The sequence below is a fragment of the Cornus florida genome, unplaced genomic scaffold (genome assembly GCF_030987335.1).
Source record: "Cornus florida cultivar Cherokee Brave unplaced genomic scaffold, ASM3098733v1 CherokeeBrave_3.0.0_Hap2_Chr04, whole genome shotgun sequence".
NCBI lineage: Eukaryota > Viridiplantae > Streptophyta > Magnoliopsida > Cornales > Cornaceae > Cornus > Cornus florida.
The window spans coordinates 497,310-569,398 of record NW_026775574.1 but is presented as its reverse complement, the minus strand read 5'-3'; the positions used below and the strand labels follow the sequence as shown (position 1 = coordinate 569,398).

At 37.5% G+C, this 72,089-nt stretch overlaps 1 protein-coding gene across 1 annotated transcript; it reads left to right on the top strand.

The window, feature by feature from the left end:
* The first annotated feature begins 29,825 nt into the window (after positions 1–29,825).
* On the top strand, positions 29,826–60,970 carry LOC132304581 (uncharacterized). The gene is made up of 9 exons (XM_059802336.1): positions 29,826–30,044; positions 30,188–30,366; positions 31,112–31,241; positions 31,354–31,415; positions 50,844–51,114; positions 59,802–59,860; positions 59,964–60,048; positions 60,378–60,466; positions 60,967–60,970. The coding sequence occupies exons 1-9, from the start codon at positions 29,826–29,828 to the stop codon at positions 60,968–60,970; spliced, it is 1,098 nt and encodes a 365-aa protein (XP_059658319.1).
* Positions 60,971–72,089: the final 11,119 nt, after the last annotated feature.

Below are 72,089 nucleotides of genomic sequence, written 5' to 3'. Positions count from 1 at the left end.
CGATTTTGTGATAGACTTAGCTCCAGGCACTGCGCCTATTGCTAGGGCACCCTATAGGATGGCACCGGTAGAGATGAGAGAGCTGAGGGATCAGATTCAGCAATTACTCAGCCAGGGTTTTATTCGTAGGAGTACATCACCTTGGGGAGCACCGGTTTTATTTGTGAAGAAGAAGGATGGTTCGCTTCGTCTGTGTATAGATTACAGGGAGTTGAACAAGGTTACGATTCGTAACAAGTATCCTTTGCCCAGGATTAATGACTTATTTGATCAGTTAAGGGGAGCCACATACTTCTCCAAGATTGATCTGCGTTCTGGGTATCATCAGCTGAGGGTTAGGGAGTAGGATATTCCTAAGACAGCATTTCTCACGAGATATGGTTCTTATGAGTTTCGTGTTATGCCGTTTGGGACGACTAATGCACCTGCAGTATTCATGGACTTAATAAATAGAGTCTTCCGGGCTTATTTGGATCAGTTTGTTATTGTCTTTATTGATGACATCTTGATCTATTCTCGGTCGGAGGACGATCATGCTAGACATCTTCGCATAATCTTGCAGACGCTTTGTGAGCACCAGTTATATGCCAAGTTCGAGAAGTGTGAATTTTGGCAGCGGGAGGTGAAATTTCTGGGTCACGTGGTGTCAGAAAAGGGGATAGCAGTGGATCCGGCCAAGGTTTCAGCGGTGGTTGAGTGGGGACAGCCTACATCACCTACTGAGATTCGGAGTTTTCTTGGTCTGGCAGGATATTACAGGAGGTTCATCCAAGGGTTCTCCAAGATAGAAGGACCACTCACTCATCTGACCAAGAAGGGTGTACAGTTCGTATGGGATGAACACTGTCAGCGAGCTTTTGATGAGCTGAAAAAGAAGCTGACTTCTGCACCGGTTCTGGCTACTCCGCAGAGCGGGATAGAGTATCTTGTTTACACGGATGCTTCGTTGCAGGGTCTTGGATGTGTATTGATGCAGGAGGAGCGACCGATTTCTTATGGATCTCGGAAACTTAAGCCTCATGAGCTTAATTATCCAACACATGATTTGGAGTTGGCAGCAGTGGTTTTTGCCTTGCGTATTTGGAGGCATTATCTGTTGGGTGAGTCCTTCAGATTATTCAGTGATCATAAGAGTCTGCAGTACTTGTTCACTCAGCGGGAGCTGAATATGAGACAGCGCAGATGGTTGGAGTTTGTAAAAGACTATTTTTGTATACAGTACCATCCAGGGAAAGCGAATGTGGTGGCGGATGCACTCAGTCGCCGACCTGTTGGTAGTCTTTCTGCTCTATTCACTACTGAGTGAAATGCTTTGAAGAATGTAGATGGGTTGTCAGACGCTTTTATGGCTTGCATGGTGGTTACACCTTCCATCATTCGCAAGGTTTTACAAGCACAACTCACCGATCAGCAGTGTGGTGACAGGATCGCAAAGATAGTTTCCGGAGAGGTTCCATTCTACTTTGTTGGGGCTGATGGAGGTTTAAGGTACAAGGGACGTTTAGTGGTACCTTCTGCTGATGGTTTGAGGAAGGATGTGATGACTGAGACTCACCACTCTGAGTTCTCTGTTCATCCAGGAGGCGATAAGATGTATCAAGATATGAAGCGGCAGTTTTGGTGGGCAGGTATGAAGAGGGACATTGCTCTTTTTGTTTCTCAGTGTAGTACTTGTCAGATGGTTAAGATTGATCATCAGAGGCCACCAGGAGCTCTACAGCCACTACCAATTCCGGAGTGGAAATGGGAGAGCATATCTATGGATTTTGTGGAAGGGTTGCCAAATTCTTTCAAAGGGCATAATTCCATATGGGTCATTGTGGATAGGTTGACCAAGTCAGCTTATTTCTTGCCTATTTGCACTGACTACACTTCGGAGCAGTTGGCGAGGCTTTACATTTCAGAGATTGTGAAGTTACATGGCATTCCATTGTCTATTATATCGGACAGGGATTTGAGTTTTGTATCTGGATTTTGGAAGAGTTTTCAGCAGGCTTTAGGTACGGAGTTACACCTTAGTACTGCTTATCATCCTCAGACTGACGGACAGACTGAGAGGGTGAATCAGATTATGGAAGATATGCTTCGGTCGTGTGTTCTGGATTTCAAGGGCCACTGGGAGGAATATTTGCCACTTGTGGAGTTTGCTTATAACAATAGTTTCCAGAAGACTATTGGGATGACACTTTTTGAGGCGTTATACGATCGACCGTGTCGATCACCTGTTTGTTGGATGGAGGTTGGAGAGAATCGATTCTTAGGTCCTGAGTTCATCAAGGATACCTCTAAAAAGATTGCTCTTATTCGAGATCGCATGCGTACTGCCCAAAGTAGGAAGAAGAGCTATGCTGATCGTCGCACTCGTGCTTTGGAGTTTCAGGTTGGGGATCAGGTGCTACTCAAAGTGTCGCCTATGAAGGGTGTAATGCGCTTTGGGAAGAAAGGGAAGTTGTCACCGCGGTTTGTCGGTCCATTCATGATTACGGATCGAGTTAGAGCTGTCGCTTATCGGTTGGCGCTTCCAGATAACTTGGATCGCGTTCACAACGTGTTTCATGTTTCCATGTTGCGAAAATTTCTGCGCGATGAGGATCGGTATCAGCATATCGATGTTGGGGAGATTGTGTTGCGGCCGGATGCAACTTATTTGGAGCCACCATGTCGTATTGTTGATCGTCGGGATCAAATCCTTCGCAATAAGGTTATCCCTTTGGTTCGTGTGTAGTGGAGTCATCACAATGAGGCTGAGTCCACTTGGGAACGGGAGGATGTCATTCGCTCGCAGTTTCCTGAAATATTGGAAGAAGGTAAGAGCGAATTCTGAGGACGGAATTCCTTTTGGATTAATGGAATGGATTGAAAGATATCAAAATCCTAATTGTGACTAAATCAGATCAGCTGTAACCAAGTTTGATGACTTCCTGGATTAACGGATGGTAGTTAAGTCATATCAACTGAATAAGTTGAGTGACTAACTAGTTGGTTTATTGTATATCAGTTTAAATTATTGTTGAATTACATACCCTGGATTTGGACGGACTTTATATATATGTTTATGGTACCACGAGTGGAGCTTGAGTCTCAGACTCGTTGGTTAGGGTGCGTATATGCAGTGGATGCGTAGCTGGTCATAATAGGTAGAGGTTGATGAGCACTGAAAAGTGCGCATTTAAACCCGTTAAGCTTAAGCATTCTAGTACCTTTATCTATCTTACTTTGCCGTTTTAGACTTATTACGTGTTATTTATATTTTCAGGCACTAATCCCAAAATTTAGCTAACTCAGCCAAATAAGAGCTTAATTGAAGCAATCCTGAGATAAACCAAAGGAGGGAGCAAAGTGGAAAAAGAAAGGAGCAAAAAGGAATCAAGTTGTGCAGCTGAAAAGTTCGATCGATCCAACTTAGAGTTCGATCGATCGAACATCTATGATCGATCACAGTACCTCTCGATAGATCCAACCTTGGCCTTTGCTGAAATTCCAAGTTCGATCGATCGAACATCACCTTCGATCGATCGAACCCTATTTTGTCCTATTCAAATGATTGATCTTATCCACAGCTGTACTCCTACCAACCACTTTTGTCTTTTTCCCCATAAATATTGTGAAAATATCCCAGCCTTGTCATTTTTGGAGGAGTCAGACCACTTCGATCGATCCAAGATGCAGTTCGATCGATCGAACCCATTTTCGATCGATCCAAGTTAAGGTCCGATCGATCGAACTTCCTCCAACGAGAAAAAGTTAAAGTCCCGCTCATTTATTCCGTCCTTCATCCAATCATTGGAGAATATGCCTTGCACGACCACAGCTCATCATGGGGTGTATTTGACCTACCTATATAAGGAATATGATACACTTTTTGAGAAAGTCTCTTGTTACACATTGAAAATTGATCTTAGAGGCTATTCTTGGAGAGGAAGAAGGGAGGAAGCTAGAGCAACCTTTAGAGGAGACCTTCATCATCAAGGAGCACATTTTCACCATGGATTTAGCCCTTGAGGGTTGGAGCTTCATCATCATGAGTGGCTAGGCATCCTTTTGGGGCTAGAGTTAGCCCCAAACATGCTTTCTTTACCTAATCTTGTGTAATTTTGAGGGATTTGTGTTGTAATGCATATTTTGACTCTTGAACTTATGAAGATCTTGATTATTCATTGAGTTATATGGATTAATGCTTCTAATTGATCATTTTCTCTATCTATATGTCTATGTATGCTAGAGTAGACGCTCACCTCTAGATTTAATGTTATTGATGCATGTCTATGTGTATTAATGCCTTTAATCTTGAGATTATCAAAATATGAAGTTCTTAATGTAATGCTCTTGTTATGTCTCTAGATGGTTCATACTTATTCCTTGATGGATTGTGCTTCTCTTTTAAGTAGTGTAGTGTTAGTTGGGGAAACAATTCATGCTTGTTCTTTGATGTTCCATGCTTTTGAATGCAAGAAGCATATGCTCTAATATTGTGGTGTAATAGAATTTTGAGCTTAATGAAGGATTAATGACTAGTTATGATATGTTGTATCTTTCACATGTGTTTAGACAATTTATTCCTCTCCCAATAGATATTTTGTACCTCTCACATGATGTTTAGATAATGCATGTTTAACTAAATCATCCTTATGGATTGCTTGGACTATGAGCTTAATGAAAGGTTCAATGACTTGAATTGTTATTTTGTTATATTCACATGATGTTTAGACAATATATTCCTCTACCAATAGATGTATTGTGGCCTCACACATGTTGATTGAGACAATTTGCATTTGTTGAGTCACCCTTACCAATTGAATGTCTTTTACACACACAACATTGTTGCAACACATTCATTTCCCTCATTAGTCACTTGATTATGGTTTGGAATAGTATTGTTTGGTGGTGATCTCTACACCCCAAGACCTTTCCTTCTTACTTACTCTTTATCTTATTGCATTGCTTTATTATAGTTTAGCTCATTTAGTATAATCAACCAACCAATCAATTGTGTGATCACTCGACCTACTAACCCTAATTACCATAGTTTCACAATTCGATACACCATCAAATCCCTTGGGACGATCCCTACTCGTCCTATCTATATTTTATATAGAGAAAAGTAGTAGTGGCTTTCTATAAATGTAAAACTTGGCCACATCCTAAATTCACAACTCTTCAAGCTTGACTTGGTATCACGACCCTTGTAAAGAGGCTATCGGTCAGTTTTTAGCGCCGTTGCCGGGGATTTTAAATTGGCAACGTCGAATTGTGAAATTCAATTAGGATTAGTACTCTTTTGGTCATGTCTTTACTTTCCTTTTATTTCCTGTTTTTTTATATTACTTATTAAGTTTGTTCTTCATTAACAAGGTGCATTGAGTAAGGAGCTAGCAAAGAACTTCAAAGCTAAGGAGCAAAGCAAGCAAAAAGGAAAAAAAATGTTAAAAATGAAGAGTTGCTAAAAAAAAAAAAAAAAAAAAAAAAAAAAAAAAAAATTGCTAAGCTAAGTTTTTAAATTTGGAGTTAAAGTACTAAAGGACCATTTTGAGACCTTCTTACTCAATCTCCTTAGTTAAATCGGGGGCCCACGTGGTGGCATTGCATATCATTGAAAGCATGGGAGTATGGGAACTATTGTATATGGAGGAAGTTGTTGATATTTGACTTGTTGTGAAGGAGAAGTGTTTGTTTGATTGCTTTGTTGTGATTTGTAGTCTTTACTTGATCATTCACTCTAGGCATTCACATGGAAAACCTAGAGGGTAATCTTGGCTACCTAGACCCGCATTTCATGCAAAACCTCCCTCCCGATCAATACGGTCTCGGAGCTCAAGCTCCAATGCCTCTAATGGTACTTCGTGACTATTATGATCTCCATGCATACCATGCACCTTCTTGTATCATGTTGCCTAATTTCGAGACAAATCAATATGAAATCAAGCCTGAAACTATTCAATTGTGTCCACTTTTCTATGGTCTAAATGATGAGGAGCCTTATAAGCATCTAAATGAATTCTTTGAAATATGTTCCACCATTAGATACATGAATGTTCCGGAGGAAGTGATTAGACTACTCCTTTTCCCTTTCACACTCAAAAGCAAGGCAAAGCATTAGTTCAATACTTTGGAAGCAAATTCTATAACTTCTTGGATGCAAATGCAAAATGAATTTTTTTAAAAAAATTTATCCCATGAGTTTGACCAATACTATGCGTACTTCAATTAGAACTTTTTCTCAAAAAGAAGGGGAGTTATTACATGAGGCTTGGGAAAGATTGAATGACTTGCTAGGGAAATGCCCACATCATGGCATTCCAAAATGGCAAGTGGTTCAATACTTCTATGAGAGCCTATCCGACATTCATAAAGACATTATTGATACATCATGTGAAGGATCATATTTTAGGAAACATGAGGATGACATTTGGCAACTCTTTGAGAAGATGAGCGAAAACTCTTTACAAAAATTTTATACTTCTCAAATTGACCATGAAAGAAAAGAGAAGAAGAAAAATTCTCAAGTTTGTCAAATAGAGAGTTCAATGGGAATTGTAGCAGAGATTAAAACTCTTTCTCAAAAGTTTGACCAATTCTTGTTAAATCAAAAACCGGCTAACAATTCATATCCTCATCATCATACCTCTCAAATGTATGAGCCTTGTATGACATGTTCAAGTGTTTTGCACACTACTTTTGATTGTCCCCATGGACATGCTTATAATGAACACTATGAACAAGTCAATGCTACATTTGCTCATCCCTATTCCAATGCTTATGTTCCAAGGTGGAATGAACATCCAAATTCTTTTCAAGCTCAGAATTTTCAAAATAAGTACATTCCACCTCACAAGAGAAATGAAAGTTTTCAAGGGTTCACTCCTTCATATCATCAAAGAATGAATAATTCTTCACATCCTTAAATGTATGAATTCCAAACGGAGCATCATCCTCCTCATGCACTTCATAATAATTCTACATTTGAAGGTAAGGTTTTAATGGCTTTGGATAACCTAGAGAAGAACACAAATTTGTTTCATTCACACTCTCAATCTATATCAAAGGTAGAGTCCCAAATCGGGATCATAGCTAATGCATTGAATGCAAGGGAAGTGGGTAAGTTACCTAGTCAACCCGAGAGGAACCCAAAAGCTCAATTTTGTGTGGAGGCAAACTCTACATCGGAGAATGCCTCACAAGTTCAAACACAAGCAATCACTACTTTGAGAAGTGGTAAGCAAGTTGACAATAAGGTTGAGTTGCCAAAGGAGGATAGTGAATCGGTGCAACCAAATGTTGTCACTCATCAAAATTCCAATTCCATACCTATCTCTTTGGATGAGAATGTTCCAAATCGGAATACTCAATCTTCATCATCTTCTCAAGTGCCAAAATGTCATGAGCCAAAAGTTCCTTTCCCTTATGCTTTGAGAGAAACCTCACCTCAAGAGAGGCAAGATGGGAAAATACTTGACATGATGGATGTTTTCAAGCAAGTGAACATAAATCTTCCCCTCTTAGATGCAATTAGGCAAATGCCGCCTTATGCCAAATTTTTAAAAGATCTTTGCACACAAAAGAGGAGGAACAAAGGACAAGGTCCTAAGCAAGTGTTCATCACGGAGCAAGTGAGCTCCATTCTTCAACAAAATACTCTACTCAAATGCAAAGACCCCGGTGCTCCAACCATTTCATGTGTAATTGGAAATCACGAGATCCGTAGAGCTCTTCTCGACTTAGGTTCAAGTGTTAACTTGATTCCTTATTCTATGTATGTCCAATTGGGGTTAAATGAGTTAAAGCCAACCTCGGTGGTGCTTCAAATGGCCGATAGATCCGTCAAAACACCTAGGGGTATGGTTGAGGACATCCTTGTCAAAGTAGACAAATTCTACTTTCCGGTTGATTTTGTAGTGTTAGATACCGAACCGGTTGCTAATCCCACTACCCAAATCCCAATCATCTTGGGAAGACCATTCCTTGCCACCACCAATGCCACTATCAATTGTAGGTCCGGAATCATGGATCTTTCTTTTGGCAACATGTTGGTCAAACTCAATGTTTTCAATGCAAGTCGGCATCCCATAGATAAAGATGAGTGTTATGTTATTGATGTGTTAGATGAGGTTGTTGAGGAATCAATTCCCACAATGCATGAAACAACCGCTTGAGGATGATCTCTCATCTCTTTTATCCGATGATCCTCTTGCCTCATGTCTTCTTGAAATGTATGAGAGTTGTGGGTTTGATAATGAAAATTCAATCAATGAAGTAAGCAATATAATGGAATCCGTAGCAAGTTTGAATTGTCCACCATGGAAAACTCCAATTGAGCCTCTTCCTTCACTTTCTAGTACTCCTCCGGTTCCATCTTTGGTATCTCCACCAACTCTTGAGCTAAAAACTTTGCCTTCTAATCTTAAGTATGCATTTCTAGGTCCTCACGACACTCTTCCGGTTATCATCTCTTCAAGCCTAGATGAGGACCAAGAAAATGCTCTTCTTAATGTACTTAAAGAAAACAAAGAAGCTATAGGGTGGAGTGTGGCGGACCTTAAGGGAATTAATCCTTCCATTTGTATACATCGTATACTCATGGAAGAGGATACAAAACCCTTTAGGGATGCCCAAAGGAGATTGAATCCTAACATGAAAGAGGTAGTTAAGAAAGAAGTAGTGAAGCTTTTGGATGCCGGAATCATCTACCCAATCTCCGATAGCAAATGGGTGAGTCCCACACAAGTAGTTCCCAAGAAGTCGGGAATTACCGTGGTTGAAAATGCTAAAGGTGAGGAAATCTCTAAGCGCACCGCCAACTCATAGCGTGTGTGCATTGATTACCGAAAATTGAACGCCGCCACTAGAAAGGATCATTTCCCTTTGCCCTTCATTGATCAAATCTTGGAGAGATTGGCGGGGTAATAATACTATTGCTTCCTAGATGGATATTCCGGTTACAACCAAGTGGCCCTTGACCCATTAGACCAACAGAAAACCACTTTTACATGTCCATTTGGCACATTTGCTTATAGACGGATGCCTTTTGGTTTGTGCAATGCTCCTGCTACATTCCAAAGGTGTATGATGTCTATCTTTTCGGATATGGTGGAAAAGTATCTTGAGGTCTTCATGGATGATTTTTCTGTTTTTGGGTCTTCCTTTGATGCTTGCCTCAAAAATTTGGACTTAGTGCTTAAAAGATGCCGTGAAACAAACCTTGTTCTTAGTTGGGAAAAGAGCCATTTCATGGTTCAAGAGGGAATTGTTTTGGGTCACGTCATATCTAGAAGAGGAATTGAGGTAGATAAGGCGAAAGTTGAACTCATCTCTGAACTACCCCCACCTTCAACGGTGAGGGAAGTTCGCTCTTTTCTAGGTCATGCTGGCTTCTATCGCCGCTTCATCAAGGACTTTAGCAAAATCGCTAGACCTTTGTGCAATCTTCTTGCCAAGGATACTCCTTTCGTCTTTGATCAAGCATGCCTAGACGCCTTTCATAAATTGTGCACTTCATTGTCATCTGCTCCTATCATGCAACCTCCTGATTGGTCTTTGCCCTTTGAAATTATGTGTGATGCTTCTGACTATGCCATGGGGGCAGTTTTGGGCCAACGAGTAGGTAAGCTCCCTTATGCCATATACTATGCAAGCAAAACCTTCTCAGGAGCTCAATTGAATTACTTCATTACCGAGAAGGAATTACTTGCTGTAGTATATGCTCTTGATAAGTTCCGCTCTTATTTGCTAGGATCTAAGGTTGTTGTTTACTCTGATCATGCTGCATTGAGACATTTTTTAACAAAGAGGGAAACAAAACCTAGATTGATTAGATGGATTTTACTCCTCCAGGAATTCGATTTTGAAATCAAGGACAAAAAGGGCACCGAAAATGTGGTTGCTATTCATCTTTCTAGATTACAAATAGAGCCTTTCCCTAGTCCTCCAATTCATGATTCCTTCCCGGATGAACAACTTTTTCAAGTCTTAAATGGAATAATGCCTTGGTTTGCTGATATTGTGAATTATTTGGCAATAGGCAAGCTTCCAACCTCTTGGTCAAAGAACGACAAAAATTGTTTCTTTGTCAACATCCGGAATTACTATTGGGAAGACCCTGTTTTATACCGCTATTGTCCCGATCAAATTGTGAGAAGATGCATTCCGGAGAGTGAAATCCCAAGTGTCCTAGTGTTTTGCCACACACTTGCATGTGGTGGGCATTTTAGTGCAAAGAAGACCGCCCTAAAGGTTCTTCAAAGTGGGCTCTTTTGGCCCACTATTCATAGAGATGCCTACAACTTTTGCAAGTCGTGTGAGAGGTGTCAAAAGATGGGAACAATGTCTAAAAGAGATATGATGCCATTAACCAATATATTGGTTGTTGAAATTTTTGATATTTGGGGCATTGATTTCATGGGTCCATTTCCCATGTCATATGGTTATCAATACATTCTTCTTGCCGTTGATTATGTTTCTAAGTGGGTTGAGGCTTGTGCTACCGAAACGAATGATCACTCCGTAGTCATTCAATTCATTAAATCCAATATCTTTGCTCGTTTTGGTATGCCAAGGGCTATGATAAGTGATGGAGGAAAGCATTTTTGCAATCAATTCTTGAAGTAATTATTTCTTAAGTACTCCGTCACTCACAAAGTAGCCACTCCCTACCATCCTCAAACAAGTGGACAAGTTGAAGTGTCTAACCGGGAAATTAAGCATATCCTTGAGAAAACAGTTAACACCACCCGGAAAGATTGGTCAAGAAAGCTAAATGATGCTTTGTGGGCTTACCGGACGGCATATAAGACTCCCATTGGCATGTCCCCTTATAGAATTATTTATGGGAAGCCTTGCCATCTTCCGGTTGAGCTAGAACACAAAGCCTTTTGGGCAGTTAAAAAGCTCAATTTTAACCTAGCCAAAGCCGGAGAGAATAAGCTACTTCAATTGAGTGAATTGGAAGAGCTAAGGCACAATGCTTATGATAATGACAAGCTCTACAAAGAAAGAACCAAAGCCTTCCATGATAAGCATATTGTGAAGAAATCCTTAGAACCCGGTCAAAAAGCTTGGCTTTTCAACTCTAGGTTAAAACTCTTTCCCGACAAATTGAGAACCAAGTGGGAAGGTCCCTATGAAATTATCTCGGTTGCACCGCATGGAGCGGTAGAGATACAAGACTTGAAGAAGGGGAACATCTTCAAGGTGAATGGGCAAAGATTGAAACCATACATAAAGGGTCAAGTCTTTCAAAGACATTTAGAGGCTGCAAATCTTATTGACCCGGTGTATGAACATATTGATGAAGATTCTGATAAGAACTTAAAAACATCTTTTGAGTTAAATCCAACAAGTTCTTCCAAGAACCATTTGTTGGGTGGAACTCAAAACATTTCTCAACCCAAAAAGGAGGGGATGCATCACAAAATCTTTGATCCGGGCTGAAAGAGCCCAAGGTCTTGCTAGAGACGTTAAAGACTAGCACCGAAACTCGTAGGATGTCAAAACCCTATTCCTCCCTCATTTCTATCTTGCATTTTGATTCTTGCGAAGTCTAGATACTGTTTTTGTGGTTCATATACATTGGAAGGAACTGAGTAAGGGATTGCATGAGCATTCAAGTCATTTTGAGCATTTAGGCATAATTTCGATCGATCCAAGTTTTGGTTCGATCGATCGAACATTGGTTCGATCGATCCAACTATGGACTCGATCGATCCAGCTCTCATTTTGCACCCAACACTTAGAAAAATTTTGGACCTGCATCCAAATTCTAAAATGCATGCTCTCGGGATCTCCAAATTTTCAAAAGTTCGATCGATCATAAACCATTTCGATCGATCGAACTATCTTTCGATCGATCCAACATGTGGTTCGATCGATCATGAGACCCAACACTTAGAAAAATTTTGGACCTGCATCCAAATTCCAAAATGCATGCTCTCGGGATCTCCAAATTTTCAAAAGTTCGATCGATCGTAAACCATTTCGATCGATCGAACTATCTTTCGATCGATCCAACATGTGGTTCGATCGATCATGAGTCCCAACACTTAGAAAAAATTTTAGGCCTCATCCATTTTTCAAAAATGTATGCTCTCGGGACTTTTCAAAATTTTTCATGTTTGATCGATCGAATTCCAAGTTTGATCGATCCAAGGTTCCAACACGTGTCAACTCTTGAGCCCTTAAACTTGTACATTCTTTATCCTCTTCGATCGATCGAAATCTTTCTTCGATCGATCGAAATTTACATCTCATTAATTTAATTTTCTTTGATTTTTCAAAATTCAAAATTCAAATTCAAAATTAAATTAAAAAAAAAAATTAAAAAAAAAAAAAAATCATTTCTTAACTATGATGTATTGCACTTTATTATCATTTCTTATCTATGATGGATGTTTTATGATTTTATCTTGATCTATCACTGTTTGATACATCAGGTGCATCCCAATCGCTTCAGTGAGAGAGTACCACCCGATTTTTCAGGACCACCTTACACCTCTCTCTATTCTCTATCTTTCATCCCATTTACACTTGCATGTCCACTGTGCACTGATTATACTACTTTGTTATCTAATGAGTTTATTCGAGTGCAAACTTTTCAGGATCACAGTTTATCCCAAGTTTGGGGGGGCCATGCCACCCACTTTGGATACTTCTATCCCGATCATTCATGTCTACAGCACTGGTATACTCTTTCCTTTGTTCTCTTCACACATTGAGGACAATGTGCAGTTTAAGTTTGGGGGTATTGGTGTATGTTTCAGTGTTGCTTTAAAATTCAAATTTTGAGCATATTTTGTGTATTTGAGGGATATTTCTATACTTGGTCCATTTCTAGCTATGATTTTGATCTTTTGAGGACTATATTGCTTAAAATTTAAAAATTGCTTGACTTGAGAGTCCAATACTCCTTATATGCCTTTTGAATGCCATTTAGGAGTAAATTTTTAAAAAAAAAAAAAAATTATTAATATCATGCTTGCACTTATGGTCCACATAATCCTGATTCTGTGATTGTTTTGAGATTCATTCTAGGATTCTACACTAGCACCGGCGCACGCTAGCATTCAATTGTGGGGTACATGCTTTGTTGATTATTGAATTGGTTATATTCTAATTGGGCTAGTAGTGCATTGAAAGCTTTCATTGTTGATAAAGGTGGATAACAACCCCTTTTCATTGAGTAGCCGGGATTCTTGCCTCATTAAGCAGTGAACTTCTCGCGCCGAAAGGTGGAGGGCCCAAACTCTAGGTTAATAATTGAAAAAAAAAAAAAGAAAAAAAAAAAAAGAAAGAAGTTGCAAAAGCAATAAAAGTGAGGACTTCTCCCAAAAGGCGAGAAGTGGGAAATGATTAGATGGTTGTTGTCTTGATTTATAGCCTAGTTGATTTGAGTTTGTAAGTCCGTTGGGGTGTCTTAACACCTAATGCCCTAAAGCCATCTGGTTTGGGAGTCATTGACCTAAAGCTCGCTACATGAATCTTCTAGAAAGCTTAAGAGATCAATACATTGCACAATATTTCCATCTTTGATCCTCAATAAATAAATAAATAAATAAATAAAAGAGTGAAAAGAATAAGCGCACCTAGAACAATAAAGCTTTAATAAAAGGTCCACTCTCTTATCTTGATGATCGGTACTAGATTTGTATGCTAGTTTGAGGGTAAGGATGTGATTACTTCTCTAGTTGGCTAAGATAGCAACACACTTGATGCCGGACCTCTCACATGGATTCTAGACTTGTTTCGATTTTCATGATCATTTTCTTGATATGTGGAGGACCATACTTGCTTGCTTGATATTGAAATTTTGGGAGATTGCTTAGAAACGGTTGAAAAATTGCATACTTAAGGTAGTTTTCTCCCAATGTTTGTTTGCAATATTGGTGCCTCTTTTGAAAGAATGAGCTTAATGTTTGTGGGTACCATTTCTGGAAACCCTCACGAGACTTTACTCGTCCACTAGGGGTAACCTAGGGGTTTAAAAGGCTTGTTGCATATGCTAAATGCAATCGTGTTCCCTACGAAAATGGTGTTATCATTTTACTTGCTTTCCAGTTTATACTTGTATAGTTGTTTAATTCATTCCTTTACTTCTTAGTTCATTGCTAGGGACTAGCAATATTTAAGTTTGGGGGTGTGATGAGCACTGAAAAGTGCGCATTTACACCCGTTAAGCTTAAGCATTCTAGTACCTTTATCTAGCTTACTTTGCCGTTTTAGACTTATTACGTGTTATTTATATTTTCAGGCACTAATCCCAAAATTTAGCTAACTCAGCCAACTAAGAGCTTAATTGAAGCAATCCTGAGATAAACCAAAGGATGGAGCAAAGTGGAAAAAGAAAGGAGCAAAAAAGAATCAAGTTGTGCAGCTGAAAAGTTCGATCGATCCAATTTAGAGTTCGATCGATCGAACATCTATGATCGATCACAGTACCTCTCGATAGATCCAACCTTGGCCTTTGCTGAAATTCCAAGTTCGATCGATTGAACATCACCTTCGATCGATCGAACCCTATTTTGTCCTATTCAAATGATTAATCTTATCCACAGCTGTACGCCTACCAACCACTTTTGTCTTTTTCCTCATAAATATCTTGAAAATATCCCAGCCTTGTAATTATCCGGAGGAGTCAGACCACTTCGATCGATCCAAGATGCAGTTCGATCGATCGAACCCATTTTCGATCGATCTAAGTTAAGGTTCGATCGATCGAACTTCCTCCAGCGAGAAAAAGTTAAAGTTCAGCTCATTTATTCCGTCTTTCATCCAATCATTGGAGAATATACCTTACACGACCACAGCTCATCATGGGGTGTATTTGACCTACCTATATAAGGAGTATGATACACTTTTTTGAGAAAGTCTCTTGTCACACATTGAAAATTGATCTTAGAGGCTATTCTTGGAGAGGAAGAAGGGAGGAAGCTAGAGCAACCTTTGAAGGAGACCTTCATCATCAAGGAGCAGATTTTCACCATGGATTTAGCCCTTGAGGGTTGGAGCTTCATCATCATGAGTGGCTAGACATCCTTTTGGGGCTAGAGTTAGCCCCAAGCATGCTTTCTTTACCTAATCTTGTGTAATTTTGAGGGATTTGTGTTGTAATGCATATTTTGACTCTTGAACTTATGAAGATCTTGATTATTCATTGAGTTATATGGATTAATGCTTCTAATTGATCATTTTCTCTCTCTATATGTCTATGTATGCTAGAATAGATGCTCACCTCTAGATTTAATGTGATTGATGCATGTCTATGTGTATTAATGCCTTTAATTTTGAGATTGTCAAAATATGAAGTTCTTAATGTAATGCTCTTGTTATGTCTCTAGATGGTTCATACTTATTCCTTGATGGATTGTGCTTCTCTTTTAAGTAGTGTAGTGTTAGTTGGGGAAACAATTCATGCTTGTTCTTTGATGTTCCATGCTTTTGAATGCAAGAAGCATATGCTCTAATATTGTGGTGTAATGGAATTTTGAGCTTAATGAAGGATTAATGACTAGTTATGATATGTTGTATCTTTCACATGTGTTTAGACAATTTATTCCTCTCCCAATAGATATTTTGTACCTCTCACATGATGTTTAGATAATGCATGTTTAACTAAATCATCCTTATGGATTGCTTGGACTATAAGCTTAATGAAAGGTTCAATGACTTGAATTGTTATTTTGTTATCTTCACATGATGTTTAGACAATATATTCCTCTACCAATAGATGTATTGTGGCCTTACACATGTTGATTGAGACAATTTGCACTTGTTGAGTCACTCTTACCAATTGAATGTCTTTTACACACACAACATTGTTGCAACACATTCATTTCCCTCATTAGTCACTTGATTATGGTTTGGAATAGTATTGTTTGGTGGTGATCTCTACACCCCAAGACCTTTCCTTCTTACTTACTCTTTATCTTATTGCATTGCTTTATTATAGTTTAGCTCATTTAGTATAATCAACCAACTAATCAATTGTGTGATCACTCGACCTACTAACCCTAATTACCATAGTTTCACAATTCGATACACCATCAAATCCCTTAGGACGATCCTTACTCGCCCTATCTATATTTTATATAGAGAAAGGTAGTAGTGGCTTTCTATAAATGTAAAACTTGGCCACCTCCTAAATTCACAACTCTTCAAGCTTGACTTGGTATCGCGACCCTTGTAAAGAGGCTACTGGTCAGAGGTGTACCCTGTTAGGTCTAGGTACTCATGCCCACCTTTGGGTGCGTATTCGCATGTTGCCTTCTATTCAGGTTGAGACCCCTATTATAGAATAGTGAATGTCCCTTAGTGTAGATATATTTATACGTATGGACTAGATAGATATTGTGAGGTGTCTACGGTGTATCTGCGTATCGGGTCACTGTATGGATTGCAGTTAGATTAGAACTTGCTCGTGGGTCTGACCCACTCCTTCATTATTCTTTTCAGGTACAGGACGGTTCCAGCCTTAGAGCTTGATCATACTTGTCGAGGACAGTCTCACCTTCATCTGATTACGTAGGACTTCTCTCGATATTTTTAGCATTATCTATTTTCAGTTTTCAGTTTCAGTTGAACTTTTGGTTAGGGGTCCATCAGTGGATTCCCAAGTTGTAACCTTGAAGTTTTGGGAGGATTGGAGTTTTATTATTTCAATTACACATGGAGGGTTTTATTATTATTATTTTCTTTCAGCTTTATTCTATCTTTATTGTTTCTTTTCGTCGTCTGTGTTCATTTTAAAATACTTTAATTGTTTGATATTCCCTCGGGTTTGGGCCTGGGGCTGATCAACCCGTGTCTCGGATCCGAGGGGTATCACATTTAAGCTACCGGTGTGTTTGATAGCATTGTTCTTCGCATTCACTGTGTCTCTAACAATTTTATTGTCTTTTTCCAAATCGTTGGAAAATGAACTATTTCATGATTTGATATGCAAGCTGAGCGTTATTTCCATACATCCTTCAGCCTGACGAGGAGTGTTAACATCTAAATATTATTATAGGAACTCTTAAATTACTCCTTGATAGTGGCGTAGCCACATAAGGACAAGTGGGGGCATAACTCAGTTAAAAAAAGCCTGTATAGTTTTCTGGAAACAGTTTTTTGTTTTCTGAGTTCTTGAGAACTGTTTTTAGAAAACTGAGCCAATCAGGCCCTAACTTTTGGAAATATTTTGCACAAAGTGACCGTTCTCATACTTGAATCTCTCTCTTCAAGCTTGTCAGCCCGAGCTTTTACCAGTACACCAAGCACTGACCCCTGATTTTAAAAATAGCCTAGGACTTTTGCTGGGGAACTTCCAGTTTTTAGATTTGGATTGTGGTTTGATACGATGGTCTGTTCTCTATTTAGTTTCATAGTTCCTATTATATGTGTCTCTCCATTAATTTGGTGCAGTTGGCATTGGCTGCTTTGCGCAAGTCAAATGAAGTTCATGGTGTTTTTGACTTTGAGAGGTTTGAATTGCTTCTGCAAGTATTTAACAAATTAATTTCTTGCAGCTCACCTACCTTTCTTGGCTAAAAAATTGTTTTGTTTTGTCAAATGATTTCTGTGCAGATATCTTGGGAGCATCCTCTCTCACCAGCATCCTGCACACACCATCTCAGAGCTCACTGTTCCTCTTAATGCCATTGATTTTTTGGTATGACTATATCAAGTCAATTGTAATTCAATTTAGTTATGATGCATACCTCTTTTCTTCTTTTTCTTGGCTATATTATTCCTATTTTAACTCTGTTCTCTAAAAATAGTTCAGAAGAACAAGATATTTTAGCTGTTTCCAGAGAAACAGAAAGGCTTTTTTGAAATTTTGTTTTAGCTCAGTCAACCAAATGGATTTTAGATATACTTTTTTGGTTCTTTTCATCTTTGGGGAGAGAAAATTGCTCTCAAAACACTGAACCAAGCATTTCCATGGTTCTGTTAGCTCCACATACCTACTTTTAACTTTTTGCTGGCTTTCATTATAGGCAAGTAAACTTGAGACCCCGACTGCTGCGGATATGAAGCATGTTGACGGGAAGCTCAAATCATGTCGGGATCCTGGCTCACATGACAAGTACTATATTTACACTTGACATATATAGAATGAACCATTTTTGCTTATCACGTGTCTGTGTGTGTAGTAGTGATTATTGTTAATCCAATCTTCTCTCTCGTGATAATTCATTGATTCAGTAGTAAGAAACGGAAGCACAGGTCCAGAGAGAGTTCAAACGCAATGCATAACATGCCTTCAGCACTGTATGTTCTGCCACATAATTTTGGTTCTCTTACGTCTTACATAGTCTGGTTTTAATTTTTCATTTGGGTGCATCTCATTACCAGTTTTCACTAGGAATCAATAATGGTGCGACATCATGCTACCAGGGGTTGTACCTTTGTCACCTAGAAGCACATATATTTTAGAAATTTTATCAGTTTTCCTTACTTTTGCTGTGATTTTATTTTGATGCAAATACAAGTCTCTTCTGACATGATGTGGCAAATTTGATGGGTGACCGGATCTTTTTTCAACTTGCGGTGATACTGATGTAATGTTTTTTTCTGTGCTTGCAGGTGAATAATGTATGTATACCTTTTTCTCCTGATGTTTGACAGGTTCTATATTGGAAATTCCATTCTAGGGAAGTAAACCCTGGTGTAATAGAATCATAAATCAGATAAGATAGTAAGGTTTTCTCTAATTTGAAGTAGGTATAAAACATTACACCTGTACTTGCATCTATGAATTCAACAGTTAGGCGACATCGTGGTTATCCATGGAGGATCTGCTATATGTTCTTTCATTAATGCAGTTTTTCTGTAATTGGATATAATTTCCATCATATTTCCATTTTTTAACTCAGCAGCCAGTTTCTTTGTCAAATTAAGAGAGTTGTTAAAATTTTCATAAAATGAGTTGTTCACAAAATCATGTTTGGCATAACTCAGCACTTTTTTATGTTTCAGTTAAATGGGTCAAGTGGCGATAGTGAGTTGTTGACTTGTTAAATTAAATGAACTAAGAGTCACAAAGAAGAGCAAAAATTCACATGCAGAGCAATAAAGCAAGTTACCAACAAATTCAGAACTTTTAATTCATTCTCTCTGTCACTTTTAATTCATTCTTTTTTATTACCTTTAGAAGGGAAGTGAATAAATTCATAATTGTTAAAAATCTAATACATTCAAAATTAGTAATTCAATAATAAACAATCAGTCACAATTCAAAATTTAATAATAAACAATCAAAATTTAATAATAAACAATCAGTCACAATTCAAAATTCAATCACCAAAATAATAATAATAATAATAAGAAAAAATAAATAAATTCATGTAATAAATTGATAAGACATAATTAAGAGTGGGTCATAGAATTGATACTTTTTATGTTAGAAACTTCTAATTTGAATTGTATGATTATATTATATTATATTATATATATATATATATATATATATATATATATATTATAAATTAACATATATATACATAACATATATAAATATATGTATATAACATATCGGTCCTATATTTTTCGGATTTCACAAATTTAGGCCCGGATTTTTGTACACCCCAACCACTTTTATTCTTTCATTTCCATTTTCCAAACCATACCTCTTTCAAATCCTAATCCTTAAGTGATAATTATTCATAATTTACCCTTAAGTGATAATTATTCATAATTTTCAAACCGCCTAACTGTTTAAAAAAAATAATCTCAAATGGTCCTTAATTCCTAATTAACTTTTTAAGTGATAATTAATCATAATTTTCAAATTTCATGGTTTTCATGGTTATATATCAAAAAAATCAAATTTTATTTGATATATGAGTAAGTGAATATTAGGATGATATTTAAAAGAAAAAAATAAAAATAAATATTGAGATGATAATTATTGGATCTATATATATGTAATAAAATTTAAAGAAAAAAGAAAAGAAAGATCTCTAATAAATAAAAAATAAAAAAAAAAAAAATTTGAACTAAAAATCCCATCGATCCTAACTATGAAATAAATCAACGTCAAGAAGATCCCACGAGAAAGGCAGGTGTGACCATCCATCATGAAGATCAGATGAGAAAGGCAGGTGGGACAGTCCATGAATGGCAATTCTGTAGCTGCGGAGAACATCAGGGGTCTCAATGTTGACGTTGCTGATCCTGAGCGGGGCCGAGGCATGCACCACCAGATTCTTCCCCTCTTTCATGGTGGGCAACTCCGTCAACGGCGGTAGCCTCTCCAAATCAGAGGCGGTGAGCAACATGTTGGGCACGATGTGGAACCTCAAATTGCGAAGGTAGATATTGAAATTACAAGAATCGTGGAGGGAAGCGTCGTCGAGAGCGAACAACGTCATATTGTGAAGGCCCACTAGTTGATCGTACTCCCCCAGCAGCGCTACACTCAGCCTGCCATAACCGAGCGCCTGCAGACGCACCATCGCACTATTTAGCATCATCGCCATGGAATAAAGGAATGTCTCTGTCTCTGGGTACTGCTCAATATTGGGTCGCGGCTGATAAGGTACCAAAAACCGAGCACTTATCATTGATTGCTCGCACCGCGGGCACTGTGTGCATGGGTCCATGAATCCTTCTGTGGTTGAGATCGAGATCGAGATCGAGATCATGAAGATAAAGATGGATGCTATTGAAACAGCTTTAGCCATGTGTAGGTGTAACAATTTGTTTAACTAAAAAGCCAAAAAATAAAAAATGAAAATAAGACTCACTCAAATAAAAAAGAACAAATATAATGCTTGTAGGTCCATGCTTCTATTTATATACAAAAACAAGATGAAATTATGGTAAGATTCTTTATGCTTGACCGTTATTTACATATACAATTCAAGTTTATTTCCTTCTACAATTCTTTTCATGTAGAATTTTTCCAATCCAAAACTTCTTTTCATTTAGGATTCTTTACTATATAGGAATTGATTAATCTTGGACCATCTAACCCGAGAACCTGTCACTAATATTTTTGGTAGAAAAATAATTAAAAAATACCTTATGAGGTTGCTTATTCTCTATTATATATACCCTAATATATAGGGAGACACTGAACAAGCCGTGACACTCTGAATATACATGGTTTGTTTGCTTTTAAGAACTCCTCCTCTTTTGGTAACACTTAGAATATTTTCTATAACATGTTACTCTGTTTTGTTAGAATATGTTCTATAATTAATATATACATATAACATTACTTTATATGGTAGCTTTTTGAACCTACCCTTATTACCATATTTAACATTATCTAATATATATATATATAACATTGGTAACGGTCTTAACTTACTCTTATTACCATATATAACATTATTTTATATGATAATGACTTGCTCTCCACACATTACCTTTCCTATATAAACCAACCGCCATGCAGTCTTCTCTCACACACATCAATACAATATAGAATTCTCTTTTATATCTAAGAGTAACAAATATGTTATCAATTTTACTTTTTATTTTGTTTTTTTACATCTATATTTATCTATGTACTAATATTAATTTTCATGTTATATCTATAATGAGTTTCAAATCCTTTCTTATTATAATACTCTTAAATTTTGGTATAACCTAAATAACTATAAATTCAAATAAATAGATTTTTAAAAATTGAGAACGTTTTTGTTACCAATAAAAAATTATTGCCCGACTTCATGTCTAACATAAACTCCCACCCTCTTCTTAGACCCCACGCCTAACACATTGAATAGTTGAAGATGATTATCCTTCAATACATAAGATTAAATGATATATTTTTGTGAAAAAAATGATAGTCAAAGGAGTTTATGAAATTTTCCATTTCTTTAATTAATAATGCCCAGAGGTTGATTTAATTAACAAACTAAACAATGAAATTCAGAATTACATGAAATCAAAAAGTGGATTAAAAACATGCACAGTACGCAACAGCACCAATCCATGACACTTTGTGGCTAGCTACTTTTGGAGATGAAATTTTGAAACCAAATTATATCAATTCATTCCTTTGCATCTTACTTTGAAGAAACATGCTTCAATAAAAAATAAAAATAAAAATAAAAAAAAACTGAAATCTCATTTGTGAATTTATGTTTATGTAATTTATTTTACAGTTTTTTAAGATGGATTTTGTTTTTTGATTTGGTGGAATATGTGAAATAAAATGGGTCTCTTCATTCATGAAGCTCTCTCGTATATACTTGTAATAGCATAAATTTACCATATAAATAACTCTTGAACAATTTGCCGGAAGCCTAAGTTGTTGTTGGTCGTCGAAAGCTTGCCGAGGTTGTCGGAAGCTTCAAGAGGGGTTTTAGTTCAGCCCTAGGTTTTGGGTATCATTATTTTTTGCAACCCTAATTGCTTCATAATGTGAATTTTCAACCCTAGATTTTTCTCAATGAGAGAGAAATGGAGATACGTTGCAATTTCAAAGTGACAAAATTAGAAATTAGTGACCAAAGTTCAAAAAAGAAAAATGTTATACTTTACCAATTTTAATTTGTGATTTTATCTTAAATTAGGTGGCTATTTATTTGTCTGTTTATTTGGCTACTTTGTGTATTTTAAAATTAATTTTTTAATAAAGGAAAGATCTTAATATAGGAAGGACCTAGAAAATATCTCCGTTTGGGATACTCTTTCTATTAAATCTATAAATAATTAAAACTAGAAGTTATAAATTTTTACCATAAATATTAGTACATAGATAAATAGAGCCTAATCTAGAACATGATTATGAAAAGAACAAAAGTTATTCATTATTATCCCCAAAATAGAGTCTAATCTAGAACATGATTACAAGGGAAGGCTTCATCACCTCCCTAGAGAAGGATTTAGTTACCCATAAGAACAAGGAATGAAGGAGAAGAAGCAAATCCACCCTCCATTTTCGTGCTCAAGCAAGCTAGAACTCCAAACCCTCAAGACTCACTCTTTCTCTCCCTAGAACTTAGCCAAAATGTGTTTTTTTCTAATACAAGCTTCCCCCCTTCTTTTGTAGACAAGATGTCTATCAGACCCCCCAAAAACCGAGGCCTATGTCCTCTCACAGCTTTTTGCCAACAACCCAATTAAGGAGGGAACAAAAATTGAGAGGTTCAAGGAGCAAGTGGGTCTGCAATGTTCCTACGAGCGCTCGTAGGTCGCAGCACGAGCGCTCGTAGCTGCCTTAGGAAAATTCTTCTTGTTCGAGACCATGGACGAACGCTCGAAGAAGGAGTTACGAGCGCTCGTAGCTGCTTGAATTCCTACTACCTTGATTTGGAGCGCTCGAAGCTGAAGTAGGACCACTCGAAGATGCCTTGGACCATTCTGCCTTGATTTGGAGGGCTTGTAGGTGTTACGAGCGCTCGTGTGACATGGAATAACACACTTGGATGCCGGACGAGCGCTCGAAGGTGGTGCTACGAGCGCTCGAAGATGCCTCAGATTGCATCTTCTGCTCCTTCTGCTTTGGACTTCTTCTTTTTGGAATTGGTACTGGCCCATTGAGAATCATATGCCCTCTTTTTCATCGTAGAAGGCTTCATGGACCTCCTTTAGCAGATTCTTCTCGGAAATCTCCGGATACAACAACCCGGAATGACTTAATCTTTACAAAAAGCTTCAAAAACTTCCATCTTATTTCCAATTTGGAAGACAAACCTGAAAATACATAGAAACACGGAACTTGGAGAAAATCTATACAATTCAACCACTAATGGACCTAACTAAAACAAATAAGGGCGCTTGAATATGCAATATTCGGCGCTTATCATTGACTATCACCCGATTTCTTTAAAGGTTCCAGGAGAGGTCGGAGTTCAAAGGGGCTTGTGCAGGGACATCGCTTGAAGAAAAAAGTGTTCTTTCCCTCTTTTCACAAAAGATGGTCTAAAAAGGAGAAACAGAAGTGGATTCTGAGTTCGTAGCTCGACTTTGGTTCGGGTATGTCTTTTATTTCGCATGATCATGCTCCTTTTCTCCTTTCTTCTTCCTCTTCTCACCCTAGTGGGGTGTCACGAATGAGCTTGGGGCTGAAAAAGGGAGTGGTGTCTTCTGTTTCAAAATGCTTGTCCCCGGTTTTTGAAAGGGAGCCGGTGCCTGATTATGAGATAAGACATGGTGGAGACAGTGGTAATGGGCCAAAACCTCTCGGTTGTGTGATGTTAGTAGTGAAAGAATTACTATGTGTGTGGGCTTGGATGTGAAGATCAAGATTGATGATGTTTCAGCTGCTGTGCTTTTGAACGACTTGAGGGCTCATCTTGTTTCGAAGGGTTCTCATATTGAGCAGAATAATCTGTTGGCAGATGAGATGTTTGGGACCCCTGTCACGCTCTGATTCCATTTTGTCACGACTCAAAAATTCTAATATAATCCTCAATTTATACAAATCCAAATACATCAAAATACACCCAGGATCATAAAAAAATACCCTCTTTTTATACAAAGTCATTTTCCTAAAAAAATATACAAAAATTCTTCAAATAAAAAATAAATCCTGCAACGCCGACTCTTCACCCTAAGCCCGAAGCTAGCAATCCCCGTTCATCTTCGGTACCTAAAACTGGAGGGTGGTGAGACTGAAAGTCCCAGTAGGAAAAATCATAACAAGAATTTCATAGAGTTTAACAAAACAGCTTCACGAAATATACATATTCATGTGACTATATAAACAAAATACATATGCATTTAATTAAAACATTTAATAAAAACCATTGAAGCAAAATCACCCCATGTCATTCAAGGTTAGAGAACCCTATACTGAAAAAGATTTTCCACACTGGATCACCAAGTCCTCAAACCTCTGGTCTCTTCTGCAACCTCTCGGCTCTCTCTCTGTACTCAAACTCTCGGCTCCTCTCTGTACTCAAACTCTCGGCTCCTCTCTGCAACTCTCGTCTCTCTGTGTATTCCTCTAATTTTTCTCTTTTCTCTATCTCATTTTTATTTAGTGGCACAAACACACATTTAAATAGGCAATTCCACCGACTTCACCAAAAAAATCAGCCAACAAACCCACGTACACAATTCAAGCCCAAGTAAATCTTCACTTACTTTTCCAATACAAAATCTTCACTCCATCAGACCACCCACGTGAAGCTCAAGATTTTTGGAAAAATAAATCCTTGTGGGCTCCACCAAAATCATTACAATTTCCCCTTTTCAATTTTCTTTTCATTTCGGCCAGCCCACCTTTTTCTTTTTCCTTACGCCACCCACTTTCTTATCTCCATCATTATCAAACAAACAACAGTCAATCAACCACGTGAACAACCCATTTCTCTTTTCAATTTTTTTTTTCCTTATCTTTATCAACACAGTCACCTTTTCTCCAACAAACCCATGTGCAACAATAGCCAAAGTCAAAAGTTGCCAAAAAGCTTCCAAGTGGGTCCCGCCCACTACCTTTCCAATCTTTTCTTTCTTTTCTCGGCTGCAACACCTTTGCTTCTCTCTTCAGCAAACAAAACAATATATATATATATATGATATATATATACATAAATGAAACAAAAACAAAATCCAACACATTATCTCCTCGTGGGCCCCGCGAATACATTACCAAAATTCTCTCTTTCATTCTCATCACTTCAGCGCCTTCTCCATCAGACACAAGCATATTATATATATATATACACACAATGCACAAAACCAAAATTAAATAAAATAAATCACATGCAACCAAAGCCTATTTCAAACTCCTTCCTCTCTCATCCCTTTCCCATTAAATCAAGTGGATAAATCTCCAATTAATTCAATATTCAGTCTTAACAATTAAAAAATCATCATGAAATAAATATAAATTAAAATCCTAAAAATTTGGGTTATCACAATCTCCACCACTTAAAAAGAATTTCGTCCCCAAAATTCAGATCCAACAGTCTTCGTATACCCGAAAACACCAATATCCACAAAACCAAATCCATAAATCCCTACTCCAGGCAATGTGAGATACTGTGATATGTAGGACGTCGTGGTAGCTGTCAGTGCTAGTCACCCGCCCACACACTCCATAACTGTTGTGGTAGCTAGTCGATGCGTCACCCGCCCACTAAAAAAAAACAATAACAAACCCGGGTTACCTTCCCAACCACACTAACCAACCATCCTAGTAGCTGCAAGTGAACGCCATCCGCCCACACACACCCGGCTATGAATGGTAGCTGACCAGTACTACACACTCGCCCACTCACACCCATCTACATCATCACTACACTCACACTTCCGGCTGGGTACAAGCTCTGATACCATTTTGTCACGCTCTGATACCATTTGTCGCGACCCAAAAATTCTAATAAAATCCTTAATTTATACAAATCCAAATACATCAAAATACACCCAGGATCATAAAAAAAATACCCTCTTTTTATACAAAGTCATTTTCCTAAAAAAATATACAAAAATTCTTCAAATAAAAAAATAAATCCTGCAACGCCGACTCTTCACCCTAAGCTCGAAGCTAGCAATCCCCGTTCATCTTCGGTACCTAAAACTGGAGGGTGGTGAGACTGAAAGTCCCAGTAGGAAAAATCATAACAAGAGTTTTATGGAAGTTTAACAAAACAGCTTCACAAAATATACATATTCATGTGAGTATATAAACAAAATACTTATGCATTTAATTAAAACATTTAATAAAAACCATTGAAGCAAAATCTCCCGATGCCATTCAAGGTATAGAAAACCCTACACTGAAAAAGATTTTCCACATTTGATCACCAAGTCCTCAAACCTCTGGCCTCCTCTGCAACCTCTCGGCTCTCTCTCTGTACTCAAACTCTCGGCTCCTCTCTGCAACTCTCGTCTCTCTCTGTATTCCTCTAATTTTTCTCTTTTTTCTATCTCATTTTTATTCAGTGGCACAAACACACATTTAAATAGGCAATTCCACCAACTTCACCAAAAAAATCAGCCAACAAACCCACGTGCACAATTCAAGCCCAAGTAAAACTTCACTTACTTTTCCAATACAAAATCTTCACTCCATCAGACCACCCACGTGAAGCTCAAGATTTTTGGCAAAATAAATCCTTGTGGGCTCCACCAAAATCATTACAATTTCCCCTTTTCAATTTTCTTCTCATTTTGGCCAGCCCACCTTTTTCTTTTCCTTCCGCCACCCACTTTCTTATCTCCATCATTATCAAACAAACGACAGTCAATCAACCACGTGAACAACCCATTTCTCTTTTCATTTTTTCTTTCCTTATCTTTATCAACACAGTCACCTTTTCTCCAACAAACCCATGTGCAACAATAACCAAAGTCAAAAGTTGCCAAAAAGCTTCCAAGTGGGTCCTACCCACTACCTTTCCAATCTTTTCTTTCTTTTCTTGGCTGGCAGGTTGCAACACCTTTACTTCTCTCTTCAGCAAACAAAACAATATATATATATATATATATATATATATATATATATATATATATATATATACACACACACACACATAAATGAAACAAAAACAAAATCCAACACATTATCTCCTCGTGGGCCCCGCGAATACATTACCAAAATTCTCTCTTTCATTCTCATCACTTCAGCATCTTCTCCATCAGACACAAGCATATTATATATATATATATATACACACACACACAATAAACAAAACCAAAATTAAATAAAATAAATCACATGCAACAAAACCTATTTCAAACTCCTTCCTCTCTCATCCCTTTCCCATTAAATCAAGTGGATAAATCTCCAATTAATTCAATATTCAATCTTAACAACTAAAAAATCATCATGAAAGAAATATAAATTAAAATCCTAAAAATTCAGGTTATTACAACCTCGCTCTCTAGCTGCTCTCCAACTTTGTCATCTGTTGAGAATGGGGAGGATGGGTCGTGTTCCTCTGTTCATGGGGATTTGGGTATGGTTTTGTGGAACGGATGTGAGTCTGATTTTGATTTGCTTACCCCTTTGGCTGTTGTTAGACCGGATGGGATTTTTGCGGAAGGAACTGGGTTTGATGTAGGGATAGCTGATTTGGAAGATGATTAGGTGAGGGAAAAAGGAGTTGAGGTAGGTTCCCTTTTGGGTGTTTCTTTTGAGGGTCGGATGGAGGAGGCAACAAGTTTATTCCTTGATGTTCTTAATGCTCAGTTTGCTGATAGAATGGGAAGTAGAGGGAGTATCCCAGTGGAGAGAGAGGGGAGGGGGGTTCCAAGCCCCTCGACTCTCGTTACTTATGAAAGAAGGAGGAGGGGGGCTAAGGAGAGGGCCAGTAGAAGGAGGGGTGAGACTGTCAACTCTACTGTTTCCCTATGAAGCTACAAATTCTTTCATGGAATGTCCGGGGTCTCAACGACCCAGCTAGAAGAAAAATGGTAAAATCGGTGATTCGGAAAACGGGTGGTCATGTTGTGTGTCTGCAAGAAACCAAGATTGCCTCGATGAAGGATGTGATTGCTCGAAGTTTGTGGGGAGGGAGATTTGTGGAGTGGTTTGCTTTGGATGCTATTGGCTCTTCGGGTGGTATCCTGATTATATGGGATAACTGGTGGATCTCTTTGTTGGACTCTCAAGTTAGGCTTTTCTCGGCGTCCTGTGTTCTGTCTATTGTGGAGGATGGTTTTCGTTGGGTTTTTTCTGGAGTCTATGGGCCTTCGGAGGAGTTGGGGGAGATTCGTAGGCGATGATCGTTGCCTTGGTGTATCGGGGGGGATTTCAATATTGTGCATTCCCCTTTTGAGAGGTCGACAGGGGGCAGGTGGACGGCTGACATAATGTCCTTCTCAGAGTTTATTGATGCTTTTTGTTTGTTTGATTTGCCTTTGGTGGGTGGGCCTTTCACTTGGTCCAGTGGTCGATTTCCTCCTACTATTTCTCGTCTTGATAGATTCCTGTTGTCGAGTGATTGGGAGTAGAAGTTTTCTGATGTTGTTTAGGCCATATTGGCTCGCCCTTTGTCTGATCATGTTCCGTTGATGTTAGATTGTGGTGGGTTGCGTAGTAGAAGATCCCCTTTTAGATTTGAGAATATGTGACTTCGGGCTTAGGGTTTTCTAGTCAGGGTCTTTTGAAGGTTCCATTGAAGCTTAGGAGGGTGGCGTGTCAAGCAGAGTTTGCTGAGATCGCTGTTATGGAAGAGATTTCATGGAGACAGAAGTTTAGAGCTTTGTTGCTCAAGGAAGGTGACAATAACACTAAATTTTTTCATAGACTTGCCAATGTTCATAGAAGGGGCAATCATATTGGGAAGATTCGGGTGGATGGGGTGATGTTCAGTAAAGAGGAAGAGATTTGTAAGGGTTTTTCTTATTACTTTTCGAAGTTGTTCACTGAACTAGCTGGTTGGCGACCTTTGCTTAATGGGCTTCACTTTGACTCTATTTTGAGTGTGGAGTGCTCTGTTTTGGAAGAGCCATTTTCAGAAGAGGAAGTTTTTTATGCTTTGAAGAGCTGTAATGGGGATAAAGCCCCTAGTCCTGATGGTTTTTCTATGAGATTCCTTTTGGAGTGTTGGGAGGTGGTCCATGAGGAGGTGATGGGCTCTTTTCATACCTTCCATGTTCAGGACTCTTTTGAGAAAAGTTTGAATGCCACTTTTATTGCTCTTATTCCGAAGAAGGGAGAGGCAATAGATGTTCGGGATTTTTGCCCTATTAGTTTGGTGGGATGTTTTTACAAGTTGATTGCGAAACTCTTAGCCTCTAGGTTGAGGAAGGTTATGGATGGCGTCATTTCTGACTCTCAGAATGCCTTTGTGGGAGGTCGTCAGATTTTGGATTCAGTTCTTATTGCTAGTGAATGTGTGGATTCCCATTTGAGTAGCAGAGTTTCAGGTGTTCTTTGAAAGCTGGATATTGAAAAGGCGTATGACCATGTGAGTTAGAGCTTCCTTCTCTACTTACTAGAGAGGATGGGGTTTGGTGGGCGTTGGAGGAGATGGATTCTCTTCTGCATTTCTAGCGCTCGGTTCTCTGTCCTTATGAATGGAGCTCCGACGGATTTTTTCTCTAGCTCGAGGGGCTTGAGACAAGGGGAACCACTTTCTCCTTTCTTGTTCCTTTTTGTGATGGAGGCTCTTAGCAGATTACTGAAGAAGGCTGTGAAGTTGGGTTTTTTAAGAGGTTTTCAGGTGGGCAGGGATGTTGCTAGTCAACTGGAGATTCCCATTTGATGTTTGCGGATGATACTCTAGTGCTTTGTGATGCGAACGTGTCCCAGTTGAGATATTTGAGATGCGTTTTGATTTGGTTCCAAGTTGTTTCTGGTCTTAAGGTGAATGTTGGCAAGAGCCTTCTTGTGCCTGTTGGGGATGTTCCTGAGATTGAGATGTTTGCTCAGATCCTTGGATGTTGCACTGGCTCTTTTCCCATTTCTTACTTAGGATTGCCTTTGGGAGGCCCTTCGAGATATGTGGGGAGCTGGGATCCAGTTGTGGATAGATTCGAGAGGAGGTTGGTGGGTTAGAAAAAGCAGTACCTTTCCAAGGGGTTCGGGTTACTCTGATTAAGAGCACCCTTTCTAGCCCTCCTACTTATTTCATCTCTCTGTTTCAGATTCCTTCTTCAGTGGTTAGGAGAATTGAGAGATTGCAGTGCAACTTTCTTTTGGGGGGGGGGGGGGGAGGAGAGGAGTTCAAGTATCATCTGGTTCGGTGGGAGCATGTGTGTCGTCTAATTTAGAATGGAGGCTTAGGGTTAAGGAGGTTGTTGCCTTTAAATAAGGCTCTCCTTGGTAAATGGCTCTGGAGGTTTGGGATTGAGAGGCATTGGCTTTGGAGGAGAGTTATTGCAAGCAAGTTTGGGGAAAGCAGTGGTGGGTGGTGCTCTCTTGAGTTGCGTGGTCCAAAGGGGGGTGGGGGTTTGGACTTACATTCGGAGGGGTTGGGATGATTTCTGCAAGCATGTTCGTTTTCGGATCAAGGATGGTAGGAGGATCAATTTTTGGAAGGATCTTTGGTGTGGGGAGCTTCCTCTTGCTCTCGCTTTCCCACGGCTCTATAGGATTGCTTCTCACTGACAGGCCATGGTGGTTGACTGTTATCACCTTGATAACGGGAGACTGACTTAGGATGTTCAGTTCAGGAGACACTTTCAGGATTGGGAGATTGAGGATGTTTCTCATTTTTTGGAGCTTCTGTATAGCCAGGTGATCACTTTTGGTGAGTTGGATTGTTGGTTCTGGGTTCCTAACTTGCAGGGTCGTTTCGAGGTTAGGTCCTTTTTCAGGTGCCTTCCGGTTGTTTTCGAAGACCCTTTCCTCTGGAAGTCTATTTGGTGTTCTAAGGCTCCCTTCAAGGTCGCCTTCTTTGCTTGGACTTCCGTCCTGGGTAAGATTTTAACCCAGGATAATTTGAGGAGGAGAAATCAGGTGATGGTTAATTATTGTTATATGTACTTGTGTGATGAGTTGACAGTTGATCACCTTCTTTTACATTGCAGCATGGCCAGAGACTCTTGGGATTTGATGCTTGGATTATTTGGGGTCAATTGGGTTATGTCTTGTTCCTCTAGAGGGTTGATTGAGGCTTGGAGAGGCGTCTCTGTTGGGGCTCTCATTCAGGATGCTTAGAGGGCTACGCCTCTTTGTATTTGGTGGTGTATTTGGCTCGAGAGAAATAGGAGATATTTTGATGGAAAAAAGAAACCTATTTCTGTGCTTAAGTTCTCTATTATTTTCACTCTTTTTTGTTGGGTCTCAGGGAGAGATTATAGATTTACGGAGTAGATTATTGTTTTTTTGGCCTCTTTGAAGGACTAAGGCGCCATTTGGCCCTTTTGTTTCTTTGGGTTCTGCTCCCCTTTTGAATGTTTTCAATAAAATCTTACTTATAAAAAAAAAAAAGATATCCACGTGCCAACTTGAGGGGGAGTGTTAGCATATATGATAGCCACTATTTATGGAATGACTTACCATATTAACATAGATTTGCTTATGCATATGTTAGCATATATGATAGCCATGATTTATGGAATGACTTACCATATTAGCAGATATTTGATTTAGATTTGATTTAATTTATTTTCTTGTAATATGAGTATGTGCTCTTCTTTTATCTATAAATGCTAGAGTTATGAATGAGTGATTGATATCATTCAAGCCTTTACATATTATTAAATCTCATTCAAACATTTTACATATTTCTCTTTTCTTTCTTCTTTTTATATTTCTACTCCTTCACTACCTCATTTTTTTTTTCTTGGTCCATATTTTCGTTGCAATTATAATAAACCAGTCTAGTATTTCTATATCTTTGATCTATTTTCCAGTTATTACAAAATTACAATACTTAGGAGTTAGAGGTTTGATTCTGGTGATGGCACAAGATTTAATCACTTGACATTTGTCATTATTCATCACTGATTTATCTTGTCTATTCCAGTATATGTAATGAATCCACTGAGTCTCTCATCCCTGTTCTGTTAATATTCTGATGGAGGAAACTCTTAATGAACACCTGAATCAATTAAGCGGATAAACTCATAAATCAGCTTATGTAGGAAACTTCCGAATGACTGGCATCATTTTTTCCTTTTTCTCAAGTAATATCATCCTGAAATGATTCTGCTTATCGGACTGTATTCAGCAGTGACTTTTTTTCTTCCAAGTTTATGAAGCTAGGCGTGCTCTATAATTATCTTTACTCTCCTTTGTTTGAATACGTAGTAAAGTTTTATAACTGATTTGAAATACAGTTCTGCATTTATTGATGAACACTAATTTTATTTATTTATTTTTGCTTATGCAGCTACTGTGCGTAAGAAGATCCAAGATGAAATAGATTGTATAACTGGGAAGTCTAAGCAAATCTCTAATATTCCAATTCACTTGAGCATACATTCTCCAAATGGTTTGTATTCACTCTGCTCTTATCTAGTACCCAAGTCTTGGTTCGTATCACCGAACAGTAATGTTATACTGAATATTTGAACTATATCTGTTTATTGTATATTCTTCTTTTATATCTTCATCTGATACTTGCGATGGTATCTGCAACTCAAATGAATGTGCTTTATCCCTTTATGGGTCATCTACAAAAATCTTATTTTGCCACTCTCTTTATTCTAGGGCCATATGTCCTTTTGAGCCATGTCATTTTTTCCTCCTTTTTTCCCTGCTCAGTAATCAACCATGTTATTCCTCACTGCTCCAATCCATGTTCTTTTTGTTTTTTCCTTCATACTTGTAACACCCACAACATGGACAATGCAACTTCTTTTCTTGCGGATGCAACCACTTATATGATCATGTTTGCATGAATCTTGTTTCATTTGAAAATACTGATGTTCTTTTCTGTTCCTTCCCTTGTCATGTTACTGAAGCATGTATTCCATTAAGGCTGTTGGTGTTCTTTCACATTTATTTATCATGTCTTTGCCGTGGATGTAGGCCTGTTCTCCTATAGAGATACACAATTCTTTCTACTGCAGTAACTTCTACATAATAAGTCTTTTACCCCTCAGGGTAGTCTGATATTATTTCAAGGAGTTATGTACTAGAGTTTGTCAATTCTTTTAAGTTGTGTGCCTTTAAAATTAACAAACAATTTTTTTGGAGAAGACAGTACAATGTGATATTGCTGAGATCACAATTAAGGCAGAATCCCAAAAACTATTATAAATATCTATCTTGACCAACATAATTTTTCTTCAATCTGCATTCTCATTTGCAGAGTGAACCTACCATGCTTCTAGTTAGCCTCTTCTGTCCAGCATAATGTAATAAAAAATCTGACAGATATATTGTGTTCCATCATTTTAGTAACAAATTCAATCTTGCTAGATCCATGTTAGCATGGAAGTGGAATTATGATAGTCATTATGCTATTGACATATTGTTTATAAAAATTATTGTACTAATTGATGCTTAGGTAGAGAAAGCATAAAACTTATTGGATACCTTGGTTTAAGTAGTGGTAGAAAAGGACATATGCTGAAATTTAGTTCACAATGAGAAGAATCTTTTGTGATGTGATTATATATACTAAACTATAACATGCCACTGCTAAATAAGGAATTTGGAGGGCCTGTGGGTTTAGTTTTTTGTGTTAACCTAAAAATGTTAAAGTGATTGTAGTCCCCATTAGAGGATGTGCACTGATGAAAATTTCCTGTTGGTTGCAAGCATAGATAGAAGGTTTCATTAGAGAAAGATTATGTATTTGCTTTATGAGAACAGAATAAGTGTGTTTATCAATTATGAGTGTTTCATGAAGGATGATAACTAAATAATAAAGGGAAAAAAAATTATACCTTTTGATTTCAAACCCAGTTCTATTTGGAAAACTATTCTCTGCCAATCTATGCACTATAATTTGAGGGTAAGTGGAAGCTTTATATTCTCATAAACAGCTCAAAAATCATAATATGTTATGTAGATAGAAATGGATACCAAGTGTTATGTCATTTTAGTAACTTTAGTAGGTATCCTGTGAAAATGATGATGTGAAGATGGCTATGCTTAGCAACCTTTAGCTACCAAAGAAGGCCCTCTTTTTAACCTTATTGGAGTTGCATGCCATAAGGGACTTGAAATACAACACTTGAGTTTATAACTTAGGTGCAGAGTGAAATATGTATTAGTCTTAATTATCAGCCAAATCATCTTGGCTTATTTTTCTTGCCAGCTATCTTACACGGATTTCTTGTCATTCAACGTAATCCATAAATTTTAAGGATTTGACTCCCAAGAGAAGAATAACAGACAATGCTTAGACATGAAACTGCCTGGGCATGAAGTTTTTAATGCTTCCTTCATACTTCATCAGTTTCTTTACTTTTAGTGCAAGCACTTGCCGAGGACCTTGCCACTTTAATGCATTAGCATTTTCGAGAATCATGGGCTGTGACATTATGTATGATACATTACCCTGTGATCTCTGATTTGTCATCTGAGGATGTGTTTGGCGGCATGGAAGTGGACCCTTGGAATTGAAATTGGTGGAATTGAAGAAAAATTTGGTTCAATTTTTTGAGTTGCTTTTCTTTAATCCCACTAATTCCAATTCCATGCCAGCCAAACATAGCTTGAATATATTTTACTTATTTTTTTCAACTCACTTTAGTTTGGAATTATGACTTATTGTTAGAAGATGTTATATTTAAAAAAATTATTATAGGAACCCTTAAATTACTCCTTGACAAAATATTTGATATGAGAATATCATTGGAGAGATTTTAACCTATGATAAAATATTGATTGGAGTGATTTATGGTATTGATTTTAGAAATCTTCCATTAATGTATTTTCCATATTTATCACCTCTATTCTTTCGCCTATAAATAGAGGTGATCATGGTATACAAAGATTAAGAGAGAATATATTATAAAGTGATGTGGCCCTTTGGGCTCTTTGTGCCGTGGATGTAGGCCCTAGTGGTTGAATCACGTAATATCCTTGTGTTCTTTGTATTTCATTTCGCTCTTCACTTCTGTTTTATGCATGACAACATGGTATCAAAGCCTAATTTCTTAGCATCTTACATGTTGCTGAGGGTTTCTCGATGCTATTTGTGACTTATTTGGGCTACCGGTTTGTTCGGCAGTAATGTTCTTCGCCTTTGCCGTGTCTTCGGTAGTTTTTATCGTCTTTTTTGGGCCGCCGATGTGTTCGGTAGCATTGTTCTCGCCTTTGTCGTGTCTTCAGCAGTTTTTATTGACTTATTTGGGCAGCTAGTGTGTTCGGTAGCATTGTTTGTAACCTTCGCCATTTGTTCGGTGCTATGTGGACTCATTTAATGTAATACCCCTAATTTTAAAAGGATAGTCTCGGCATTTATTTATTATTTTTATTGTATTTTTGCGTGATTATTTGGTTTAATTATTTTCTTTGGTTTAATTATTTTATTTAATTGTTTACCTATGTGACATGTATTTAATTGACATTTATTTTTTAAGTGTTTTAATTGTTTAACTGGCATTTATTGTTTAATTATGAATTTTCTTTTTGTTAATTATTTCTTGTTTTCTGTATTTGGATTGGTTTGGTCTTTCTAATGTGTAATTGGTTTATTTAAATATTTTAATTAGATTAAATTATAGACTAAATTAGTATCAGTTACTGTATTAAACCGAGTATCTTATAACCTAGATAGCTTTATGAGCCGACAGTGAGTATAACCTAGGTTTTTATGGGCCGAGTTATACATGGATTAGGGTTTAATCATTAAGCCTATAAGTATGTGTGTCACGGTGGTTTAGGGTTTTTAGAATAATTAAATGTAATTTCTGTAATAAAAAAAAACAGAGACCGTGGGATACAGAGGGAGAATAGAGAGAGATAGGAGAGGAAGGATAGGTGGGAGCAAGGTAGAAGGAACGTGGGTTTGTGGAACAGCAGTGGGGAATTGAACGGGCAATACAGAAACTGGGAACTTAGAGTTTCAAGTCTGAAACTCAAAGGCAAGTTCTTATCTTCCTCCTTCCCTTGGCTCGTGTTCTGTGCACTTAGATTATCTCTAGGGATGAACTAATTAATAATTGAAACTTACGTGTTTATTATATGCTCTGTTGATGATCAAGTTGCTCGAAAATCAAATATGTTTACAGGTGGTGCATGTTTGTTTCAGTTCTATTCAATAAAGCATGTTAAACTCTGTTGTAGTTTTAATTATCACACTTGTTTTTATCTTCTGTAAACGGATCATGGAGATGTTATTGGGATGATATAAGACTCCTGGGTGCAGGGGTGAAGAGAAACAGATGGTTGGATCATAACTGATATTGCAAATTGTTTACAGTGTTGCTTTTCCAAGCATGCTAGTTTAAGTGGCTTGATTAAATTCTGTGATTGTTTTCAAAATTATTGTAAACAACCTTGGGGGATGCTTCTAGACTAAATTAAGACTCCTAAGATTAGTTTTAGAAACCAACGGAGTGGTAGGAACTGATCAGAGAGGAAGCAGACGGACTGAAACGAAGCAACGGGGAATAGAGGCTCTCAAAGGAGGTGAGAGCCGGCTCTATGGATGTGGGAGCCGGCTCCCACAACAAGTAGAGCCGGCTCTAAGGACTCCTAGAGCCAGCTCTAGGCTGAAAGAGCCTGCTCCCAAAATTTGGAGCAGGCTCCCTCTCTAATTTACGATTTTATTTTATTTTATTTTTTAGTTTTTAAGGTACTGTTTGGTATTCTGGGCACTGTTTGAGCTTTTGGATATTCCTAATGGATTGTGGGGACTTTACAGAGGATTTGATTACTTGATTTTAAGTGTGATTAAACTAGTTGATGCATGGTTTAAGTCTCTACGGTAAAAGATAAAACAGTATAAAAGCGTATAACTTAATACACTATTATCGGATGGGACGGAATAAATTGTTTAGGTTAATTTAGCAATTTGTTGGACTATAATAAGATTATAGAATTTGTTCTAAATGCATTATAGAGTCATTGATATATTGGATTGGGTCTATGCATGCTTTGGATGCTAGTTGTGTAAACTATTAAAATGTTTCCGGCAACTACATGGTTTAATTTTGGGATTTAAATTGCTGAAATCTTAAATACTTTTCTGCAATTATTTGGATGGTGGTTTTTGGTCTGTAAATTATTGAACTGCTAAATATGTTGTAATTTACATGGATATGGAGGATTGTATGTACCGGTATGGACAGTGACATATTAGGGACGGTTTAGCTCAAAACGCATAAACCTAACCTATTGGATTAATGGAATGGATTGAAAGATATCAAAATCCTAATTATGACAAAGTCAGATCAGCTGTAACCAAGTTGGATGACTTCCTGGATTAACGGATGGTAGTTAAGTCATATCAACTGAATAAGTTGAGTGACTAACTAGTTGGTTTATTATATGTCAGTTTAAATTATTGTTGAATTACATACCCTGGATTTGGACGGATTTTATATATATGTTTATGGTACCACGAGTGGAGCTTGAGTCTCAGACTCATTGGTTAGGGTGCATATATGCAGTGGATGCGTAACTGGTCATAATAGGTAGAGGTGTACCCTGTTAGGTCTAGGTACTCATGCCCACCTTTGGGTGCGTATTCGCATGTTGCCTTTTATTGAGGTTGAGACCCCTATTATAGACTAGTGAATGTCCCTTAGTGTGGATATATTTATACGTATGGACTAGATAGATATTGTGAGGTGTCTACGGTGTATCTGCGTATCGGGTCACTGTATGGATTGCAGTTAGATTAGAACTTGCTCGTGGGTCTGACCCACTCCTTCATTATTCTTTTCAGGTACAGGACGGTTCCAGCCTTAGAGCTTGATCGTGCTTGTCGAGGATAGTCTCACCTTCATCTGATTACGTAGGACTTCTCTCGATGTTTTTAGCATTATCTATTTTCAGTTTTCAGTTTCAGTTGAACTTTTGGTTAGGGGTCCATCAGTGGATTCCCAAATTGTAACCTTGAAATTTTGGGAGGATTGGAGTTTTATTATTTCAATTACACATGGAGGGTTTTATTATTATTATTTTCTTTCAGCTTTATTCTATCTTTATTGTTTCTTTTTGTCGTCTGTGTTCGTTTTAAAATACTTTAATTGTTTGATATTACCTCGGGTTTGGGCCTGGGCCTGATCAACCCGTGTCTCAGATCCGAGGAGTATCACAGTTGGTATCAGAGTACTCCAGGTTCAAGTGTCTCTAGGACGTTTCGTATTAAGACTTCCACGTAGCGTTTTTATATATCGAGCTCATGTTTAGGATTTGTTGAATTCTTTTACGGTTCGTTTAAACTCGTACTGATGTCTGTTTTTCTATGTTAACAGCATGGTTAACACTGGAAGAGGACAGAACATGAACAGTCGACAGAGGAGAGCGGCACATAGACAGCAGGAACGTCTACAACGTCGGCAAATGGAAGAAGAGCAACAAATGCCAGGGTTTCAGGAGGAGCAGGAGGAAGTTCAACGAGCTCAGGGTCGGGTCAAAGATCCAGAGATTCCTCCACACCTCAATGACCTTGTTGCTCGGGCTATAGAGGCTGGGGTAACAGCTGTACTCCGGAGCCAACCACAGGTTCAGCAGGCACCTGTACCAGCACCAGTGGTTCAGATGGATTCTTGGGGAAAGGCTAGGAGCTCTTTCACAAAGGGGAGTCCACCTGTATTCTCAGGCTCAACCGATGCGAGAGCAGCTCACCAGTGGAAACAGGACATTGAGCGTCATCTTCGTTTGGTTCAGTGCACGGAGGTTCAGAAGCAGATATTTGCTACTTTCAAGCTAGTTGGGGATGCACTACAGTGGTGGGAGTCAGTTACCACCTTAGAGGAGAGGATGACATTGTCTTATGATGAGTTCAATGCTCGCTTTGACGAGAAATATTTTCCCTATGCAGTCAGGGCAGCTATGAAGACCGAGTTTCTAAATCTGCAGCAGGGAAACATGACAGTGGCGGAGTATGAGCAGCAGTTCACACGCTTGTCTCTCTTTGCACCGGAGGAGGTGGATACAGAGGAGAAGAAGCGCAACAGTTTCGTCAAGGGACTGATGTGGTCTATCAAGAGAGCTATTACAGGTAGTCCAGCCTATACTACCTATGCTCAGGTGGTAGACGTCGCTCTACAACAGTATCAGTTGACTGTGGACATCAGACAGGCTCGTGGTGAGAAGCGAGGTGATAAAGACTCTACTAATCAGTCAGCTGAAAAGGGGAACGGAAATGGTCACCGGCAGAATAACAAAGGCAAGTTCCAAGGACAACAGCCTTGGAAGAAGCACAAGGGTGGTTCAGATGCTCACCAGAATGGGGCACCTATTCAGAGGCAACAGAATGGGGGACCACAGGCAGGACAGGGTCAGCCACAGGCTAACCGACAGAGGAGGCCATTTGGTACTTTCCAGGGTAATTGTTACACTTGTGGAGAGTATGGTCATACCACCAGGCAGTGTCCTAAAGCAGGACAGGGACAGGGACAGTATGTGAAGCAGGGACAGAAGGCGCCAGTGCCTCTACCAGCTCCACAGGTTCCACGGATTCAGGGACAGACACATCTGGCTTTACCGGCACCGCCGCAGACTCAGGGACAGGCACCACAGCAGTTGCACTATGGCAGGGTGTATAACCCCATGCCACAGGATGTTCAGGCACCTCAAACTATTGAGGGTAAGTTTCCTATTCATGGTTTGCATGGACGTGTTTTATTTGATACAGGTGCTACACACTCATTTGTAGCTAGGACTTTTGTTACTTTATCTAGGATGAGGACGAGGGTATGCACTAGACCTCAGGGTATTTCTACACCATTGGGTGATACAGCTATTATACATGAGAGTGATGCGCCTGTGACATTAGATATTGGCAGACTCAGATTTCTAGCCAATCTACTGGTCCTGGACATGTACACTTATGATGTAATACTTGGGATGGATTGGTTGTCTCACTACCGTGCTCAAGTTGATTGCTTTGATAGATTTATTATTTTTACCATACCTGGTCAGGATATGTATGTAGTAGCTATGCCACGTTCTAAAGGGGGCGGTAGCACCTATCTGTTCCATGTGGAGGAGGAAAATAAGGAGGGGATTACTGTGTCATTGGATAACATACCGATTGTACAGGATTTCCCGGATGTATTTCAGGAGATTTCAGGGTTGCCACCTAGTCACGGGATCGATTTTGTGATAGACTTAGCTCCAGGCACTGCGCCTATTGCTAGGGCACCCTATAGGATGGCACCAGTAGAGATGAGAGAGCTGAGGGATCATATTCAGCAGTTACTCAGCCAGGGTTTTATTCGTAGGAGTACATCACCTTGGGGAACACCGGTTTTATTTGTGAAGAAGAAGGATGGTTCGCTTCGTCTGTGTATAGATTACAGGGAGTTGAACAAGGTTACGATTCGTAACAAGTATCCTTTGCCCAGGATTAATGACTTATTTGATCAGTTAAGGGGAGCCACATACTTCTCCAAGATTGATCTGCGTTCTGGGTATCATCAGCTGAGGGTTAGGGAGCAGGATAGTCCTAAGACAGCATTTCTCACGAGATATGGTTCTTATGAGTTTCGTGTTATGCCGTTTGGGACGACTAATGCACCTGCAGTATTCATGGACTTAATAAATAGAGTCTTCCGGGCTTATTTGGATCAGTTTGTTATTGTCTTTATTGATGACATCTTGATCTATTCTCAGTCGGAGGACGATCATGCTAGACATCTTCGCATAATCTTGCAGACGCTTTGTGAGCACCAGTTATATGCCAAGTTCGAGAAGTGTGAATTTTGGCAGCGGGAGGTGAAATTTCTGGGTCACGTGGTGTCAGAAAAGGGGATAGCAGTGGATCCGGCCAAGGTTTCAGCGGTGGTTGAGTGGGGACAGCCTACATCACCTACTGAGATTCGGAGTTTTCTTGGTCTGGCAGGATATTACAGGAGGTTCATCCAGGGGTTCTCCAAGATAGTAGGACCACTCACTCATCTGACCAAGAAGGGTGTACAGTTCGTATGGGATGAACACTGTCAGCGAGCTTTTGATGAGCTGAAAAAAAAGCTGACTTCTGCACCGGTTCTGGCTACTCCGCAGAGCGGGATAGAATATCTTGTTTACACGGATGCTTCGTTGCAGGGTCTTGGATGTGTATTGATGCAGGAGGAGCGACCGATTTCTTATGGATCTCGGAAACTTAAGCCTCATGAGCTTAATTATCCAACACATGATTTGGAGTTGGCAGCAGTGGTTTTTGCTTTGCGTATTTGGAGGCATTATCTGTTGGGTGAGTCCTTCAGATTATTCAGTGATCACAAGAGTCTGCAGTACTTGTTCACTCAGCGGGAGCTAAATATGAGACAGCGCAGATGGTTGGAGTTTGTAAAAGACTATCATTTTTGTATACAGTACCATCCAGGGAAAGCGAATGTGGTGGCGGATGCACTCAGTCGCCGACCTGTTGGTAGTCTTTCTGCTCTATTCACTACTGAGTGAAATGATTTGAAGAATGTAGATGGGTTGTCAGACGCTTTTATGGCTTGCATGGTGGTTACACCTTCCATCATTCGCAAGGTTTTACAAGCACAACTCACCGATCAGCAGTGTGGTGACAGGATCGCAAAGATAGTTTTCGGAGAGGTTCCATTCTACTTTGTTGGGGCTGATGGAGGTTTAAGGTACAAGGGACGTTTAGTGGTACCTTCTGCTGATGGTTTGAGGAAGGATGTGATGACTGAGACTCACCACTCTGAGTTCTCTGTTCATCCAGGAGGCGATAAGATGTATCAAGATATGAAGCAGCAGTTTTGGTGGGCAGGTATGAAGAGGGACATTGCTCTTTTTGTTTCTCAGTGTAGTACTTGTCAGATGGTTAAGATTGATCATCAGAGGCCACCAGGAACTCTACAGCCACTACCAATTCCGGAGTGGAAATGGGAGAGCATATCTATGGATTTTGTGGAAGGGTTGCCAAATTCTTTCAAAGGGCATAATTCCATATGGGTCATTGTGGATAGGTTGACCAAGTCAGCTCATTTCTTGCCTATTTGCACTGACTACACTTCGGAGCAGTTGGCGAGGCTTTACATTTCAGAGATTGTGAAGTTACATGGCATTCCATTGTCTATTATATCGGACAGGGATTCGAGCTTTGTATCTGGATTTTGGAAGAGTTTTCAGCAGGCTTTAGGTACGGAGTTACACCTTAGTACTGCTTATCATCCTCAGACTGACGGACAGACTGAGAGGGTGAATCAGATTATGGAAGATATGCTTCGGTCGTGTGTTCTGGATTTCAAGGGCCACTGGGAGGAATATTTGCCACTTGTGGAGTTTGCTTATAACAATAGTTTCCAGAAGACTATTGGGATGGCCCTTTTTGAGGCGTTATACGATCAACCGTGTCGATCACCTGTTTGTTGGATGGAGGTTGGAGAGAATCGATTCTTAGGTCCTGAGTTCATCAAGGATACCTCTGAAAAGATTGCTCTTATTCGAGATCGCATGCGTACTGCCCAAAGTAGGAAGAAGAGCTATGCTGATCGTCGCACTCGTGCTTTGGAGTTTCGGGTTGGGGATCAGGTGCTACTCAAAGTGTCACCTATGAAGGGTGTAATGCGCTTTGGGAAAAAAGGGAAGTTGTCACCGCGGTTTGTCGGTCCATTCATGATTACGGATCGAGTTAGAGCTGTCGCTTATCGGTTGGCGCTTCCAGATAACTTGGACCGCGTTCACAACGTGTTTCATGTTTCCATGTTGCGAAAATTTCTGCGCGATGAGGATCGGTATCAGCATATCGATGTTGGGGAGATTGTGTTGCGGCCGGATGCAACTTATTTGGAGCCACCATGTCGTATTGTTGATCGTCGGGATCAAATCCTTCGCAATAAGGTTATCCCTTTGGTTCGTGTGTAGTGGAGTCATCACAATGAGGCTGAGTCCACTTGGGAACGGGAGGATGTCATTCGCTCGCAGTTTCCTGAAATATTGGAAGAAGGTAAGAGCGAATTCTGAGGACGGAATTCCTTTTGTTAGGGGGGAAGAATGTAATACCCCTAATTTTAAAAGGATAGTCTCGGCATTTATTTATTATTTTTATTGTATTTTTGCGTGATTATTTGGTTTAATTATTTTGTTTAATTGTTTACCTATGTGTCATGTATTTAATTGACATTTATTGTTTAAGTGTTTTAATTGTTTAACTGGCATTTATTGTTTAATTATGAATTTTCTTTTTGTTAATTATTTCTTGTTTTCTGTATTTGGATTGGTTTGGTCTTTCTAATGTGTAATTGGTTTATTTAAATATTTTAATTAGATTAAATTATAGACTAAATTAGTATTAGTTACTGTATTAAACCGAGTATCTTATAACCTAGATAGCTTTAAGAGCCGACAGTGAGTATAACCTAGGTTTTTATGGGCCGAGTTATACATGGATTAGGGTTTAATCATTAAGCCTATAAGTATGTGTGTCACGGTGGTTTAGGGTTTTTAGAATAATTAAACGTAATTTCTGTAATAAAAAAAACAGAGACCGTGGGATACAGAGGGAGAATAGAGAGAGATAGGAGAGGAAGGATAGGTGGGAGCAAGGTAGAAGGAACGTGGGTTTGTGGAACAGCAATGGGGAATTGAACGGGTAATACAGAAACTGGGAACTTAGAGTTTCAAGTCTGAAACTCAAAAGCAAGTTCTTATCTTCCTCCTTCCCTTGGCTCGTGTTCTGTGCACTTAGATTATCTCTAGGGATGAACTAATTAATAATTGAAACTTACGTGTTTATTATATGCTCTGTTGATGATCTGGTTGCTTGAAAATCAAATATGTTTACAGGTGGTGCATGTTTATTTCAGTTCTATTCAGTAAAGCATGTTAAACTCTGTTGTAGTTTTAATTATCATACTTATTTTTATCTTCTGTAAACGGATCATGGAGATGTTATTGGGATGATATAAGACTCCTGGGTGCAGGGGTGAAGAGAAACAGATGGTTGGATCATAACTGATATTGCAAATTGTTTACAGTGTTGCTTTTCCAAGCATGCTAGTTTAAGTGGCTTGATTAAATTCTGTGATTGTTTTCAAAATTATTGTAAACAACCTTGAGGGATGCTTCTAGACTAAATTAAGACTCCTAAGATTAGTTTTAGAAACCAACGGAGTGGTAGGAACTGATCAGAGAGGGAGCAGACGGACTGAAACGAAGCAACGGGGAACAAGGGTTCTCAAAGGAGGTGAGAGCCGGCTCCATGGATGTGGGAGCCGGCTCCCACAACAAGTAGAGCCGGCTCTAAGGACTCCTAGAGCCGGCTCTAGGCTGAAAGAGCCTGCTCCCAAAATTTGGAGCAGGCTCCCTCTCTAATTTACGATTTTATTTTATTTTATTTTTTAGTTTTTAAGGTACTGTTTAGTATTCTGGGCACTGTTTGAGCTTTTGGATGTTCCTAATGGATTGTGGGGACTTTACAGAGGATTTGATTACTTGATTTTAAGTGTGATTAAACTAGTTGATGCATGGTTTAAGTCTCTAAGGTAAAAGATAAAACAGTATAAAAGCGTATGACTTAATACACTATTATCGGATGGGACGGAATAAATTGTTTAGGTTAATTTAGCAATTTGTTGGACTATAATAAGATTATAGAATTTGTTCTAAATGCATTATAGAGTCATTGATATATTGGATTGGGTCTATGCATGCTTTGGATGCTAGTTGTGTAAACTATTAAAATGTTTCCGGCAACTACATGGTTTAATTCTGGGATTTAAATTGCTGAAATCTTAAATACTTTTCTGCAATTATTTGGATGGTGGTTTTTGGTCTGTAAATTATTGAACTGCTAAATATGTTGTAATTTACATGGATATGGAGGATTGTATGTACCGGTATGGGACGGTGACATATTAGGGACGGTTTAGCTCAAAACGCATAAACCTAACCTATTGGATTAATGGAATGGATTGAAAGATATCAAAATCCTAATTGTGACTAAGTCAGATCAGCTGTAACCAAGTTTGATGACTTCCTGGATTAACGGATGGTAATTAAGTCATATCAACTGAATAAGTTGAGTGACTAACTAGTTGGTTTATTGTATATCAGTTTAAATTATTGTTGAATTACATACCCTGGATTTGGACGGACTTTATATATATGTTTATGGTACCACGAGTGGAGCTTGAGTCTCAGACTCGTTGGTTAGGGTGCGTATATGCAGTGGATGCGTAGCTGGTCATAATAGGTAGAGGTTGATGCGCACTGAAAAGTGCGCATTTAAACCCGTTAAGCTTAAGCATTCTAGTACCTTTATCTATCTTACTTTGCCGTTTTAGACTTATTACGTGTTATTTATATTTTCAGGCACTAATCTCAAAATTTAGCTAACTCAGCCAAATAAGAGCTTAATTGAAGCAATCCTGAGATAAACCAAAGGAGGGAGCAAAGTGGAAAAAGAAAGGAGTAAAAAGGAATCAAGTTGTGCAGCTGAAAAATTCGATCGATCCAACTTAGAGTTCGATCGATCGAACATCTATGATCGATCACAGTACCTCTTGATAGATCCAACCTTGGCCTTTGCTGAAATTCCAAGTTCGATCGATCGAACATCACCTTCGATCGATCGAACCCTATTTTGTCCTATTCAAATGATTGATCTTATCCACAGCTATACGCCTACCAACCACTTTTGTCTTTTTCCCCATAAATATCTTGAAAATATCCCAGCCTTGTCATTATTCGGAGGAGTCAGACCACTTCGATCGATCCAAGATGCAGTTCGATCGATCGAACCCATTTTCGATCGATCCAAGTTAAGGTTCGATCGATCGAACTTCCTCCAACGAGAAAAAGTTAAAGTCCCGCTCATTTATTCCGTCCTTCATCCAATCATTGGAGAATATGCCTTGCACGACCACAGCTCATCATGAGGTGTATTTGACCTACCTATATAAGGAATATGATACACTTTTTGAGAAAGTCTCTTATCACACATTGAAAATTGATCTTAGAGGCTATTCTTGGAGAGGAAGAAGGGAGGAAGCTAGAGCAACCTTTAGAGGAGACCTTCATCATCAAGGAGCACATTTTCACCATGGATTTAGCCCTTGAGGGTTGGACCTTCATCATCATGAGTGGCTAGGCATCCTTTTGGGGCTAGAGTTAGCCCCAAACATGCTTTCTTTACCTAATCTTGTGTAATTTTGAGGGATTTGTGTTGTAATGCATATTTTGACTCTTGAACTTATGAAGATCTTGATTATTCATTGAGTTATATGGATTAATGCTTCTAATTGATCATTTTCTCTATCTATATGTCTATGTATGCTAGAGTAGACGCTCACCTCTAGATTTAATGTTATTGATGCATGTCTATGTGTATTAATGCCTTTAATCTTGAGATTGTCAAAATATGAAGTTCTTAATGTAATGCTCTTGTTATGTCTCTAGATGGTTCATACTTATTCCTTGATGGATTGTGCTTCTCTTTTAAGTAGTGTAGTGTTAGTTGGGGAAACAATTCATGCTTGTTCTTTGATGTTCCATGCTTTTGAATGCAAGAAGCATATGCTCTAATATTGTGGTGTAATGGAATTTTGAGCTTAATGAAGGATTAATGACTAGTTATGATATGTTGTATCTTTCACATGTGTTTAGACAATTTATTCCTCTCCCAATAGATATTTTGTACCTCTCACATGATGTTTAGATAATGCATGTTTAACTAAATCATCCTTATGGATTGCTTGGACTATGAGCTTAATGAAAGGTTCAATGACTTGAATTGTTATTTTGTTATCTTCACATGATGTTTAGACAATATATTCCTCTACCAATAGATGTATTGTGGCCTCACACATGTTGATTGATACAATTTGCATTTGTTGAGTCACCCTTACCAATTGAATGTCTTTTACACACACAACATTGTTGCAACACATTCATTTCCCTCATTAGTCACTTGATTATGGTTTGGAATAGTATTGTTTGGTGGTGATCTCTACACCCCAAGACCTTTCCTTCTTACTTACTCTTTATCTTATTGCATTGCTTTATTATAGTTTAGCTCATTTAGTATAATCAACCAACCAATCAATTGTGTGATCACTCGACCTACTAACCCTAATTACCATAGTTTCACAATTAGATACACCATCAAATCCCTTGGGACGATCCCTACTCGTACTATCTATATTTTATATAGAGAAAGGTAGTAGTGGCTTTCTATAAATGTAAAACTTGGCCACATCCTAAATTCACAACTCTTCAAGCTTGACTTGGTATCACGACCCTTGTAAAGAGGCTATCGGTCAGTTTTTGGCGCCGTTGCCGGGGATTTTAAATTGGCAACGTCGAATTGTGAAATTCAATTAGGATTAGTACTCTTTTGATCATGTCTTTACTTTCTTTTTATTTTCTGTTTTTTTTTATTACTTATTAAGTTTGTTCTTCATTAACAAGGTGCATTGAGTAAGGAGCTAGCAAAGAACTTCAAAGCTAAGGAGCAAAGCAAGCAAAAAGGAAAAAAAATGTTAAAAATGAAGAGTTGCTAAAATAAAAAATAAAAAAAAATAATAATAAATAAATAAATAAATTTGCTAAGCTAAGTTTTTAAATTTTGAGTTAAAGTACTAAAGGACCATTGTGAGACCTTCTTACTCAATCTCCTTAGTTAAATCGGGGGCCCACGTGGTGGCATTGCATATCATTGAAAGCATGGGAGTATGGGAACTATTGTATATGGAGGAAGTTGTTGATATTTGACTTGTTGTGAAGGAGAAGTGTTTGTTTGATTGCTTTGTTGTGATTTGTAGTCTTTACTTGATCATTCACTCTAGGCATTCACATGGAAAACCTAGAGGGTAATCTTGGCTACCTAGACCCGCATTTCATGCAAAACCTCCCTCCCGATCAATACGGTCTCGGAGCTCAAGCTCCAATGCCTCTAATGGTACTTCGTGACTATTATGATCTCCATGCATACCATGCACCTTCTTGTATCATGTTGCCTAATTTCGAGACAAATCAATATGAAATCAAGCCTGAAACTATTCAATTGTGTCCACTTTTCTATGGTCTAAATGATGAGGAGCCTTATAAGCATCTAAATGAATTCTTTGAAATATGTTCCACCATTAGATACATGAATGTTCCGGAGGAAGTGATTAGACTACTCCTTTTCCCTTTCACACTCAAAAGCAAGGCAAAGCATTAGTTCAATACTTTGGAAGCAAATTCTATAACTTCTTGGATGCAAATGCAAAATGAATTTTTTAAAAAAAATTTATCCCATGAGTTTGACCAATACTATGCGTACTTCAATTAGAACTTTTTCTCAAAAAGAAGGGGAGTTATTACATGAGGCTTGGGAAAGATTGAATGACTTGCTAGGGAAATGCCCACATCATGGCATTCCAAAATGGCAAGTGGTTCAATACTTCTATGAGAGCCTATCCGACATTCATAAAGACATTATTGATACATCATGTGAAGGATCATATTTTAGGAAACATGAGGATGACATTTGGCAACTCTTTGAGAAGATGAGCGAAAACTCTTTACAAAAATTTTATACTTCTCAAATTGACCATGAAAGAAAAGAGAAGAAGAAAAATTCTCAAGTTTGTCAAATAGAGAGTTCAATGGGAATTGTAGCAGAGATTAAAACTCTTTCTCAAAAGTTTGACCAATTCTTGTTAAATCAAAAACCGGCTAACAATTCATATCCTTATCATCATACCTCTCAAATGTATGAGCCTTGTATGACATGTTCAAGTGTTTTGCACACTACTTTTGATTGTCCCCATGGACATGCTTATAATGAACACTATGAACAAGTCAATGCTACATTTGCTCATCCCTATTCCAATGCTTATGTTCCAAGGTGGAATGAACATCCAAATTCTTTTCAAGCTCAGAATTTTCAAAATAAGTACATTCCACCTCACAAGAGAAATGAAAGTTTTCAAGGGTTCACTCCTTCATATCATCAAAGAATGAATAATTCTTCACATCCTCAAATGTATGAATTCCAAACGGAGCATCATCCTCCTCATGCACTTCATAATAATTCTACATTTGAAGGTAAGGTTTTAATGGCTTTGGATAACCTAGAGAAGAACACAAATTTGTTGCATTCACACTCTCAATCTATATCAAAGGTAGAGTCCCAAATCGGGATCATAGCTAATGCATTGAATGCAAAGGAAGTGGGTAAGTTACCTAGTCAACCCGAGAGGAACCCAAAAGCTCAATTTTGTGTGGAGGCAAACTCTACATCGGAGAATGCCTCACAAGTTCAAACACAAGCAATCACTACTTTGAGAAGTGGTAAGCAAGTTGACAATAAGGTTGAGTTGCCAAAGGAGGATAGTGAATCGGTGCAACCAAATGTTGTCACTCATCAAAATTCCAATTCCATACCTATCTCTTTGGATGAGAATGTTCCAAATCGGAATACTCAATCTTCATCATCTTCTCAAGTGCCAAAATATCATGAGCCAAAAGCTCCTTTCCCTTATGCTTTGAGAGAAACCTCGCCTCAAGAGAGGCAAGATGGGAAAATACTTGACATGATGGATGTTTTCAAGCAAGTGAACATAAATCTTCCCCTCTTAGATGCAATTAGGCAAATGCCGCCTTATGCCAAATTCTTAAAAGATCTTTGCACACAAAAGAGGAGGAACAAAGGACAAGGTCCTAAGCAAGTGTTCATCACGGAGCAAGTGAGCTCCATTCTTCAACAAAATACTCTACTCAAATGCAAAGACCCCGGTGCTCCAACCATTTCATGTGTAATTGGAAATCACGAGATCCGTAGAGCTCTTCTCGACTTAGGATCAAGTGTTAACTTGATTCCTTATTCTATGTATGTCCAATTGGGGTTAAATGAGTTAAAGCCAACCTCGGTGGTGCTTCAAATGGCCGATAGATCCGTCAAAACACCTAGGGGTATGGTTGAGGACATCCTTGTCAAAGTAGACAAATTCTACTTTCCGGTTGATTTTGTAGTGTTAGACACCGAACCGGTTGCTAATCCCACTACCCAAATCCCAATCATCTTGGGAAAACCATTCCTTGCCACCACCAATGCCACTATCAATTGTAGGTCCAGAATCATGGATCTTTCTTTTGGCAACATGTTGGTCAAACTCAATGTTTTCAATGCAAGTCGACATCCCATAGATAAAGATGAGTGTTATGTTATTGATGTGTTAGATGAGGTTGTTGAGGAATCAATTCCCACAATGCATGAAACAACCGCTTGAGGATGATCTCTCATCTCTTTTATCCGATGATCCTCTTGCCTCATGTCTTCTTGAAATGTATGAGAGTTGTGGGTTTGATAATGAAAATTCAATCAATAAAGTAAGCAATATAATGGAATCCGTAGCAAGTTTGAATTGTCCACCATGGAAAACTCCAATTGAGCCTCTTCCTTCACTTTCTAGTACTCCTCCGGTTCCATCTTTGGTATCTCCACCAACTCTTGAGCTAAAAACTTTGCCTTCTAATCTTAAGTATGCATTTCTAGGTCCTCACGACACTCTTCCGGTGATGAGGACCAAGAAAATGCTCTTCTTAATGTACTTAAAGAAAACAAAGAAGCTATAGGGTGGAGTGTGGCGGACCTTAAGGGAATTGATCCTTCCATTTTTATACATCGTATACTCATGGAAGAGGATACAAAACCCTTTTGGGATGCCCAAAGGAGATTGAATCCTAACATGAAAGAGGTAGTTAAGAAAGAAGTAGTGAAGCTTTTGGATGCCGGAATCATCTACCCAATCTTCGATAGTAAATGGGTGAGTCCCACACAAGTAGTTCCCAAGAAGTCGGGAATTACCGTGGTTGAAAATGCTAAAGGTGAGGAAATCTCTAAGCGCACCGCCAACTCATAGCGTGTGTGCATTGATTACCGAAAATTGAACGCCGCCACTAGAAAGGATCATTTCCCTTTGCCCTTCATTGATCAAATCTTAGAGAGATTGGCGGGGCAATAATACTATTGCTTCCTAGATGGATATTCCGGTTACAACCAAGTGGCCCTTGACCCATTAGACCAACAGAAAACCACTTTTACATGTCCATTTGGCACATTTGCTTATAGACGGATGCCTTTTGGTTTGTGTAATGCTCCTGCTACATTTCAAAGGTGTATGATGTCTATCTTTTCGGATATGGTGGAAAAGTATCTTGAGGTCTTCATGGATGATTTTTCTGTTTTTGGGTCTTCCTTTGATGCTTGCCTCAAAAATTTGGACTTAGTGCTTAAAAGATGCCGTGAAACAAACCTTGTTCTTAGTTGGGAAAAGAGCCATTTCATAGTTCAAGAGGGAATTGTTTTGGCTCACGTCATATCTAGAAGAGGAATTGAGGTAGATAAGGCGAAAGTTGAACTCATCTCTAAACTAACCCCACCTTCAACGGTGAGGGAAGTTCGCTCTTTTCTAGGTCATGCTGGCTTCTATCGCCGCTTCATCAAGGACTTTAGCAAAATCGCTAGACCTTTGTGCAATCTTCTTGCCAAGGATACTCCTTTCGTCTTTGATCAAGCATGCCTAGACGCCTTTCATAAATTGTGCACTTCATTGTCATCTGCTCCTATCATGCAACCTCCTGATTGGTCTTTGCCTTTTGAAATTATGTGTGATGTTTCTGACTATGCCATGGGGGCAGTTTTGGGCCAACGAGTAGGTAAGCTCCCTTGTGCCATATACTATGCAAGCAAAACCTTCTCAGGAGCTCAATTGAATTACTTCACTACCGAGAAGGAATTACTTGCTGTAGTATATGCTCTTGATAAGTTCCGCTCTTATTTGCTAGGATCTAAGGTTGTTGTTTACTCTGATCATGCTGCATTAAGACATCTTTTAACAAAGAGGGAAACAAAACCTAGATTGATTAGATGGATTTTACTCCTCCAGGAATTCGATTTTGAAATCAAGGACAAAAAGGGCACCGAAAATGTGGTTGCTGATCATCTTTCTAGATTACAAATAGAGCCTTTCCCTAGTCCTCCAATTCATGATTCCTTCCCGGATGAACAACTTTTTCAAGTCTTAAATGGAATAATGCCTTGGTTTGCTAATATTGTGAATTATTTGGCAATAGGCAAGCTTCCAACCTCTTGGTCAAAGAACGACAAAAATCGTTTCTTTGTCAACATCCGGAATTACTATTGGGAAGACCCTGTTTTATACCGCTATTGTCTCGATCAAATTGTGAGAAGATGCATTCCGGAGAGTGAAATCCCAAGTGTCCTAGTGTTTTGCCACACACTTGCATGTGGTGGGCATTTTAGTGCAAAGAAGACCGCCCTAAAGGTTCTTCAAAGTGGGCTCTTTTGGCCCACTATTCATAGAGATGCCTACAACTTTTGCAAGTCGTGTGAGAGGTGTCAAAAGATGGGAACAATGTCTAAAAGAGATATGATGCCATTAACCAATATATTGGTTGTTGAAATTTTTGATATTTGGGGCATTGATTTCATGGGTCCATTTCCCATGTCATATGGTTATCAATACATTCTTCTTGCCGTTGATTATGTTTCTAAGTGGGTTGAGGCTTGTGCTACCGAAACGAATGATCACTCCGTAGTCATTCAATTCATTAAATCCAATATCTTTGCTCGTTTTGGTATGCCAAGGGCTATGATAAGTGATGGAGGAAAGCATTTTTGCAATCAATTCTTGAAGTAATTATTTCTTAAGTACTCCGTCACTCACAAAGTAGCCACTCCCTACCATCCTCAAACAAGTGGACAAGTTGAAATGTCTAACCGGGAAATTAAGCATATCTTTGAGAAAACGGTTAACACCACCCGGAAAGATTGGTCAAGAAAGCTAAATGATGCTTTGTGGGCTTACCGGACGGCATATAAGACTCCCATTGGCATGTCCCCTTATAGAATTATTTATGGGAAGCCTTGCCATCTTCCGGTTGAGCTAGAACACAAAGCCTTTTGGGCAGTTAAAAAGCTCAATTTTAACCTAGCCAAAGCCGGAGAGAATAAGCTACTTCAATTGAGTGAATTGGAAGAGCTAAGGCACAATGCTTATGATAATGATAAGCTCTACAAAGAAAGAACCAAAGCCTTCCATGATAAGCATATTGTGAAGAAGTCCTTAGAACCCGGTCAAAAAGCTTGGCTTTTCAACTCTAGGTTAAAACTCTTTCCCGACAAATTGAGAACCAAGTGGGAAGGTCCCTATGAAATTATCTCGGTTGCACCGCATGGAGCGGTAGAGATACAAGACTTGAAGAAGGGGAACATCTTCAAGGTGAATGGGCAAAGATTGAAACCATACATAAAGGGTCAAGTCTTTCAAAGACATTTAGAGGCTGCAAATCTTATTGACCCGGTGTATGAACATATTGATGAAGATTCTGATAAGAACTTAAAAACATCTTTTGAGTTAAATCCAACAAGTTCTTCCAAGAACCATTTGTTGGGTGGAACTCAAAACATTTCTCAACCCAAAAAGGAGGGGATGCATCACAAAATCTTTGATCCGGGCTGAAAGAGCCCAAGGTCTTGCTAGAGACGTTAAAGACTAGCACCGAAACTCGTAGGATGTCAAAACCCTATTCCTCCCTCATTTCTATCTTGCATTTTGATTCTTGCGAAGTCTAGATACTATTTTTGTGGTTCATATACATTGGAAGGAACTGAGTAAGGGATTGCATGAGCATTCAAGTCATTTTAAGCATTTAGGCATAATTTCGATCGATCCAAGTTTTGGTTCGATCGATCGAACATTGGTTCGATCGATCCAACTATGGACTCGATCGATCCAGCTCTCATTTTGCACCCAACACTTAGAAAAATTTTGGACCTGCATCCAAATTCTAAAATGCATGCTCTCGGGATCTCCAAATTTTCAAAAGTTCGATCGATCGTAAACCATTTCGATCGATCGAACTATCTTTCGATCGATCCAACATGTGGTTCGATCGATCATGAGACCCAACACTTAGAAAAATTTTGGACCTGCATCCAAATTCCAAAATGCATGCTCTCGGGATCTCCAAATTTTCAAAAGTTCGATCGATCGTAAACCATTTCGATCGATCGAACTATCTTTCGATCGATCCAACATGTGGTTCGATCGATCATGAGTCCCAACACTTAGAAAAAATTTTAGGCCTCATCCATTTTTCAAAAATGTATGCTCTCGGGACTTTTCAAAATTTTTCATGTTCGATCGATCGAATTCCAAGTTTGATCGATCCAAGGTTCCAACACGTGTCAACTCTTGAGCCCTTAAACTTGTACATTCTTTATCCTCTTCGATCGATCGAAATCTTTCTTCGATCGATCGAAATTTACATCTCATTAATTTAATTTTCTTTGATTTTTCAAAATTCAAAATTCAAATTCAAAATTAAATTAAAAAAAAAATTAAAAAAAAAATATCATTTCTTAACTATGATGTATTGCACTTTATTATCATTTCTTATCTATGATGGATGTTTTATGATTTTATCTTGATCTATCACTGTTTGATACATCAGGTGCATCCCAATCGCTTCAGTGAGAGAGTACCACCCGATTTTTCAGGACCACCTTACACCTCTCTCTATTCTCTATCTTTCATCCCATTTACACTTGCATGTCCACTGTGCACTGATTATCCTACTTTGTTATCTAATGAGTTTATTCGAGTGCAAACTTTTCAGGACCACAGTTTATCCCAAGTTTGGGGGGGCCATGTCACCCACTTTGGATACTTCTATCCCGATCATTCATGTCTACAGCACTGGTATACTCTTTCCTTTGTTCTCTTCACACATTGAGGACAATGTGCAGTTTAAGTTTGGGGATATTGGTGTATGTTTCAGTGTTGCTTTAAAATTCAAATTTTGAGCATATTTTGTGTATTTGAGGGATATTTCTATACTTAGTCCATTTCTAGCAATGATTTTGATCTTTTGAGGACTATATTGCTTTAAATTTAAAAATTGCTTGACTTGAGAGTCCAATACTCCTTATATGCCTTTTGAATGCCATTTAGGAGTAAATTTTTCAAAAAAAAAAAAAAAATTATTAATATCATGCTTGCACTTATGGTCCACATAATCCTGATTCTGTGATTGTTTTGAGATTCATTCTAGGATTCTACACTAGCACCGGCGCACGCTAGCATTCAATTATGGGGTACATGCTTTGTTGATTATTGAATTGGTTATATTCTAATTGGGCTAGTAGTGCATTGAAAGCTTTCATTGTTGATAAAGGTGGATAACAACCCCTTTTCATTGAGTAGCCGGGATTCTTGCCTCATTAAGCAGTGAACTTCTCGCGCCGAAAGGTGGAGGGCCCAAACTCTAGGTTAATAATTGAAAAAAAAAAAAAAAAAAAAAAAAAAAAAAAAGAAGAAAGAAGTTGCAAAAGCAATAAAAGTGAGGACTTCTCCCAAAAGGCGAGAAGTGGGAAATGATTAGATGGTTGTTGTCTTGATTTATAGCCTAGTTGATTTGAGTTTGTAAGTCCGTTGGGGTGTCTTAACACCTAATGCCCTAAAGCCATCTGGTTTGGGAGTCATTGACCTAAAGCTCGCTACATGAATCTTCTAGAAAGCTTAAAAGATCAATACATTGCACAATATTTCCATCTTTGATCCTCAATAAATAAATAAATAAATAAATAAAAGAGTGAAAAGAATAAGCGCACCTAGAACAATAAAGCTTTAATAAAAGGTCCACTCTCTTATCTTGATGATCGGTACTAGATTTGTGTGCTAGTTTGAGGGTAAGGATGTGATTACTTCTCTAGTTGGCTAAGATAGCAACACACTTGATGCCGGACCTCTCACATGGATTCTAGACTTGTTTCGATTTTCATGATCATTTTCTTGATATGTGGAGGACCATACTTGCTTGCTTGATATTGAAATTTTGGGAGATTGCTTAGAAACGGTTGAAAAATTGCATACTTGAGGTAGTTTTCTCCCAATGTTTGTTTGCAATATTGGTGCCTCTTTTGAAAGAATGAGCTTAATGTTTGTGGGTACCATTTCTGGAAACCCTCACGAGACTTTACTCGTCCACTAGGGGTAACCTAGGGGTTTAAAAGGCTTGTTGCATATGCTAAATGCAATCGTGTTCCCTACGAAAATGGTGTTATCATTTTACTTGCTTTCCAGTTTATACTTGTATAGTTGTTTAATTCATTCCTTTACTTCTTAGTTCATTGCTAGGGACTAGCAATATTTAAGTTTGGGGGTGTGATGAGCACTGAAAAGTGCGCATTTAAACCCGTTAAGCTTAAGCATTCTAGTACCTTTATCTAGCTTACTTTGCCGTTTTAGACTTATTACGTGTTATTTATATTTTCAGGCACTAATCCCAAAATTTAGCTAACTCAGCCAACTAAGAGCATAATTGAAGCAATCCTGAGATAAACCAAAGGAAGGAGCAAAGTGGAAAAAGAAAGGAGCAAAATGGAATCAAGTTGTGCAGCTGAAAAGTTCGATCGATCCAATTTAGAGTTCGATCGATCGAACATCTATGATCGATCACAGTACCTCTCCATAGATCCAACCTTGGCCTTTGCTGAAATTCCAAGTTCGATCGATTGAACATCACCTTCGATCGATCGAACCCTATTTTGTCCTATTCAAATGATTAATCTTATCCACAGCTGTACGCCTACCAACCACTTTTGTCTTTTTCCCCATAAATATCTTGAAAATATCCCAGCCTTGTAATTATCCGGAGGAGTCAGACCACTTCGATCGATCCAAGATGCAATTCGATCGATCGAACCCATTTTCGATCGATCCAAGTTAAGGTTCGATCGATCGAACTTCCTCCAGCGAGAAAAAGTTAAAGTCCAGCTCATTTATTCCGTCTTTCATCCAATCATTGGAGAATATACCTTGCACGACCACAGCTCATCATGGGGTGTATTTGACCTACCTATATAAGGAATATCATACACTTTTTGAGAAAGTCTCTTGTCACACATTGAAAATTGATCTTAGAGGCTATTCTTGGAGAGGAAGAAGGGAGGAAGCTAGAGCAACCTTTGGAGGAGACCTTCATCATCAAGGAGCAGATTTTCACCATGGATTTAGCCCTTGAGGGTTGGAGCTTCATCATCATGAGTGGCTAGACATCCTTTTGGGGCTAGAGTTAGCCCCAAGCATGCTTTCTTTACCTAATCTTGTGTAATTTTGAGGGATTTGTGTTGTAATGCATATTTTGACTCTTGAACTTATGAAGATCTTGATTATTCATTGAGTTATATGGATTAATGCTTCTAATTAATCATTTTCTCTATCTATATGTCTATGTATGCTAGAATAGATGCTCACCTCTAGATTTAATGTTATTGATGCATGTCTATGTGTATTAATGCCTTTAATCTTGAGATTGTCAAAATATGAAGTTCTTAATGTAATGCTCTTGTTATGTCTCTAGATGGTTCATACTTATTCCTTGATGGATTGTGCTTCTCTTTTAAGTAGTGTAGTGTTAGTTGGGGAAACAATTCATGCTTGTTCTTTGATGTTCCATGCTTTTGAATGCAAGAAGCATATGCTCTAATATTGTGGTGTAATGGAATTTTGAGCTTAATGAAGGATTAATGACTAGTTATGATATGTTGTATCTTTCACATGTGTTTAGACAATTTATTCCTCTCCCAATAGATATTTTGTACCTCTCACATGATGTTTAGATAATGCATGTTTAACTAAATCATCCTTATGGATTGCTTGGACTATAAGCTTAATGAAAGGTTCAATGACTTGAATTGTTATTTTGTTATCTTCACATGATGTTTAGACAATATATTCCTCTACCAATAGATGTATTGTGGCCTCACACATGTTGATTGAGACAATTTGCACTTGTTGAGTCACCCTTACCAATTGAATGTCTTTTACACACACAACATTGTTGCAACACATTCATTTCCCTCATTAGTCACTTGATTATGGTTTGGAATAGTATTGTTTGGTGGTGATCTCTACACCCCAAGACCTTTCCTTCTTACTTACTCTTTATCTTATTGCATTGCTTTATTATAGTTTAGCTCATTTAGTATAATCAACCAACCAATCAATTGTGTGATCACTCGACCTACTAACCCTAATTACCATAGTTTCACAATTCGATACACCATCAAATCCCTTGGGACGATCCCTACTCGCCCTATCTATATTTTATATAGAGAAAGGTAGTAGTGGCTTTCTATAAATGTAAAACTTGGCCACCTCCTAAATTCACAACTCTTCAAGCTTGACTTGGTATCGCGACCCTTGTAAAGAGGCTACCGGTCAGAGGTGTACCCTGTTAGGTCTAGGTACTCATGCCCACCTTTGGGTGCGTATTTGCATGTTGTCTTCTATTCAGGTTGAGACCCCTATTATAGACTAGTGAATGTCCCTTAGTGTAGATATATTTATACGTATGGACTAGATAGATATTGTGAGGTGTCTACGGTGTATCTGCGTATCGGGTCACTGTATGGATTGCAGTTAGATTAGAACTTGCTCGTGGGTCTGACCCACTCTTTCATTATTCTTTTCAGGTACAGGACGGTTCCAGCCTTAGAGCTTGATCATGCTTGTCGAGGACAGTCTCACCTTCATCTGATTACGTAGGACTTCTCTCGATATTTTTAGCATTATCTATTTTCAGTTTTCAGTTTCAGTTGAACTTTTGGTTAGGGGTCCATCAGTGGATTCCCAAGTTGTAACCTTGAAGTTTTGGGAGGATTGGAGTTTTATTATTTCAATTACACATGGAGGGTTTTATTATTATTATTTTCTTTCAGCTTTATTCTATCTTTATTGTTTCTTTTTGTCATCTGTGTTCATTTTAAAATACTTTAATTGTTTGATATTCCCTCGGGTTTGGGCCTGGGGCTGATCAACCCGTGTCTCGGATCCGAGGGGTATCACATTTAAGCTACCGGTGTGTTTGATAGCATTGTTCTTCGCATTCACTGTGTCTCTAACAATTTTATTGTCTTTTTCCAAATCGTTGGAAAATGAACTATTTCATGATTTGATATGCAAGCTGAGCGTTATTTCCATACATCCTTCAGCTTGACGAGGAGTGTTAACATCTAAATATTATTATAGGAACTCTTAAATTACTCCTTGATAGTGGCGTAGCCACATAAGGACAAGTGGGGGCATAACTCAGTTAAAAAAAGCCTGTATAGTTTTCTGGAAACAGTTTTTTGTTTTCTGAGTTCTTGAGAACTGTTTTTAGAAAACTGAGCCAATCAGGCCCTAACTTTTGGAAATATTTTGCACAAAGTGACCGTTCTCATACTTGAATCTCTCTCTTCAAGCTTGTCAGCCCGAGCTTTTACCACTACACCAAGCACTGACCCCTGATTTTAAAAATAGCCTAGGACTTTTGCTGGGGAACTTCCAGTTTTCAGATTTGGATTGTGGTTTGATACGATGGTCTGTTCTCTATTTAGTTTCATAGTTCCTATTATATGTGTCTCTCCATTAATTTGGTGCAGTTGGCATTGGCTGCTTTGCGCAAGTCAAATGAAGTTCATGGTGTTTTTGACTTTGAGAGGTTTGAATTGCTTCTGCAAGTATTTAACAAATTAATTTCTTGCAGCTCACCTACCTTTCTTGGCTAAAAAATTGTTTTGTTTTGTCAAATGATTTCTGTGCAGATATCTTGGGAGCATCCTCTCTCACCAGCATCCTGCACACACCATCTCAGAGCTCACTGTTCCTCTTAATGCCATTGATTTTTTGGTATGACTATATCAAGTCAATTGTAATTCAATTTAGTTATGATGCATACTTCTTTTCTTCTTTTTCTTGGCTATATTATTCCTATTTTAACTCTGTTCTCTAAAAATAGTTCAGAAGAACAAGATATTTTAGCTGTTTCCAGAGAAACAGAAAGGCTTTTCTGAAATTTTGTTTTAGCTCAGTCAACCAAATGGATTTTAGATATACTTTTTTTGGTTCTTTTCATCTTTGGGGAGAGAAAATTGCTCTCAAAACACTGAACCAAGCATTTCCATGGTTCTGTTAGCTCCACATACCTACTTTTAACTTTTTGCTGGCTTTCATTATAGGCAAGTAAACTTGAGACCCCAACTGCTGCGGATATGAAGCATGTTGACCGGAAGCTCAAATCATGTCGGCATCCTGGCTCACATGACAAGTACTATATTTACACTTGACATATATAGAAGGAACCATTTTTGCTTATCACGTGCCTGTGTGTGTAGTAGTGATTATTGTTAATCCAATCTTCTCTCTCGTGATAATTCATTGATTCAGTAGTAAGAAACGGAAGCACAGGTCCAGAGAGAGTTCAAACGCAATGCATAACATGCCTTCAGCACTGTATGTTCTGCCACATAATTTTGGTTCTCTTACGTCTTACATAGTCTGGTTTTAATTTTTCATTTGGGTGCATCTCATTACCAGTTTTCACTAGGAATCAATAATGGTGCGACATCATGCTACCAGAGGTTGTACCTTTGTCACCTAGAAGCACATATATTTTAGAAATTTTATCAGTTTTCCTTACTTTTGCTGTGATTTTATTTTGATGCAAATACAAGTCTCTTCTGACATGATGTGGCAAATTTGATGGGTGACCGGATCTTTTTTCAACTTGCGGTGATACTGATGTAATGTTTTTTTCTGTGCTTGCAGGTGAATAATGTATGTATACCTTTTTCTCCTGATGTTTGACAGGTTCTATATTGGAAATTCCATTCTAGGGAAGTAAACCCTGGTGTAATAGAATCATAAATCAGATAAGATAGTAAGGTTTTCTCTAATTTGAAGTAGGTATAAAACATTACACCTGTACTTGCATCTATGAATTCAACAGTTAGGCGACATCGTGGTTATCCATGGAGGATCTGCTATATGTTCTTTCATTAATGCAGTTTTTCTGTAATTGGATATAATTTCCATCATATTCCCATTTTTTAACTCAGCAGCCAGTTTCTTTGTCAAATTAAGAGAGTTGTTAAAATTTTCATAAAATGAGTTGTTCACAAAATCATGTTTGGCATAACTCAGCACTTTTTTATGTTCCGGTTAAATGGGTCAAGTGGCGATGGTGGGTTGTTGACTTGTTAAATTAAATGAACCAAGAGTCACAAAGAAGAGCAAAAATTCACATGCAGAGCAATAAAGCAAGTTACCAACAAATTCAGAAATTTTAATTCATTCTCTCTGTCACTTTTAATTCTTTCTTTTTTATCACCTTTAGAAGGGAAGTGAATAAATTCATAATTGTTAAAAATCTAATACATTCAAAATTACTAATTCAATAATAAACAATCAGTCACAATTCAAAATTTAATAATAAACAATCAAAATTTAATAATAAACAATCAGTCACAATTCAAAATTCAATCACCAAAATAATAATAATAATAATAATAATAATAATAAGAAAAAATAAATAAATTCATGTAATAAATTGATAAGACATAATTAAGAGTGGGTCATAGAATTGATACTTTTTATGTTAGAAACTTCTAATTTGAATTGTATGATTATATTATATTATATATATATATATATATATATTATATAAATTAACATATATATACATAACATATATAAATATACATATATATATACATAACATATATAAATATATATATATATATATATATATATAACATATATATATATATATATAACATATCGGTCCTATATTTTTCTGATCTCACAAATTTAGGCCCGAATTTTTGTACACCCCTACCACTTTTATCCTTTCATTTCCATTTTCCAAACCATACCTCTTTCAAATCCTAATCCTTAAGTGATAATTATTCATAATTTACCCTTAAGTGATAATTATTCATAATTTTCAAACCGCCTAACTGTTTAAAAAAAATAATCTCAAATGGTCCATAATTCCTAATTAACTTTTTAAGTGATAATTAATCATAATTTTCAAATTTCATGGTTTTCATGGTTATATATCAAAAAAATCAAATTTTATTTGGTATATGAGTAAGTGAATATTAGGATGATATTTAAAAGAAAAAAATAAAAATAAATATTGAGATGATAATTATTGGATCTATATATATGTAATAAAATTTAAAGAAAAAAGAAAAGAAAGATCTCTAATAAATAATAAATAAAAATAAAAAAATTTGAACTAAAAATCCCATCGATCCTAACTATGAAATAAATCAACGTCAAGAAGATCCCACGAGAAAGGCAGGTGTGACCATCCATCATGAAGATCAGATGAGAAAGGCAGGTGGGACAGTCCATGAATGGCAATTCTGTAGCTGCGGAGAACATCAGGGGTCTCAATGTTGACGTTGCTGATCCTGAGCGGGGCCGAGGCATGCACCACCAGATTCTTCCCCTCTTTCATGGTGGGCAACTCCGTCAACGGCGGTAGCCTCTCCAAATCAGAGGCGGTGAGCAACATGTTGGGCACGATGTGGAACCTCAAATTGCGAAGGTAGATATTGAAATTACAAGAATCGTGGAGGGAAGCGTCGTCGAGAGCGAACAACGTCATATTGTGAAGGCCCACTAGTTGATCGTACTCCCCCAGCAGCGCTACACTCAGCCTGCCATAACCGAGCGCCTGCAGACGCACCATCGCACTATTTAGCATCATCGCCATGGAATAAAGGAATGTCTCTGTCTCTGGGTACTGCTCAATATTGGGTCGCGGCTGATAAGGTACCAAAAACCGAGCACTTATCATTGATTGCTCGCACCGCGGGCACTGTGTGCATGGGTCCATGAATCCTTCTGTGGTTGAGATCGAGATCGAGATCATGAAGATAAAGATGGATGCTATTGAAACAGCTTTAGCCATGGGTAGGTGTAACAATTTGTTTAACTAAAAAGCAAAAAAATAAAAAATGAAAATAAGACTCACTCAAATAAAAAAGAACAAGTATAATGCTTGTAGGTCCATCCTTCTATTTATATACAAAAACAAGATGAAATTATGGTAAGATTCTTTATGCTTGACCGTTATTTACATATAAAATTCACTCCATATACAATTCAAGTTTATTTCCTTCTACAATTCTTTCCATGTAGAATTTTTCCAATCCAAAACTTCTTTTCATTTAGGATTCTTTACTATATAGGAATTGATTAATCTTGGACCATCTAACCCGAGAACCTGTCACTAATATTTTTGGTAGAAAAATAATTAAAAAATACCTTATGAGGTTGCTTATTCTCTATTATATATACCCTAATATATAGGAAGACACTGAACAAGCCGTGACACTCTGAATATACATGGTTTGTTTGCTTTTAAGAACTCCTCCTCTTTTGGTAACACTTAGAATATATTCTATAACATGTTACTCTGTTTTGTTAGAATATGTTCTATAATTAATATATACATATAACATTACTTTATATGGTAGCTTTTTTAACCTACCCTTATTACCATATTTAACATTATCGAATATATATATATATAACATTGATAACGGTCTTAACTTACCCTTATTACCATATATAACATTATTTTATATGATAATGACTTGCTCTCCACACATTACTTTTCCTATATAAACCAACCGCCATGCAGTCTTCTCTCACACACATCAATACAATATAGAATTCTCTTTTATATCTAAGAGTAACAAATATGTTATCAATTTTACTTTTTATTTTGTTTTTTTACATCTATATTTATCTATGTACTAATATTAATTTTCATGTTATATCTATAATGAGTTTCAAATCCTTTCTTATTATAATACTCTTAAATTTTGGTATAACCTAAATAACTATAAATTCAAATAAATAGATTTTTAAAAATTGAGAACGTTTTTGTTACCAATAAAAAATTATTGCCCGACTTCATGTCTAACATAAACTCCCACCCTCTTCTTAGACCCCACGCCTAACACATTGAATAGTTGAAGATGATTATCCTTCAACACATAAGATTAAATGATATATTTTTGTGAAAAAAATGACAGTCAAAGGAGTTTATGAAATTTTCCATTTCTTTAATTAATAATGCCCAGAGGTTGATTTAATTAACAAACTAAACAATGAAATTCAGAATTACATGAAATCAAAAAGTGGATTAAAAACATGCACAGTACGCAACAGCACCAATGCATGACCCTTTGTGGCTAGCTACTTTTGGAGATGAAATTTTGAAACCAAATTATATCAATTCATTCCTTTGCATCTTACTTTGAAGAAACATGCTTCAATAAAAAATAAAAATAAAAATAAAAAAAAACTGAAATCTCATTTGTGAATTTATGTTTATGTAATTTATTTTACAGTTTTTTAAGATGGATTTTGTTTTTTGATTTGGTGGAATATGTGAAATAAAATGGGTCTCTTCATTCATGAAGCTCTCTCGTATATACTTGTAATAGCATAAATTTACCATATAAATAACTCTTGAACAATTTGCCGGAAGCCTAAGTTGTTGTTGGTCGTCGAAAGCTTGCCGAGGTTGTCGGAAGCTTCAAGAGGGGTTTTAGTTCAGCCCTAGGTTTTGGGTATCATTATTTTTTGCAACCCTAATTGCTTCATAATGTGAATTTTCAACCCTAGATTTTTCTCAATGAGAGAGAAATGGAGATACGTTGCAATTTCAAAGTGACAAAATTAGAAATTAGTGACCAAAGTTCAAAAAAGAAAAATGTTATACTTTACGAATTTTAATTTGTGATTTTATCTTAAATTAGGTGGCTATTTATTTGTCTGTTTATTTGGCTACTTTGTGTATTTTAAAATTAATTTTTTAATAAAGGAAAGATCTTAATATAGGAAGGACCTAGAAAATATCTCCGTTTGGGATACTCTTTCTATTAAATCTATAAATAATTAAAACTAGAAGTTATAAATTTTTACCATAAATATTAGTACATAGATAAATAGAGCCTAATCTAGAACATGATTATGAAAAGACCAAAAGTTATTCATTATTATCCCCAAAATAGAGTCTAATCTAGAACATGATTACAAGGGAAGGCTTCATCACCTCCCTAGAGAAGGATTTAGTTACCCATAAGAACAAGGAATGAAGGAGAAGAAGCAAATCCACCCTCCATTTTCGTGCTCAAGCAAGCTAGAACTCCAAACCCTCAAGACTCACTCTTTCTCTCCCTAGAACTTAGCCAAAATGTGTTTTTTTCTAATACAAGCTTCCCCCCTTCTTTTGTAGACAAGATGTCTATCAACCCCCCAAAAACCGAGGCCTATGTCCTCTCACAGCTTTTTGCCAACAACCCAATTAAGGAGGGAACAAAAATTGAGAGGTTCAAGGAGCAAGTGGGTCTGCAATGTTCCTACGAGCGCTCGTAGGTCGCAGCACGAGCGCTCGTAGCTGCCTTAGGAAAATTCTTCTTGTTCGAGACCATGGACGAACGCTCGAAGAAGGAGTTACGAGCGCTCGTAGCTGCTTGAATTCCTACTACCTTGATTTGGAGCGCTCGTAACTCCAGCATCCTGCACACACCATCTCAGAGCTCACTGTTCCTCTTAATGCCATTGATTTTTTGGTATGACTATATCAAGTCAATTGTAATTCAATTTAGTTATGATGCATACTTCTTTTCTTCTTTTTCTTGGCTATATTATTCCTATTTTAACTCTGTTCTCTAAAAATAGTTCAGAAGAACAAGATATTTTAGCTGTTTCCAGAGAAAGAGAAAGGCTTTTCTGAAATTTTGTTTTAGCTCAGTCAACCAAATGGATTTTAGATATACTTTTTTGGTTCTTTTCATCTTTGGGGAGAGAAAATTGCTCTCAAAACACTGAACCAAACATTTCCATGGTTCTGTTAGCTCCACATACCTACTTTTAACTTTTTGCTGGCTTTCATTATAGGCAAGTAAACTTGAGACCCCGACTGCTGCGGATATGAAGCATGTTGACCGGAAGCTCAAATCATGTCGGGATAATTCATTGATTCAGTAGTAAGAAACGGAAGCACAGGTCCAGAGAGAGTTCAAACGCAATGCATAACATGCCTTCAGCACTGTATGTTCTGCCACATAATTTTGGTTCTCTTACGTCTTACATAGTCTGGTTTTAATTTTTCATTTGGGTGCATCTCATTACCAGTTTTCACTAGGAATCAATAATGGTGCGACATCATGCTACCAGGGGTTGTACCTTTGTCACCTAGAAGCACATATATTTTAGAAATTTTATCAGTTTTCCTTACTTTTGCTGTGATTTTATTTTGATGCAAATACAAGTCTCTTCTGACATGATGTGGCAAATTTGATGGGTGACCGGATCTTTTTTCAACTTGCGGTGATACTGATGTAATGTTTTTTTCTGTGCTTGCAGGTGAATAATGTATGTATACCTTTTTCTCCTGATGTTTGACAGGTTCTATATTGGAAATTCCATTCTAGGGTAGTAAGGTTTTCTCTAATTTGAAGTAGGTATAAAACATTACGCCTGTACTTGCATCTATGAATTCAACAGTTAGGCGACATCGTGGTTATCCATGGAGGATCTGCTATATGTTCTTTCATTAATGCAGTTTTTCTGTAATTGGATATAATTTCCATCATATTCCCAGCCAGTTTCTTTGTCAAATTAAGAGAGTTGTTAAAATTTTCATAAAATGAGTTGTTCACAAAATCATGTTTGGCATAACTCAGCACTTTTTTATGTTCCGGTTAAATGGGACAAGTGGCGATGGTGGGTTGTTGACTTGTTAAATTAAATGAACCAAGAGTCACAAAGAAGAGCAAAAATTCACATGCAGAGCAATAAAGCAAGTTACCAACAAATTCAGAACTATTAATAAATTCAGAACTTTTAATTCATTCTTTTTTATCACCTTTAGAAGGGAAGTGAATAAATTCATAATTGTTAAAAATCTAATACATTCAAAATTACTAATTCAATAATAAACAATTAGTCACAATTCAAAATTTAATAATAAACAATCAAAATTTAATAATATACAATCAGTCACAATTCAAAATTCAATCACCAAAATAATAATAATAATAATAATAAGAAAAAATAAATAAATTCATGTAATAAATTGATAAGACATAATTAAGAGTGGGTCATAGAATTGATAGTTTTTATGTTAGAAACTACACCCCTACCACTTTTATCCTTTCATTTCCATTTTCCAAACCATACCTCTTTCAAATCCTAATCCTTGAGTGATAATTATTCATAATTTACCCTTAAGTGATAATTATTCATAATTTTCAAACCGCCTAACTGTTTAAAAAAAATAATCTCAAATGGTCCATAATTCCTAATTAACTTTTTAAGTGATAATTAATCATAATTTTCAAATTTCATGGTTTTCATGGTTATATATCAAAAAAATCAAATTTTATTTGGTATATGAGTAAGTGAATATTAGGATGATATTTAAAAGAAAAAAATAAAAATAAATATTGAGATGATAATTATTGGATCTATATATATGTAATAAAATTTAAAGAAAAAAGAAAAGAAAGATCTCTAATAAATAATAAATAAAAATAAAAAAATTTGAACTAAAAATCCCATCGATCCTAACTATGAAATAAATCAACGTCAAGAAGATCCCACGAGAAAGGCAGGTGTGACCATCCATCATGAAGATCAGATGAGAAAGGCAGGTGGGACAGTCCATGAATGGCAATTCTGTAGCTGCGGAGAACATCAGGGGTCTCAATGTTGACGTTGCTGATCCTGAGCGGGGCCGAGGCATGCACCACCAGATTCTTCCCCTCTTTCATGGTGGGCAACTCCGTCAACGGCGGTAGCCTCTCCAAATCAGAGGCGGTGAGCAACATGTTGGGCACGATGTGGAACCTCAAATTGCGAAGGTAGATATTGAAATTACAAGAATCGTGGAGGGAAGCGTCGTCGAGAGCGAACAACGTCATATTGTGAAGGCCCACTAGTTGATCGTACTCCCCCAGCAGCGCTACACTCAGCCTGCCATAACCGAGCGCCTGCAGACGCACCATCGCACTATTGGCTGATAAGGTACCAAAAACCGAGCACTTATCATTGATTGCTCGCACCGCGGGCACTGTGTGCATGGGTCCATGAATCCTTCTGTGGTTGAGATCGAGATCGAGATCATGAAGATAAAGATGGATGCTATTGAAACAGCTTTAGCCATGTGTAGGTGTAACAATTTGTTTAACTAAAAAGCCAAAAAATAAAAAATGAAAATAAGACTCACTCAAATAAAAAAGAACAAGTATAATGCTTGTAGGTCCATCCTTCTATTTATATACAAAAACAAGATGAAATTATGGTAAGATTCTTTATGCTTGACCGTTATTTACATATAAAATTCACTCCATATACAATTCAAGTTTATTTCCTTCTACAATTCTTTCCATGTAGAATTTTTCCAATCCAAAACTTCTTTTCATTTAGGATTCTTTACTATATAGGAATTGATTAATCTTGGACCATCTAACCCGAGAACCTGTCACTAATATTTTTGGTAGAAAAATAATTAAAAAATACCTTATGAGGTTGCTTATTCTCTATTATATATACCCTAATATATAGGGAGACACTGAACAAGCCGTGACACTCTGAATATACATGGTTTGTTTGCTTTTAAGATCTCCTCCTCTTTTGGTAACACTTAGAATATATTCTATAACATGTTACTCTGTTTTGTTAGAATATGTTCTATAATTAATATATACATATAACATTACTTTATATGGTAGCTTTTTTAACCTACCCTTATTACCATATTTAACATTATCGAATATATATATATATAACATTGGTAACGGTCTTAACTTACCCTTATTACTATATATAACATTATTTTATATGATAATGACTTGCTCTCCACACATTACTTTTCCTATATAAACCAACCGCCATGCAGTCTTCTCTCACACACATCAATACAATATAGAATTCTCTTCTATATGTAAGAGTAACAAATATGTTATCAATTTTACTTTTTATTTTGTTTTTTTACATCTATATTTATCTATGTACTAATATTAATTTTCATGTTATATCTATAATGAGTTTCAAATCCTTTCTTATTATAATACTCTTAAATTTTGGTATAACCTAAATAACTATAAATTCAAATAAATAGATTTTTAAAAATTGAGAACGTTTTTGTTACCAATAAAAAATTATTGCCCGACTTCATGTCTAACATAAACTCCCACCCTCTTCTTAGACCCCACGCCTAACACATTGAATAGTTGAAGATGATTATCCTTCAACACATAAGATTAAATGATATATTTTTGTGAAAAAAATGACAGTCAAAGGAGTTTATGAAATTTTCCATTTCTTTAATTAATAATGCCCAGAGGTTGATTTAATTAACAAACTAAACAATGAAATTCAGAATTACATGAAATCAAAAAGTGGATTAAAAACATGCACAGTACGCAACAGCACCAATGCATGACCCTTTGTGGCTAGCTACTTTTGGAGATGAAATTTTGAAACCAAATTATATCAATTCATTCCTTTGCATCTTACTTTGAAGAAACATGCTTCAATAAAAAATAAAAATAAAAATAAAAAAAAACTGAAATCTCATTTGTGAATTTATGTTTATGTAATTTATTTTACAGTTTTTTAAGATGGATTTTGTTTTTTGATTTGGTGGAATATGTGAAATAAAATGGGTCTCTTCATTCATGAAGCTCTCTCGTATATACTTGTAATAGCATAAATTTACCATATAAATAACTCTTGAACAATTTGCCGGAAGCCTAAGTTGTTGTTGGTCGTCGAAAGCTTGCCGAGGTTGTCGGAAGCTTCAAGAGGGGTTTTAGTTCAGCCCTAGGTTTTGGGTATCATTATTTTTTGCAACCCTAATTGCTTCATAATGTGAATTTTCAACCCTAGATTTTTCTCAATGAGAGAGAAATGGAGATACGTTGCAATTTCAAAGTGACAAAATTAGAAATTAGTGACCAAAGTTCAAAAAAGAAAAATGTTATACTTTACGAATTTTAATTTGTGATTTTATCTTAAATTAGGTGGCTATTTATTTGTCTGTTTATTTGGCTACTTTGTGTATTTTAAAATTAATTTTTTAATAAAGGAAAGATCTTAATATAGGAAGGACCTAGAAAATATCTCCGTTTGGGATACTCTTTCTATTAAATCTATAAATAATTAAAACTAGAAGTTATAAATTTTTACCATAAATATTAGTACATAGATAAATAGAGCCTAATCTAGAACATGATTATGAAAAGACCAAAAGTTATTCATTATTATCCCCAAAATAGAGTCTAATCTAGAACATGATTACAAGGGAAGGCTTCATCACCTCCCTAGAGAAGGATTTAGTTACCCATAAGAACAAGGAATGAAGGAGAAGAAGCAAATCCACCCTCCATTTTCGTGCTCAAGCAAGCTAGAACTCCAAACCCTCAAGACTCACTCTTTCTCTCCCTAGAACTTAGCCAAAATGTGTTTTTTTCTAATACAAGCTTCCCCCCTTCTTTTGTAGACAAGATGTCTATCAACCCCCCAAAAACCGAGGCCTATGTCCTCTCACAGCTTTTTGCCAACAACCCAATTAAGGAGGGAACAAAAATTGAGAGGTTCAAGGAGCAAGTGGGTCTGCAATGTTCCTACGAGCGCTCGTAGGTCGCAGCACGAGCGCTCGTAGCTGCCTTAGGAAAATTCTTCTTGTTCGAGACCATGGACGAACGCTCGAAGAAGGAGTTACGAGCGCTCGTAGCTGCTTGAATTCCTACTACCTTGATTTGGAGCGCTCGTAACTCCAGCATCCTGCACACACCATCTCAGAGCTCACTGTTCCTCTTAATGCCATTGATTTTTTGGTATGACTATATCAAGTCAATTGTAATTCAATTTAGTTATGATGCATACTTCTTTTCTTCTTTTTCTTGGCTATATTATTCCTATTTTAACTCTGTTCTCTAAAAATAGTTCAGAAGAACAAGATATTTTAGCTGTTTCCAGAGAAAGAGAAAGGCTTTTCTGAAATTTTGTTTTAGCTCAGTCAACCAAATGGATTTTAGATATACTTTTTTGGTTCTTTTCATCTTTGGGGAGAGAAAATTGCTCTCAAAACACTGAACCAAACATTTCCATGGTTCTGTTAGCTCCACATACCTACTTTTAACTTTTTGCTGGCTTTCATTATAGGCAAGTAAACTTGAGACCCCGACTGCTGCGGATATGAAGCATGTTGACCGGAAGCTCAAATCATGTCGGGATAATTCATTGATTCAGTAGTAAGAAACGGAAGCACAGGTCCAGAGAGAGTTCAAACGCAATGCATAACATGCCTTCAGCACTGTATGTTCTGCCACATAATTTTGGTTCTCTTACGTCTTACATAGTCTGGTTTTAATTTTTCATTTGGGTGCATCTCATTACCAGTTTTCACTAGGAATCAATAATGGTGCGACATCATGCTACCAGGGGTTGTACCTTTGTCACCTAGAAGCACATATATTTTAGAAATTTTATCAGTTTTCCTTACTTTTGCTGTGATTTTATTTTGATGCAAATACAAGTCTCTTCTGACATGATGTGGCAAATTTGATGGGTGACCGGATCTTTTTTCAACTTGCGGTGATACTGATGTAATGTTTTTTTCTGTGCTTGCAGGTGAATAATGTATGTATACCTTTTTCTCCTGATGTTTGACAGGTTCTATATTGGAAATTCCATTCTAGGGAAGTAAACCCTGGTGTAATAGAATCATAAATCAGATAAGATAGTAAGGTTTTCTCTAATTTGAAGTAGGTATAAAACATTACGCCTGTACTTGCATCTATGAATTCAACAGTTAGGCGACATCGTGGTTATCCATGGAGGATCTGCTATAT

Excerpts from the sequence above, each read along its gene's own strand:
- LOC132304581 (XM_059802336.1), top strand. The coding sequence starts at position 29,826 with ATGGGGTTTGGTGGGCGTTGGAGGAGATGGATTCTCTTCTGCATTTCT. Across the intron at positions 30,045-30,187 it reads GTTTTTTAAGAGGTTTTCAG|GTGAATGTTGGCAAGAGCCT; the intron begins GTGGGCAGGGAT and ends TCTGGTCTTAAG. Across the intron at positions 30,367-31,111 it reads GTGGATAGATTCGAGAGGAG|GGTCGTTTCGAGGTTAGGTC; the intron begins GTTGGTGGGTTA and ends CCTAACTTGCAG.